General features: G+C 40.2%; 1 protein-coding gene across 1 annotated transcript; it reads left to right on the top strand.

The window, feature by feature from the left end:
* The first annotated feature begins 35,488 nt into the window (after positions 1–35,488).
* Positions 35,489–55,425, top strand: LOC119771491 (NEDD4-like E3 ubiquitin-protein ligase WWP1). Its single transcript, XM_038267516.1, has 17 exons — positions 35,489–35,517; positions 38,557–38,652; positions 40,568–40,742; positions 43,379–43,433; positions 43,687–43,771; positions 48,921–49,049; positions 49,210–49,282; positions 49,365–49,436; positions 49,608–49,696; positions 49,830–49,989; positions 50,096–50,229; positions 51,854–51,994; positions 52,072–52,192; positions 52,289–52,393; positions 53,403–53,499; positions 53,582–53,654; positions 55,311–55,425. Exons 1-17 carry the CDS (start codon positions 35,489–35,491, stop codon positions 55,408–55,410), a joined length of 1,734 nt encoding a protein of 577 aa, XP_038123444.1. The 3' UTR covers positions 55,411–55,425.
* The last annotated feature ends 288 nt before the right edge of the window (positions 55,426–55,713 follow it).

Genomic DNA, 55,713 nt, shown 5'->3' with positions numbered 1-55,713 from the left:
TTTTTTTTGTTTAAGGTCTACCGTGGTAATAAATAGTAGCAGCTTTTCTAAAAATAGGATTAGTTTTTAGCGCTGATTTGCTTTATTACTGAGCTCTGTTGTCTGGATTAGCAGTTTTTGCTTTGGATTTATTCCTTAGGGATGTTCCCTCTGGGGATTTCATGTAGCACTGTTAAAATATGCATGCATTTAAAAACTAGCAAGATATAGCTAAACTTGAAAACAGAACTTTAACCGGCTGACTGCACCTCTGCCTATTGTTCCAAGACAAATTTAGGAATGCAGAATTAATGGGAAAAAGGATTTAAAATTTGTGCCGTTTCCTTTTATGCTTCTTTGCTCTCCTCAAATGTTTTAGACCTTATGGCCGACTTTAGGAAAATACTATAAAAAGCTTTTAACATTGTTCAGATTGGATTTTTAGACTGTTGCTTCCTAAAAAAAAAAAAAAAGAAAAAAGACATCTGTAAACAGACTAATATAAATAACATTATGAATAAATAAACACATTCTTGCTATAAGTAGCTTTAAAGACATCCAGTCTATTGTGGTGCATTTCTACAATTTCCATGGAATAAGTAGTGAAATAAGCTAAATAACCTCCGAGTAGATTAAAAAAGTGATCACCAAATTCAAAAGGCATCCTCGTTTTTTAAATTTAAATTTGTAATAAAAGTTTAAGTACCTACCTGAGCTAAGCAATCCTAATCATAATGTTGTTTTTCCCTTCTTTCATAGATGAAATTGTAAGATTTACATTTTCCACAGCAAGATGCCTAAATATTATCCAATGCTTATAATTATAACTATTATTTTCTTCTACTACTTTCTTGGACTTGAAGGAAAATTTGCACATGGCAAATATTCACAAAACAGCTGATAGTTTATCTCAAAGTTCAGTAATAATTAGGGCTTGGTGATTTGAAGATGAAATCTTATATCTAGTACTGTGATGATAATTAACGGGGATTAAAAAAAAAAACTTTGCATTCTTTCTTAGGTAACTATGGTGGTGACTACAGCCCAACAATCACTGCTCTTGTAACATATTCACGTTTAATAACGGCTTCAACATGACTCCAGTTACATTAAGAGGTGGGATTTATATCACTAAACATCCCACAGTAACCACATTTAATCATGTTCTTTGAATTTTCTTAAAAAAAAAGTGGAAAAAAATTATTTTAAACAATTTTTTTGGGATTTTTAAAATGTGTTATTCAAACAAATTAAAATTTTACTATGACAAGGGCGATGACGGGTGTGCGCCTTTCCTAATCAAGTCCAATCAGTCTAATCAGTTCAATTAAACACACCTGGATTCAAGGAAGATGAGAAGAAATGGACAGCATGTGAGTTAAATAGCAGCAAAGGGTCTGAATATTTATAACGATGTGGATATTTCAGGTTTTTTTTTTTATTAAATTTGCAAAAATCTACATTTTTGTTTTTTGTCTGCCGAGATCGGGTGATGAGTGTATATTAATGAGAAATAAAATTTACTTTATTGGCTGCAATGATACAAAGTGAAAAATCTAAAGGGGTCTGGATATTTCATGTATGCATTTTCTGATTTTTATCTGAAACATTCTTGATAAATTTAATTTCCTCCAAAGTGTCTCTATCAAAAATGATTTCAGGACTCTGGTTGCTCTAAGATACTAAATTGACTTCCAGCCACAAGAAACATCAGTTAGATAATTACTTTAAAGGTCCCATATTAGACAAAATTTACTTTTTAAACACTTTTTAACAGTCATATGTGTCCTGAAGCCTGTGTATGAGATTAACAATATTGCCTTTCTCCACCTCGTACTGTAGCTAATGTGTGCTAAAAACACTGTTTGAAAAGCTCTCCCTTTATGATGTCATAGGGGGAAATAAGCTGTCCAGGGCGGACTATAGCCACCTATCTTATGTCCATGCCTCTAAGCAATCTTTACGAACTCTTGACTGGTTGTCATGGTTGGGGGTTGTAGGGCTGAATTAGGAGACCTTTGGTAAAGGCTGTCTGCCCAATCTGAGAGGGATTTTCCTGCACAAATGGAAAAAAAACATGCTCTTAGGGTCATTGTTTATTTGTTTTCAATTGTAGAATAATATGGGACCTTTAAACCTTAGTATGCTGGAGGTATGGAGAAAGAGGTTTAATTTAGCATCCAGATTATTTGATTAACCATCAATGCCTAAGACCTAATTAGCGTCTAGTTAGCTAGATAATCATTGAGTTAAAATGCTTTCTATCAATAACATGTCTTTAACATATTGAAACAATACAAGTAAAATACCAAGGGTAATCATTTTTGTCTTTAAACATCAAACTGAGGGTAGGTTATTGTTAGAGCAGATTTCTTTAGGACTTTTCAGGAAGCTAATGACATCACGAGACAATGAGCGTATTTAACTTAATCAACTTCCCAACAGAGAAGCCTGGAGCTCTTCTGATCAATACCCTTACACCACTAGACATTGATTTCTATCAGAAATGGAAGCGTTCTCCATGCTTTCCTCTAGATGGCTTTGACTTGTGTTGCTCTTTCTATATTTAGCTTCTATATGACCAGTTGTGGCTGCAGTCCCCTGGCAGCAGATATTTCAATAAGGACACAACAAGGATATGCTGGAAGATTTCATGCTCATTTATGCACCCTCATTCGGTCATGTTACATGGTCCATTTTAAATACACAATTCCAATGTCTACTGGCACAATGATAGGATAGTATATCATCACAGGGGTAACGACATAACAACAGGCCCGTAAGCAACATTATCTGGGTGGGCCCCATATGAAGTACAAATCCCCATCACCTTCACTAGACATGGATATACTTTAGTATATTCTGCTGTAAAAAGAGTCTTACTGGGCTACCTTGAGTTTCACAGCCCCCCTCCTCACCCACGCTCTCTCCATTCATCTCCTAGTCGCAATTGTTACTCACTGAAGCATCAACGTCCTCCATCTTTGGTTCTTTGAAAGAACATGTTTATTTTGGGAAGTTTTTTCCATTCTTCCATCAGCTCTTCTTTCCCTTTTCTGGAATCCGCTTAAGTACCTTTTTGGTATCCATAGTCGCTAACACATTGTACGTATGGTTTTGAGCTACGCTCTGGATTACCCATAATTCCAAGTGGTATTGTAATAAATAAAATACAAAAATTCATCGTTCTTTTAAGATCTTTATTGCGGTTTGAAACATTTTATATGAGTGTATTTTTTACCAACTGTCTAACGAACTATACACAGTTATTGACATAGTAATTAAAAGTAACACTGTCAGCATTGCTATTGGTGTCGTGTTTAAACGGCTCATCATCATGTTGAAATCTGCCATGTGTTCGGGTATAAATAAGGTCCGGTGAGTCAATGAAGTATCAGGTGGCTTTCAGAGGAATTTTTTGCACCATTACATCTGCAAAAAGAAGTCCTAGTGTCCACAATTGCGTAGGGAGCCAACCAGGGGACGGGGCCCCATAGAGGTCTTGGGCCCCTAAACAACTGCAGTCTCTGCTAACCGATAGTCACGCCATTTTTTTTCATAACATTTTAATATGCAGCTACAGATTATTGACTGTTTTACTTTTATTTGAACAAGAATAAACCATTAACTCGACACAGACGGGATGAACTCCACAAGTTTTCATAGCTACTACCCCCCACCCCCACCCCAACCCCCAGCAATCAGTCTGTTTTGCCTGGTTGACAATGGCGCCATTTATCTGAAGGTAAAAGCTCAATAGAACAATTTGAAGTATGCAAAAGCATTCCCACTCTTTGAATAAAGTAATGTCTCAATAATAGCAACACAATCTGCTATTGAGCAACAAAATGGTTAAAATGTGGACAAAACAAGTTATTGTTTTTATGGAGGGAAAGAAAACCTTGTCATTGATGTTTTAGTTCTGTCTTTTGGAAGCTGCATTTGTCATAAATTTTTTTTTGTGGCAGTTTTCTGTGAGAAAGTCAATTCAGATTGAACTAAGCCACATGGCTCCCCATTAGAATATGGCAAAATCTTTCTTGCAATAATGGACAGAGAAATGAATATTGTATGGCAAAACCATTTAAACAATAATAAAGAACTCAGAAATGATCAAAAAACCATAGAATGTTAGCAATACATGAGCCATTTCATCACAGACATTGAACTGATATAACAATGTCTTACAAATATTAAGGATAACATGTAACTGCTGTATTACTGGTGATGCCCTATAAATATCTAAAGAAATGTAAACTTGTTTATAAAGTGGTTATAGTGAAGCAGGTTCCTTCTACAAGAGGGATAAATTGATTTAGACTGCTCACAGAGGCTGATGCCTCCAGTTGAATTTCTTTCAAAGGTCAAGTGTTTTTTTAGGGTTGGGTCTCTTTTTTTTGTCTTTCTGCTGTTCGGTAATTTTCTGCCACACTGGGACTTGGCTTTCCGACAGAAGCAGATTGCGTTGAAGAAGCGGCAGTGGCACGTTTCACAGCGACCGCAGCAGCCCCACAGAGGCACGCAGCTCTGTCCGAGCTGGGAGCACTTGGCAAGGATGGGGTTTGGGACCTCTCTGGGACGAGGAACGACGATTTGAGGTGAAACAATCCTGGGTTTAACCTAGAAGTTTATAAGAATATGTGAATTTTTAAAGAAGTTGCTGAATCAGAGTGTTTTTGAATTATAAAATGCCCAATAGCCACTTTTAAAAAATAAATCTCCAACTTACCAGCACACCAATGCGCTGCTGTCCCCTCCTCGCAAACAATGGAGGCATTCTGCCCTGGCTCTGATACCCTGCTGAAACATGATCATAACATTTTAGTTAAGGCCAAAGTAAACCAACTGACCAATGTAAACATAAGAAAAAGTATTGCTCTCTTTTTTTGTATGGCATGATAGAAAATTGCAAAGCTCTGCTACAATACAGCAAAAAAAAATCTTAATTATTTTGCAAATAAGGGCTGAAATGTATCTATGCTGTTTTCTCTTCCATAGTTTAATCCCCCTTTGACTGGAACAAGAGTTGCAAACCTTTTATTTATTTAAACCAGTTCTGCACACAGAGAGACAAATTTTCAAGATTTCCACTGATTTATGCTCAGATGTGCAACATAATTTTGCCACGACGATGTTTCAAGCTGGGGGGTTGTGTGCTTAGGATGATACCACCTCGGACAACATATTTTAAATTTTAGCCACAAACACATTCTGTTGACATTGGTGAAAAACACCTTTTCCAGAATTTCCCCATTGCGGAACAACAAAGGGATTTTCTATGCTACTCTATTCAAACAAATTAAACTAATTCTCCTTCCTGGCTGTAGAGCTCTGTAGCTTATCTTGGGTTACAGATGTCATGGTTTTGGTTCTGTTTAAGTTTCATCTTGGGTTTTCATTGGTTTTATTTCCATTTTGGGTTAATCTACTTATTTTTGATCGTATTTGAGTTCTTAGGTATTTCTTGTTTGCCCTCCGTTGCCCTCTTGTGTCACTTTCCTTTTCCCTAGCTCCTTTTCCCTAGACTCCTCTGTTCACACCTGCTCCCAATCTGCTGATTAGCCTTGACTTCGTTTTTCTCTCCCACATAAGCACCTCCTGCTTAGTCATTTTGCTGGTTTGTCATAATTTCTTTGCCCACGTTGTTGTGAGTATTCCTGGTTCTCAGTTTTTGAAGATTTTGTGGATTTATGCCTCTGGATTTTTGCTTTTGTTTCCCTTTTTTGTAATTAAATCGGCAAATAACCAGCTTCAGTGTCTGCAATTGGGTCCTGTCAAACCTCCACCCAACTTAACAACAGATTAAATTTTGGCTGCATATGTAGTTCTAACATTTTATCATGTGTTGGTTTATTTGTTGTCATTTTTAAATGTTATATCCAAAATTGCTCTGTGGGATGTCTAATCATATCTTGTTTGTTTTTTGTTTTTTTTGTTTGAGTTTTTTTTTTTTTTTTTTGCTTACTACATTTCTAAAATGATACCCACACCTGTATCCCTTTGTGATAAAATTAAATTGAAAAATACTTAATTAATTCCAAACTGAAATTAAATATTGCAAATCATACATCTTTTTTTAAACTGGTGTTGTAGGTGTTTATAGCTGTGGGCAGGGAGGATCTCCTGTATCCGTCTATCTTGCACCGCATCTCGAGAAGCCTCTGATTGAAGACACTGTTATTTAAAAATCTTCTCAAGTGGATGCTCATTGTAGTCTCTAATATTCTTTACTTTATAAAGGATTCTTCTTTGTTAAATAATCTCCAGACGAGTTCCCAGCACAGAGCTGGTCTTCTTAATCAGCTTGTTTAGCTTTTTTAGGTCATTAGCTCTGATACCGTTACCCCAGTAGATGATGGCAGAAGAGATCAAACTCTCCAGAGCAGACTAATAGAAGACATGTAGCATCTTACTGCAAACGTAAAAAGAGCTAAGCTTCCTTAGGAAACACAATCTGTTCTGTCCCTTCTTGTAGAAGGCTTCACAGTTGTATCTCCAGTCCAGTTTGCTGTTCAGATGAACATCAATGTATTTATCCTCCTCAACCACCTCCACTTTTTCTCCCATGATGTTAACAGGATTAAACTTGTTCCTGTTTATTCTGAAATCTCCAATCATCATCCCTTGTTTTGTTGACATTCAGCACCAGATGATTGTTTCGACACCATGCCACAAAGCGGTTTACCAGCTCTCTGAACTCAAGTTAAAGTAGTAATCCAAGAAATAACTTCAATATTTCTGATTTTCAGAAATTCTGTAATCATACAGACATTTGTTTGCTTTTTTTTGTATTCCAATGTATGAACTAAAATCTTAAGAATAATAATACATAGAATGATGACAAAAAAAAACTAATGAGTGGAAGAAATACTTTTCCAAATGTTTTTTTCAACATAAACTTAGAAAATCAATCTTTACAGTAGGTAATAGCTGCATGCTAGGAAAGGATAAATAACTTTAGAGTCTTGATAATCTCACAATAGTATAACTTATGTCAAAGTAAAAAGTACACTAAAGTGCAATTACTGAAAGTAATTTTTTTCTAAGAGTTACTCAAATCAGTGTGACTTGTTGTTATCCACCTCTGCTGATAGGAAATGGTGCTGGCATCCCTGCAAAGATCAAAACATAGTCTAAAAGTAGTATTAAGTTTAAAAAAGTATCAAAACAAAAAAGCCACCTAGATTTATTTATGTTTTATATAAAGAGCAAACCATTCATAACTGTCTTAATAATCTGCAGAAACATTTTCTATTTGCTTCACGACAATCAAACCTCTATAAAAATGTCTACATGCTTCTTTGGATTTGAACAATTTTCCAGGTCTTTGAGGCTGGAATGCCTCCTTGGCATCACCCTAACCTTTAGCTCCCTCCACTGATTCTCCTTCAGATTCCTAGCAGGACTCCAAAAAAAAATATTACTTCCAGTCAGAGGACAAATTTTGGGTTTAGCAGTGTATGCATTATTGTTGGCTCTGTTAAAAAAAAGACTGTATTTTAAGAGAATTCCCCTGCAGACTAAAATGCAGCTATTTTATATTCTCTGATCAAGATAGTGACCAGGGTCCAATAGTTTTCATTTCGAATAATTACAAATGTATTAAATTACACTTTTTATGTTTCAACTTTAGAAATGTGTAAGACTTTTCATGTAGATCAGTTGCATTAATCTTTATGCATCAGAATTAACTTTTTCCTTTGTTTTGAGAGCAGTTGACATTTTCAAGACCAGATATGGTGATTTTAGATGCAGTTTTATTTTCTTTTTAATACTAACAGCATAAGTTGTATTTCATTACATGCTACATAAACATAAAAAGAAAAAAAAACCTGTCTCCAAGGCTCTTACCATCAGAGTGAGTGGCTTTGCTTCTGCTGGCTGATATGAAGGCGTCCAGTCCAAGACTAAAAAAGGCCAAATGCAAGAAGCACAAACACTTGACTGCCGGATTCATGATGATTATGACAGAGCAGGTCTTCTCTGATGCTCTAAAGGAGCCTGAAGAGGAAAGATCCCGGGTTGAGTTGTGTTTTTCCAGCCCTATTCCCTGTCTCTGCCTCCCAGTGGTCTCAGCTTCTTATTCCAAAGGCAGGCTCAAGCTTGCAGTGCACACCCCTCCCTGTTTGGAAGCCTGTCAGCAGATAAACCCCAGTGACATGTGTGTTTTCAGTTAAATCTCGAAACATAATACGTACCAGCAACATTTTTATACTCCACTTTGACATAATTACAGTATTATGTTTTCAATAAAGAACTCTTTTTATTTTAATTTAGGCAGAGTAACTGTTCTTTTTATAGCTTTTTCACAAGATAGAATTTTATTATCTAGATTATATTAATAAATATAATGGACATAATGTTTATCTATATCATGTTAATATGGATAAGTATGCATATTTGGAGCATTTTTGTAAAAAAAAAAAAAAAAAAAAAAAACAGGAAACAGGAATTTTATTTTAGTTAAGGACTTTATTCTCCTTGTCAGACATATTCTGTCAGGCTCAGCACTGAAGGATCCAGTATTCAAAGGGGACACACAGATTTCTCAGAACATTTTTGACAACAGAATGGGAGTAAGTTGCGTCAGCATTTAAGGCAGGAACCTCTGCTGGTGGAGACAGCAGGTTAGTGATCACGTCTGTCTGGAAGTGAATGATCATGAATGTGCGAGCCACTGACCTGGTCTTACAGTTCAGTCAGAATTTATAGTAAGATGATGGTTCCAGCCAGCTGGCTGCCAACGTGGCGCGGTGGTCGCCACACAAAGAGTCCCAAATGATGATTTATCGGTGGTTGGAGTACAGGCAGGCGATCCGAATCGAGGAATATAAGCAGGATGGTCCAGAGGACGAAGCCAAAGCTGATGTGGGGGATGTGGTCGGTTGTCAGGAGGTCAGTGATCCAGTTAGGGGCTGAAGGAGACTCCAGGATGGAGTCGGGTCCCAGTTCCAGGTACAGTACACAGTGCGGATGACAGGCTGGACAAGGGCAGGCAGACTCACTGGTCAGGAAACAGTTAGGGTCGGTACACAAGCAGGCAAAGGACAGGTCAGGCAAACAGATCAGATGGGAACAGGGAGGCTCAGATGTCAAGAGGCAGAAAAGGTCAGGAACAGGTAGAACACAAGAATGCTAGAATAAGTCTCACCAAAGGCTCGAAATAACCAGTGATGGGAGTAACGGCGTTGACAGTAAGGGCGTTACTAGCGCCATTACCTTTTTTAGTAACGAGGTAATCTAAGTAATTACTTTGACTGTAACTATAACGCAGTTACCATTGCCGACACCTCGTTACTAGGGATGGGGATCGAAACCCGGTTCCATCAAGGACCCGGTTCCACTTTTTTCAAAACCCGAAAATCAATAACGTTTGGGCTTATCGATACCACTATCGAGTCTGGTCGTTTTTTTTTTTTCTCCCGGAGGTCCTGTAACATAATTGTGTGTCCCTCGAGTCGCGTCACAGCATTTAAATCTAATCAATCCAATCACTGCAGCATGTCCACCAATGTTTTGGAATGAAATTGTAAGCAAACAGATATTAAAAGTAAAACAAGTGAAGTCTGGCACTTAACTTTGCTCGCGACTCGAGAATGGCTGAACGGAAAAGACTCCTCCTCCTCCTCCTCCTGCTGCTGCCGCCGCACCACAGTCTGTCCGTCTTCATCATCCACTCAGAGTACCACTGCTAAGCGCGCACACAGACTTTGTAGCTTGTCCGGTCAGTTAAAAAATAGTAATTGTGAAATCCGTGTTGTAATCGGAAGCATACAAGCTAGTTAGCTTGAAAAGTAAATAAAGTTTCAGACGTGCTGCGTGATGATGTGTTCAGATTGGCTCAGTAAAACGACAATTAGGTTATCATGATGCGTTCAAGTGTAACGTAAAGAAAACGGGAAATTTTGTTTTTGGCGAGAAACATGAGTAATACAGTTGTATATTGCTCTATATATAATTAAACTACTGATGCCAACATTTATTAAAAATTACATTTAATTTAAAATACAATTATTTATTTGTTAAATATTTTCCTAATCACTAAAAACATGATGAAAAGTGACAGTAGACAATACATTAACCAACAATTGTGAAAATATATTCTAGTTAGTTTTATGTCATTTCGAAGTGGCCTATTACATTAGCCATGTTTATTGAAGGCTAGAAAAGTTTTTGTTATGCTCACTTGTTAAGCAATAAAGCAATACCAGTTCTGTTAAAAAAATTTTGTTGCATCGTCTTTCCACCAAATAACAGAAACGTATCGATAAAGACTCGGATCGATAAGGAGTATCGATAAAGGTATCGATATCAATAAATATTAACGATCCCCATCCCTACTCGTTACTGCATGTTACTCAAGTCCCACAATGAACCTTTTTTTCATGATAGGACTCGTGCGCGCCTTGTCATGAGAGAGGGGAGGATGAGATTGGCTGATGTATAGTGAGATTACGTCTGTCAGTTGGGTAGGTGGGTGTTTCCGCTGGCGAGTGTTAACCTACAGCACACACACAAAGATGGAGAGGGAGGAGGACTCCAGCAGCAAGACAGCATTTTCCTGATAGAAATACCGGTGTTACGTAGAGCTGCGTTTCCCCATTAGATACTGTTTTCCCTGCATCTCCGCACAGCGCAGGCGGCACGATTCACCACGCAAGCTAAGCGACAGGAAACGCACATACTCGCTAAAGGCGCGTAACAGCCGCCCTGTGCTCGCGCCACAGGGGAACTACGGAGAGCGTGAACGATCAAATGTTGGATGGATGGATGGATGTTGCAGTATCTACAACAACCCAAACACACAGGATTTCAGAATTAGACATCCCCAGTTATTAATTTCATACACTCACCAGATCTGAACGCCATGTTAAAAAGCTTCACACCCATGAGTAGAGGTAATGCAGCCTGATGATGTTTACACCGCATCAGCTACCGTTCCCTTCATGTTAAGCAGGGGGAACGGGCCTATAAACCCCATCAGATAGCGTTCCCCCCTGATGTCATTTACGTTGAGTTGCAATAAATGCAAAACTCTCTGCAGGTTCTTGTCCTTGTCGTCCACTCTATTATGCTGGCTTTTGACACACAAGGCGAGAAGGTGGTTCCAGTTACTTTTATTATGGAGTAAGTCAGTTAGGAGCTCAGTTACTTTTTGGGAGAAGTAACTAGTAACAATAACTAATTACTTTATCAAAGTAACGTGCCCAACACATCTGAAACGCACTAACATATGGCCTGTGCAATAAATAAATAAATTCCTCCAAGCTAAAAACACAAACATCATCACTGCAATTCTGCTTATCCAAAGACAGCACCAGCTACCTGTGTCCTCGCAGGACTACATAGTGGAGGATACACTTGGTTAGGAAGAAGGGATATCCAACAGGATGGCAGGAGGGTGCGTTTCGGGATTATTGACTGCATTTGTGGAGAGATGGCCATGCATATCATTGAACAGAACCACAAGTATGTGAAAGCTTGCTAGCACTGGACCCTGGCAGTGGAAATTTCTTAAACCCTGAAAAAGTGAAGCCATTATTGAACCTAACGCAGACTGAAATTAATGAGGTCCAGTTCATTGTTGAGCTTCATTTTTTCTTTTTTTGGCAGTCGGTGTGCTATCCAGGGTGCTGAAACAAACATTGTCAGGCAACTTCTTTCAACACATTCCACCATTTTGGAAACAATGTCATGTTCTTGGTTCTGTTATGCTTTACTTTACTCCATGTTTTCTAGTTTTATAGGTTTAATTCCTATTTTGTCGTATTTTCTGGATATATTTCAGTTCTCAGGTTTTTCTTTGTTGTCCTCTGTTGCCCTCTTGTGTGTGTTCCTTTCCCCTTGGCTTCCTCGTTGTTTCTACTCACATCAGCTCTTTATCAGCTCGTTAGCCCTGCCTTTGTCTCAGTCAGCTATATATACTCTCCCTCTGCTGTCACTCGTTGTTGGTTCCTTGTCGTTGCTGGTTTCTCTATGCTGTTTTCTTCCTACCTCGTCTCTCCCTGGCTCCTGGTGTTCGGTTTCCCCTGATGTCTCCATGGTTCTGGTTTGCTTTACAATTTAAGTTGGTGTTTTGGATTCCTGCCGTTGTTTACTGTTTTTATCAATTAAACTGCAAGAAATCTTCTCAGCCTCTTTGCCTCTGCATTTGGGTCCTCAAACCACAGCCAAACCCTGACAAACAATGTCTCTGGTTAATTCTGCATTAAAACACACCAAGATTTTTGGGGCCTCCACAGCAAAAACTCTTTTTCCACACTGCGAAACATTTATTCCGAACAAAGATACACCTCGCTCCACAGGCAATAAGCAAACCTGATAAGACTGGCTTTTGAGAAGGACTTGAGACGAAAGTTTACAGTGTAATGGAAGGATCTTCTTCGGAGATTTAAGTCATCAGCCACAAGAAGACTGCAACTTTACTGAGCAACTGCTAGATGGAATTAACAAAGAGGTAAAAAAGAAAAATGTTACGAATTAAACATTTATTCAGGACTATTCATGTTTTATTGTTCCTGACCTGTTTTCTTTGTAAGTGATCCTAACTGAGATGTCAAAGTTAAGGGTTATCAAAGTTATCAAACTGAAGAGAGTTACCAACCTGAAGTCATTTGGTGGTTATTGTAAACATATGCATGAATGTTTATGTGCATCATATAAACACAAGCTCAGAATGAGGTGCTATAGTGTGTTGTCTTTTACAGTTTATATTGTTTTTGGAAAGTGAAATCTAACTGATATGCAACATATTATTTTGTCTTTTCATTTATTTTGTTTCATTATTTTTTTTTTAGAAACTTTTGTTGCCTCCTCATTGTGTATGACACACCCACTATTTGTTCCCCGGACGCCAGGCCTGGTGCTAATGCTTTACACTGAAAAGCGGCTTCATAGAGGATTACAATTATTATCTGATTTCTCTTAAACTTTAGAAAGTTGCACAATACAAAGACCAACATAAAAATACTGTTCAATATAGACCTACTATCTCATACAGAAAATTATGCTTAGGCTGGCATATACACAATGTATTAGTCTGGTAGAGCTCGGTTTCAAAGGCGGGACTAACAGGGTCAGCCTCATCAGGTTAAAAACAATCAGATAGCTCTGGATGTTTTGTGCAAATTTTATATATTTACTGTCCACCTCACTTGGGGAGGTAAATACATTGTTTAATCAGATTTCCACTATATATATTGTTTGTAAATACACGCTCTACTGCCAGTGTGTTAGAACAAAAAACAGTGTGAATGAATCTCAAATCATGGTTAAACAGATAAATCTGCACATGTATGGAATAAATTCAAATGACCAGGAAACTGTTATGTAGTTGTCATTTTCTTAAAGATGTTAATATTAAAGGTCAACTAAACAAGGACTAAAAGGCACCCATATATTATGAATTGATGACGAGATGCTGCTTAAAGTTATTACTGAAGTCACAATTTTCATGTCTAGTTGTATATAAACATGCCAGTAGTTGGCAGGCAGCAAGCAGAAGGAACTTTGAACCCCAGAAGGCAAGCGTGGCAAAATAAATTCTGCAGGTGATCTGAAACCAAGCTGAAGTCTCTGCCTCACTTCTATATACAGGTGGGTTATTATTCTTCAAAACTGCCCATATGTACCACAGTGTGAGAAAAAAAGAGTGTTGTAAATTATCTGTAATGACATGTTTTGTGAAGAATTGAGAATTTTGGCCATAGTGTTTGCTGATAGAGATGTTAACATATTAACTGCCATCCTAGGCTAACACACCTGTTGTTAATAAGTAACCACAAAATCAGAAAGACTAATGGTTTCGGTTTGACTTGTTGACTAATCTAAAGATATATCTAGTGTTAATGTGAAATACATTATGTCAAACAGTGTGCCTGTAACTGTGAGCATATAGGTTACTTTAAAAGTGATGGAATTAAAATTGAGAAAAAAAAAATCAAAAGAAAAAAACTCAACTTAAGCAAAAATCCAGACTTAACACAACTGCACACTAAACGTGTTAACAAATAAACTGACCTAACAAATAATGATCAACAATCTGAACCATAAACTGTAAAAATGACAGTTTCCATTCTGGCTGATTGTTTCCTGGTCTGATGCATCTTTGATGCATCTTTGATCAAATATGATTTTTTTTTTTTTTATAGTGTCATGAACCGAGGACAGATGGACCCAGTATTCAGGGAGAGACAGTCAGTAGGAAAGTTCAAACGTTTATTAAATAAAACAAAACAAAAGCGGAGCTGTGGCTCGCGGACACTGCAGGCGGAGGGGGGGGACACTCTAGGGGACACTCTAGGGGAGAAACACAGGTAAGTGACCACGATCAACTGATAGAAGATTATCTGTGATGGTCACTTACCTGGTTTAACAGTCCAGACCACGAATGTCCCCAGTGCTGCAGTCCAGAGGACATGCTGGAAGCTGATCCTGGTGAGGGATCCAGATCAGGCAGGATCCAGACTTCCAGGCATCCACCGGCTTCCAGGAGGGTTCAGAGTCTGACTAGGACCAGAAGCATGACCAGGTGGTCACGCACAGGAGCAGACAGGATCAGGTGCAGATGAGCAGGCTCAGTGGAAGAGGGTAGCCGAGACAGGACGTGGAACCAGAACTTGATGCAGGACTTTAAACTGGTCTCCTCCCTAGAGCCAGGCTTACTGGATAAAAACTGAACCTCCCCACATATAGAGCCAAAAACCCAGAGGACTCCGCGGGGGAGGAACAGTGGACGATCAGGAGACGAGACAAACACTAAAACCTTCTTTCCACTGGCAGCTAGGATCCAGGACATGAACCAAGGAAATAAAACTAACAGACAGGCTGACAAAAAGACAAGTAATGATCTGGCACTGAATGCTCAGGCTGAACTGAATATAAACCAGAGGAAACAGGTGAGAGGAATAAATTATAATTGAGGCAGGGAGGGAAAACGACAGGTGAAAGGAATTAATAATTAAGGGAGAGCAAACAGGCCAGATCATGACATATAGTGCAGCCATGAGACACAGAGTGGGCTGTACGAGGAGGGCCTAGCTAAACCCATCTGTCATATTAGTGATAACACAATCAATTAATTACGCTGATCTCACATTTAGTCTTAAAACACGATTGTATCGCAACCATTTACTGTAATAACATAATAAGCTTGCTTATTATGTTCGTAACACTTTGGAGATTAAAAGTCAACTATAAAAGACCTCTGATTATTAGTAGCTATTGCACCCTGCGCAGCTCGCCTGTGTAATGTTTGATGTTGCCTGTTGTTTTTATACAAGTGTTCCCACTGTATGTCATGGCCACGGACTCATCCAGTGCAGAGACAAGCCATAACCACAGACACACATCCCAGCTCCATGCCATTGGTGAGTCAAAGCACATCAAAAATATATTCCTGGTTATAAAACATGTTTTATTTTTGGCTGCTTTTTTATGTCCTCCTCTCTAGTTTCATGTGCCAAACTCAAGAGAAAGAATAGCGTTTTCAGGGCTGCCATTTATGTGGAGGTGACAGCAGAGGGAGAGACCCGGCGCACGACCAAATCTCAAAGCTCCTCCAACCCAAAATGGGACGAGAGGCTCATTCTGTAAGAGGCTTCTGTTTTCCCTCTGCTGTCCTGCTCACTGTGTTTGTATATTTGCCCAAATGTGATCCCTATGAATCCTGATGTGCCAAGAAATATTTCACAGGATTCCTGCTCATTTAAAGATGGTTGCAGAGGTAGTATAAGCAACTGATATTTTTGTTGTCTCTACTGTGGCTTTCTTTAAGCTCACATACAGGACTAAATTATATTGCACATTATTTGCAATCTTGTTTTGTTGTCCAAAACACCTCTTTGGTACCCTCCTTATATTTAAACGGGGTTATTGCATCAGCTTTTTGGTATTGTTTCACTTCATATTATGACATAACCAATTAAATATTATGGGGGGTTTTTGTATTATGGAAAGCGGAAATAAAACATGATTTTAATAAGGTTAATAGAGTATAGCAAAATGCAGTAAAATTGGATAAAAAGAAGTCTATATTATAGACTACTTTGACAATGGTTTTGTGTCAACAGGTCAAGAGACAAGAAAAATGAGCTGCTGAATCTGTAGACCGCAGGTATCCAGTATCCAACCTAAAACTAAATCTAATGTGGTTCGGAAATCTCTATGGAAATGTCATGAGAGCTGCATACACATTTTGTATATATTGTGTATACAAAAAGTAAAGTCAAGAGCTGCAACATGTATCACTTTGGGCTGCTGGTCTCCTCGACAGAACCTTCCTCTTTTTGGAAGTTTGAGAGTAATCCTCCACCTCCCAGAACTATTATCACTGTGAATACTCTGCTCGCTATGTTTATGTAACTGTAAGTGCCAGTATCTATGCCACTGTCAATAACAGCCAAGACCATGTTCAGCCCTCACTTAGAACTAGGGTTTAAAGTGCTCTTTTTTCATTGGCTTAGCCGCATGTAGTCCCTGACTGGTTAACCCTTTTACTAACTGGTCAACATCTAGCCTGCATTCTTCTTAGCCATGAAGTTAAAGGGTTAAGATTTCTTTTACCTGCAAAATTTTGTGAACACCCTTTTCCATTCATCCACTGTGTCTACTAACAGTGCTGCTTAGCTCTACAAGCCAGTCCACCATGTTTTTTTAAGGGGGTTTTCCAGCTTTTATTGTCATTACACTGTCACAAGTACAGATCAACGAAATGTACTCTCTGCATTTAACCCATCCCCTTGGGGAGCAGTGGGCTGCCATTTGCGGTGCCCGGGGAGCAGTGTGGAGTTAAGGGTCTTGCTCAGAGACCCAGAGTAGCAGTCTGTCAGAGTGGGGCTCGAACTTAAAACCTCAGGATTCCAAGCTCTACGCCCTAACCCAGGGGTCTTCAACGTTTTCCAGGCTAAGGACCCCCAAACTGATGGTGAGATGGAGCGGAGATCCTCTAATTATATATATTGTATGAAATTGTGTTCCATCAAACTGGTCCTATAGTCATTCTATTACAGATGGTAAATGGTAAATGGTAAATGGCCTGTACTTATATAGCGCTTTTTTTCAAGTCAGGAGACTTGACCAAAGCACTTTACACTACATTCATTCACCCATTCACGCACACACTCACACACTGATGGTGGCAAACTACATTGTAGCCACAGCTGCCCTGGGGCTCACTGACAGAAGCGGGGCTGCCGTACTCTGGCGCCACCGGGCCCTCTGACCACCATCTGTAGACAATGCAGGTGAAGTGTCTTGCCCAAGGACACAACGACACTGAAAGTCGGCTTGAACCGTCAATCCTTCGATTTCAGGGCAAACTCCGCCACAGTCGCCCCATTACCCAGATGGAGTAATGTAAAAAAAGTTATTTCACCCTGGAATTATTAAAGCATTTCTGATTCCTGGTTGATGGGACAGGTGTTGTGAATGAAATGGTGCCCAGCTTGAAAGAGCTCTTGTGTGTCGCTGAATGTGTGCATTGATGACTGAAAGACATCTTCTGCCTCCATTTATCTGTTTACTACAGTGTGTTGAATTCATGTTAATGTGGATTTAAAGACATTTCCATTGGTGGAAAAATTGCAGGAATGAATATAAAAAAAGTCTAATCAATGAAGCATCTTAAAGATAAAACCCCCAGACCGAATATGAGCGGAGTGGTATATACTGTTCAGTGCAGCGAGGAATGCTCTGATCTTTATATTGGCGAAACAAAACAACCTCTCCACAGACGCATGGCCCAACACAGAAGAGCGGCCGCCTCTGGACAAGACTCCGCAGTACACCTACACCTTGTGGACAAAGGACATTCTTTTGAGGACCAGAATGTCCATATTCTGGATAAAGAAAATAGGTGGTTTGAGAGGGGCGTGAAGGAAGCCATCTATGTTAAGAGAGAAAAACCAACTTTAAACAGAGGTGGTGGACTCAGATTCCAGCTTCCAAAAACATACAATTCAATCATAGACATGATCCCTTCCAGATATCACCAAACCCCCCACCCCATCACAGAGGAACAAGGGGCCTACCCGCCCCAGCCGGTGAACAATACCTCCTTAACGACCAACCCTTAACAATCGTAGACAGGTTTCAGGTATTACAGGAGACAATCCCCCCCCCTTAATGGCAATCCCCCCTTTAACGACCGACCCCTAGAATCATAGACAGTTTCAGATATTACAGGCTAACAATGGAACTAACGACCAATTCATCGGTTACCATTGCTTGTTTCCAAGCGATACAAGGCGTTGTCTATATAAGACTCAAACTCACTGCGGATCCAGACATTTGAATTGAGAAAGCTTCCTGGAGAGGTTGCGAAACGTCTTCAAATCTTGAAAACCAAGTCCAGTGGATACTTTTTGAATTTTTACGGAATAATCAATGAAGACAATCACAACCCCCATGCAGTAGCTCCATGGACCCCCTAGGGGTCAGGGACCCCTTATTGAAGACCTCTGCCCTAACCACTAGTCCGCCACTCCCCAACATCATGCCTATCCTCATGCCACCTTCCTCTGATTTGTCCAGTTTGCCCTATTCAGATTACTTGAAATCTCTCCTTCATATTGGCCTTCATTAAGTCGCTACTGAATTAAATCCTGAAGTAAATGTCTGAAATCAAGTGTTTGTGTGCTCTTGATGTGTTTTCAGGACTGTAACACCCCACACACAGGTGGAATTAAAGTCTGGAGTCACCACACACTGAAAGAAGATGCTGTACTGGGCAAAGCAACTCTGGATCTTGCTCGGGCACTGAAACAGCATGACAGAAAATGTAAGATTTTAAGATGTGTCAGACAACATAAACAGAAATGTCACACTGTGATAGTGTAGTTTACTGCGCATAACTACGAATAATCACTTAGTATTACGTTTTATTTTAATAACAAAACATGTTTTTGAATTGCAACGCTCAAGCTTAGTCTGAGTCTTTTTTTTAAACCTTTGCTATTGGAAGCTGTGCAGCTAAAAGTTTGCAAATATTTTTTCATATTTTGAAATTTGTTAGGAACCTTAAATAGTGCATGCTGGTATCGTATATATATGATGCACTTTGCAGCAGCTGGGTTCCAGGGGAGCTCAGAATGTTATGTAAAAACATAGCACTTCTTAGCTTTACTGTATGGCCCTTTTTCTTAGTGCGTAATTAAAAAAAACAATCCGATTTTGAGAGGACTTGCCAATAAGCGGACCTCCGAGAGCCAGGGCTAGTAGTAGTCAGTCTGCATTAGCCCTCTCGCAGCCTAGTTGTGTGTAAAGTACAACTGGCTCTGAAGGTGCTTTTTTTTTTCTTTTTATTTACAGTTCATATAAATTATTTTTATCTCATTAACTGTTGTTTTATTTACTAAAGACTGCTGGAACAGCTGTTACATTTCTGTATTGTTTACAGCCTATACAGTTTGTTATAATAAGATTTCATTTCAGTCATTATTGCCCTGTTATATAAAAAAACAAGCAATAATTTCTTATCTAGAGATTCTTAATAAGAAGCGGGGGCATGCCTGTCGTCATGTCATGAGTAGGCAAGTTCACTTCTATTGTAACTCAAAAAGATTTGTTCTGCAGGAAAAAATTAAGATAGATAGATAGATAGATAGATAGATAGATAGATAGATAGATAGATAGATAGATAGATAGATAGATAGATAGATAGATAGATAGATAGATAGATATCTCATTAATATCTTACTATGAATTAATAAATTAATTAATAAGCTTTGTTGTTTTCATAGTTGTTTTCTGATTTTTATTATTTTTATCCACCCCTCAACTCTGCACCTTTGTTTGTTCTTTATAGTGGAAAATGTGAAAGAGGTGCTGAAGCTGAATGTGGAGCAGAAGGGGGTTCTGATGCCTGTTGGCCAGCTGACTGTGTACCTTGATGGCCTGACTGTCTCTGATCAGGAGGAACTGTCACCGCTGACCAATGGCAGCACAGCAAACGGCACCAGTGAGCTCCCTGGTTATGTTAGGGGTGTGATATGTTACATTAAATATCCATCCTGCACCAAGAACTGCAATTCTACAGAAAAAGTTACATGATTTTTAATTTTGCTCTTGTCAATTATTATGACAGCAGTTTTGAGTAGTTAGTTATATTTATCTGCTAATTGGACTGTAGAACATAGCATCCCCTATAGATGTATTTGTCTGTTTTCTAGCAGTCCAACAAAAGGGTGATGTCATCATTCATGAAAACAGGGATTCCTCCTCTTCTTCAAGCGATCTGAACAGGTAATCGCTATACACCCAGTTCTACTAAAACATGTAATGGCTCTCTTGTTGTCTTGAAACAAAGGTACAATCTTGTCCTTATCATGTATATGTTAAAAAATAATTATATATATATATATATATATATATATATATATATACATATATATATATATATATATATATATATATATATATGTATATATATATATATATGTATATATATATATATATATGTATATATATATATATACATATATATATATATATATACATATATATATATATATATACATATATATACATATATACATATATATATATATATATATATATGCAATTCATCAGTACCAAATATTCCCCTCTTGAAGCAGCCTCCAGTGGTGCAGATGGTCAGGTGCCTTCCAGTTCCTGCAGCCCTCCTCTCCATCATGTCCCCAGCCTGACTAATGGAGATGCAACAGCCAACTCCAACCCAGTACACCAATCTGCAGACGGAGACCCAGACGCCAGAATGGGTGAGCTTGCTTCCCTTCCCTAAAGGGAACTTTTAATCAGTGAATGATTTTTCGTTTTATCTACTTGATTTTTTTACAGAACCTCTCATCAGGAATCTAATTAAACATGTATATATGTTTTATCTGTTAGTTATCCCATAGGAAAGGGTGTGACAGAATAAAAACTTAGATAACACCATCACAATCAGTTGGTAAAAGGAAAATGTCATACCTAAACAATCTTAAATAACTCTTCTTGATGTGGAGGAAAAGCAGCTCTACTCGGAGCCTCTCCTGAATCACCTAGTGCCCAGCCACCCTGATGAGAAAGCTAATTTCAGCTCTTTTTTTCCAGCTCTCTTTCAGCTTTTATTCCAGGTTTAAATAAAGACCAGAAAATCTGATCTGAAAGAAGACCAACTTTTTAAGAAAGTCAATTCAATTCAGTTTATTTATATACTGTAGTGCCAATTCACATTAACAGCATGCTTGTAGCGACAGTGGAGAGGAAAAACTCCCTTTTAACAGGAAGAAACCTCCAGCAGAACCAGGCTCAGTGTGAGCGGCCATCTGCTGAGGCCGACTGGGGTTCAAGGAGACTGAAGCAGAGACACAAAAGGTAGCTGTAAAAGGCGGCCCAGTCCAGGAAACACACAGCCAGGCAGACGTGCTCTGAGCCAACTCTCATGTCAGAGGATGAAGAGAGCACATCCAGCCAGTCACAGTCAGAGAAACAGGACTACACTGGAAAACAGGCTGATCTCCAACATCTATAAACAAGGGAGTTGATGGCAGCAGCACAGCTGATATTTCTCTCCAGGATAGCGTCACATCCAAACAGGAACAGATGAGGCTAAGTCACAGTCCGCTTCCAAAGAGATATGAATACAAACATCCTCAGTTCAACCCAAATGAAGAGAGGATACATATTTAGGCTTAGCAAGCTGCCATAGTCATAAATGTAACAATAAAATTATACCCCATTCATTATTTGTTGCTAAGCAACACTGCTACCAGCAAGTGTTGGCTCTTCCTCAGCTTAAATTACGCATTTTGTAACATTGTCACTAAATTAAAAGTATTAGTAGTCTTTCCTCTAGATTCAGAAAAAAAAATCAAAGGTCTTAGTTGAATTTCTTAGTTTTCAGTATAGACAAATTTTTATTATAGCTTATAAAAAACAGTATTTTGCAGCAGCATGACACAAATAGCTTTGTTAATTTTATTCTAATGAGCCATTAGTTGATAATCAAGCATAAATTAATTTGTTCCCATCCCTACTTTTAAGCTCCTCTCTTGTGTTCATCTGAGACTATGCACAGCTCTCTTTCTTTCTTGACTTCTTTTTGCAAAATATCTGTTTCTGCAACAAGCCGGATTTTCAGGAACACCATTGTTTCTTTTTTATACTGGAACTGGTTGTCTTTATTAGTTCTAGCTTTGCATTTATTGCTGCAACAACCTCATGCTCTCTTTTCACTGCTGTTGTAGGAACATCTACTACATGGCATTGCTGAAAATATTGAGATAATGGTTCAATATATGTTATCATGCATAATGGCTCTGTGATGCTAGAATTTACTGTACCTTCTTTTCGCTCTGTTGTTTTTGTTGCTTTTTGCTGCAAGTTGTTGGTTGTTGAGGTGCAAAGTAAAAACACACCTGTCAATTTTTCTGATCCATCTGCAGTGAATGGAAACCCCTCTGAGACTGTTCCTAGGCAATCTTCAGCATCTAGAAGGGAAGCACAGCCACCTGCGGGTGTAAATGAGGAGAGCGCTCTAGATGCTTCCCTGCCAAATCCTGAAACCTCCCCAGCAGGCTCCTCCCGGCCTCCTCCAGCTTCCACACCTTCTCCAGCATCGTCTGTCGCTGCTAAACCTGACGATGGCACCGCTGCTGCTTCAACCACCTCAGCCTCTTCAACCCACGGGGCTACCACCCTCACCGCATCTTCATCATCGTCCTCTTCCTGCCCTGAGTCAGGAGAAGCCAGTGCCTCAGGAGCTGGAGGCAGTAGCAGCTCAACAACAACTGATGGGGTGAAGGCCAGGCAACAGGACCCTAATGCTCCAGCATCAAATCCTCTTCCACCAGGGTAAAAATCCCATCTGGATGCTAAGATCGTATTCAGATCAGTGTGACATCACTGCTGCCAAGCTTTCAATAACTAGATATAGTGAACTTTTTTTGTATATACAAGATGATAAATATGATAAAATATTCATTTGGTTCTGGTACTCTGTGACAATATCAGAAACTCTGATCTGCATTTTGTATCTGTCACTTCGTTGCATGCGTGGAAAGCCCTTCAAACACCTAATTTTTAAGACATTCTTTATTTTAGTATCAGCCATCATTTATAGATTCAGCTGCTCTGTGAAGAAAGTCTGAGATTTAGAAGAGTAATAAGTGAGCAATTGTGAGTTTTTGCCCTAATTGATCCGGTAGATTTGTAAAGTACGACCTCTCTACACATCTTTGAACGCATTCTACGTTAAACTTGTTCATGCATGTCCCTCTAGAACAGGAGGATGTTGTCCTTTGGCTTAAGAAATTGTTGAAAATATCAGTTCCTTTGCAAGTATACTAAAAGTGCACTAATTTCACACTTAAAATCAGGCAGTGCACTTAGAGTTTTCTTACTCTAAACTATATTTCATTTACTTAACAATAGTATAGTCAAGTGTAGTTGACTATACTATTGTTGTACTTTATTGTTTACTAAAGCATACTTTAAGTAAACTTTAGCAAACTTACAAATGTCCCAATTCAGTTCGAAGAGGTATTACTTTAGTAATACTTCAAGTACACTAAAAGTACATTGTTCAGTATACTTTCTAAACTTATACTTATACTTAAGTATTCTTAATAGAATTTACGTCAAGTATACTACTTTTTGCTAAGGGTGGAAGTAGCTGCTCAGCCACTGAAGCTCTCCATGCCCAGTTTCTGAGATAATTCTCTAATAGTTTAGACATCATATTAGCCGAGCAAAAACAGGTCAAAGTTGCCTAAACAAGGTTTTCTAGCTACTTGTGAGAAAACACACACACGTATGTATATATATATATATATATATATATATATATATATATATATATATATATATATATATATATATATATATATATATATATATATATATATATATATATATGCACATACTGTAGTGTCGTCCTATAATTCTCTTCTTGACGACTTAAAATTGAAGCTAAGTTTTATAAAAATTCAAAGTTCTTAAAAAGCAGAAAAAGTCTCAAACAAAGATCAAAAAATTCAGACAGAGGGCAGCTGAGTCCGGGTCCAGTGTTTATTGCTAAACACTACACATTTACACAGAGCCGGTGAGCCGAAGCTGACAAATGGTGAAACCAGCTCCCTTTTATACATTTATCGGTGGAAAAACCCCCTTCAGAACATTTTTCAGTCATTGGTAAAGGTCACATTGATATTTATCTGCAAAACACGGTGACATTCATAGACACATCTCATTCTTGTGAGAGCACTCTCTCAGGCCATGAAAACATCTGGTGCATTCAAATCAGAAACTTATGACGGTTAAGTCAAAAACATGTCAGCCCTTGCTTCAAACCATGTCAATCTACCATACTGCTCCCCCTTCGTCTTATCACCCTTTATGGGACCATTACTGCTTCGTGTGCTTTGAAAATAACAACTCCTTTGTATGGCCAGATTTTTGCTGAGCTGGACTACCTTGAGATGTCAAATATTTCATTTTTATTGCGGGTGCTTTCTTATCACTAAGGGGCCTTAACCCTGCGTTGTCCTGTAGATCTCACTCCCAGCTGCAGCTGATACACACACTCACTCTGCTTCTCTCCTCTCTGGCCTCGAATGGCTCTTATAACAGTATTTTGTGAAAACAACTTTAAACTTATAAAACATTAACTTTATTTTATCTTATGATTAGTGCAGATTAATACACAACATTCCCCCCTTTGATCCTAAAATGATCAATTCACGTGATTATGCAGGTGATAACTAATCTAAAACACTTTAAATGTGAACTCACCCAAGTGACAAAGGTTTATATATATATTGTGCACACTAAACTAAACGTGAGATTAAATACACACCATATAGTAGAAGTGAGTAATATAAGATGTGGTGGTGTCTGAGTAAATATTAAACTAATAAAATGCAGAAAACAGAATATATAAAAACAAAGAGGGATCCCCCTCTTGGCTCCCTTAAGAGGACCCGTCCTCGTTGCTTACTTTTTTTTTTGTAGCAAGATTTTCTAATTCTGTTTTCTCAGCAGAGGCAAATACCAATGCCCAAGCAGCATCTTGTGTTACGAGGTCACTGCATTTATTCCCTACAGTGGTGGTATTTCACACCTATACATACATAAACACAAACAAAAAGCTTCATCAGGCCCGGACTATGCCAGGCAAACACATCTTCTAGTGGTCAAAGGACCGTCATTACAACCAACATAGGAGTAACCATGTGGCACTCTCCTGCACAGTAATTGTACTGTCACATAAAGTATACAATATGTTTAACAAAGGTATGCATAATCATCAATAATCACCATTTTCCTTATATCCAGTTATGGCGTTGAAGTTGATATATTAATAATAATAATAGCCTCCATAATTCTGTCCATAATTCTGCCCTCCGTTCGGGCCCCCCTGGGTATAGGGAGCCATATGCTGCAGATCAGCGGTCAGCTGCATCACTTGCTCTTGTAGGTCGATAATGGTCTGCTGTGCATCTCGAAGTTGCACCACCTGCTCTTGTAAGTTGATAATGGTCTGCTGTGCATCCCGAAGTTGCTGCCTCAGTTCCAAATTGTCTCGGGTCAGCTGCCGATTCCCAGCCTTTACTTTGCGTTTGTACATGGTGCGGCGCATTCGTTCAAAGGACCGACGTGGCTCGGGGTGCGCCAGACCCTTCATGAATTGGGCATAAACTGATGTGGTCATAGAGGTGATTTCAGGCTTAAGGTCAGCGTTGGTATCATAGGACTCCAGCGGATGAGCCAAGAACTTTGCAACATGATGAGCTCCTGCAAGATCAAGCTTTATGTCATCTGCTATGACCACGAACATAGCCAGTACGCCTGGAATGGGTGGTGGCGGATAATTATATTGGTGGGGTGACGGTGGTCGTCGATCCTCGGGATTCTCAGGACTGGCAGGGGTGCTGGTTGGGCCAAAATCGATACTGAGGTTCCCCGGTGACGACGAGATGGACAGCGGCCTCCCAGCAGGTAATGGTGGTTGATCCTCAGGCTGCCCGCTGGGTATCATCATCGGTTGATCCTCAGGCTGCCTGCTGGGTGCCATCATAGGTTTGCTCCAACCCGAAGGTGCACTGCTTGGCCCCTCTGCAGGATCTAGTAGGTGCCTGGGAGGAAGATATGGGCATCCTACCCCTAGTGATGGACCTAACGACGCCAGTGCAGCTCGTAAATTCATTTGGTTTTCTTCATATTCATCATAACTAGCCTCTGCCATGTTCAATAATCTACCTGTGGGGACATAGTATGGCAAATTTAGGCATCATCTGAAGGCATATTATCTCTTATATCTATGGATTATTCAGCATGCAAGTTGCTATATCTACGTGAGTAAGTATATAAGTCATTGTTATGCAAAATATTTATATATATACACTGTTATTATTAAAGAAATGCACGTACCTGGTGAGGGTGGAAGGTGATCATGGTTATGTTTTATATCTCTTGGTCCAATTGTATCTCTACAACTGGGAACTGACCAGTTACACTCACAACAAGTCTTGAGACCAGTCCCCGAACAAGGGGTATGATGCAACACACAACTATCAATATAATCAGTATTACTGCCCCCAGAATCATTCCTGCTGCCTCAAGATATTTTCCCCTTCCAAGCTTGTGAAACCAATCCCAGAATCCCTTCAGCTGAGTGTTCCAATTAGACTGCAGCACATGTTCATCCCTCATTCGTTTCATTTCCTGTAGGACTCCTGTGAGGCTACCATTTACATCTGTGTGCATGGGGATTAAAGTACAACAATCTTCCCCTATATAATCACATATTCCTTGGTCTCCAGCCATGCGGGATTCTAGCACGAACCTATGTTGTAGAACAATTAGTGAAGTTGCATGCAATTGTTCCTTCACCAAATCCAGGCCGTTTATTGTAAAGTTTATAAATCTTTGTTGATTATACCATAGGAGATTCACCCATCTACTATTTCGAGCTATGTACTGCGCATTGGCAATAGTTCCCCAAAGTGGCACTGCACCAGCCACTCTTCCGCTTTCTATCCAATCACTCCCTATGGCAACCTGGTCTTTAGGTACTCCATATGGGATCTGATCCCAAGAAATATATACCTCATCTGATTTCTTCCACTCATGTTTAGGGGGAGTACTTCTTTTAGCGCGGTTGGGTATCTCATTAGATGTTAAAATTTGGGTACTTTTTGGGGTTTTTTACTATTAATTTTGATTTTGTCCGGTCAGCTTTACTGGTGCACAGATCCTTCCCACTGAGTGGGAAATTTGGGGCCAACTTTTTGTGCCCTCTTTAAATGGCACATGAAAAAAAATGTCACCAAAGGGGGAATAATCCCCTCGCCAGGCTCAGTATTTGATACTGAGATACACTTAAGGTTGGAACTCATAAAATGCATGTCCCCCATCGGTATAAAACTTTTTTTCCCCAAGCGTAATTGGGTTGATTGGGACTCTTTGACAAAACTTAATTTTGGTGGGTTTGGGGTTACCTTCGGGCGTTGGGGGGTCCCAAAGCCCTATTCCCTACAGTAACCAGTCTACCGTTGTCCACATCGTCTAGAGGATCTATTAGCACTGTTTCCAGTTTTTTTCCCTCGGGCTATACAAAAGGGAAAAAAATCAGTTCAGCCTTTTTTTTGACTACGGGTGGAAGAGAGAAAGTCTCATTACTTTCATTTATTGAGAAGTTCAGCGCTCTGGGGCATATTGGGCCCTTTTGAAATGAAAAGAAAGGGACCTCCGGCCATCTGCATGGCACAGGGGGCAAAGCACCCCGGGTTACATCTGGGCATCCCCCCCCTTTTTTATTTCCCGGGGAATAACTGAAGGGCTGGTAATTTTTTAGCATTATAGCAGGCTATACAATCATTTTTAAAGGGCGTTTTTTGGGCTTTGAACATTGCCTGGACAGAGTTTTTGGGAATCCATTTTTTGGAACATTTTGGGTTTCCCCCAGTTTTCCGTCTTTTAATTTGTCTAGATCTCTTTTTCTGCCTTTTTTTTTTTTTTTTCCCAAATTTTTTACCTTTCTATGGGGTTTTCCCTTTACCGTCATTCCCTTTGCTCTTTTAAATGTGTTTTGGCATATGTTCATTTGCATTTTAAAAACCTAAATTTATCACCACCCCCACCCCCCCCCCCCCCCCCCTTTCCCCCCGGCAGTCCTTTCCTTGTGGAACTCCAACCCAATTTTTTCCCCATTGATTTTTACCTAAAATTTCTTCAGACTTTTCATAATCATATCCTTTGACTTGCACATGCATTAGTGATAAATTTTCTCCATCATTATTATTGTTTAAAACCCTTTGGGTTAGTATTTAGTGTTCCCTTTGCAAAGTGAAACATTTTTGTGTGTGACGAAATTAAAATTTTGGTGGTGCACTGTTATTTTAAATTTTTTCATAAAATCCCCCCTTTTTTAAACCCCAAAAAGGGGTTTAACACAACAAAAAAAGTTAATAAAAGCCCCGGAAAAAAAGGCGCATAGGGGAGACGCCCAGACGGCGAGGGGTGGGCGGGACCGAGTGGATCGGGGGGCCCAAATTTGGGTTTTCGGGGAGGAAAGGGGAAAAGGGGAGGGGATGGAGGGAAAGGTCGGGTGAGGGATTTTTTAAGGGGACGGGAAAACCCACCACACTGATGGGCCAGAAGAAAAAGTTCGTCCAGTGCCTGAACAAACCGGATGGATCGGGTGAGACCCAGAAAAAGGGCCAGTGGCAGAAGGATCATCATTTTTGCCACAGAATCAGAAGGGGGGAAGGGAAACATAAAATGAAAACTTCCCCCCCCCCTCAAAAGCCCCCTGCCCCCGGCGATTGGCGAGCTGCCAAGGGGGCCGAACGTTTTTTGGACGCCTGACTTTTGAGGGAGGGGGATGCATCATTGCCCTACCCCGGGTTCAACATCTAAAGTTTGTGAGCTAGTAGAGGGGTGCGCGGAGGGAGACTTGTCGCTGCCCTGCAGCATGCGCAGAGCCCGCCCGGCCCCTGGTCGGCCCCAGGTGGGTCTGGGGGCCGATGCCGGGTGCAGTGGTTTTTATGAAACCAGAAGGGTTTTACCTTCGATTTCCCAGGGCATGGGAGGGGGAAAAGCACAACTTTAAAGGGGCCTTCCCTAAAGAGGCTCGCCACTGACGTCTAAAGACCTATGAACACACTGTCACCCACTTAACGTCCCTGACGTCCACTGGAATGTGTGTCTCGTCTCGGCTGTGAGCTGCTTTCACCTGTTGAAATATAAGCCTGTGAATGCGGGTTAAGGACCTGAGGTAGTCCCCCATTTCACGCTCAAGCTGTGCTAGGGAAATCTCTGCCAGCTGGGGTCCTCGAACCTGTGGGAGAGGCATTGGTCGACCTGTAAGCATTTTATGAGGAGTAAGATGGGTTATGCGGTTAGTTTGAGAACGCATTGCCATTAATGCAACAGGCAAGGCGTCCACCCAAGTCAAACGGTTGTTGCTGTCAGCTATTATCTTAGCAATCTTCGATTTCAGGATCCCGTTAGCTCGTTCCACGGATCCCTGTGACTGGGGATGATACACACAACCAAACTTTTGTTTTATGCACAACAGTTTAAACATTTGCTGGATCACCTGTGAAACAAAATGTGGTCCGTTATCAGATGATATTGTGTCAGGCATGCCAAATCTGGGAAAAACTTCTTTACACAAAAACCGTGCTGCTGCTTTGTGCTCATTATGAGCGGTGGGACATGCTTCTACCCATCTGCTAAACCTACAAACAACCACCAACATGTACCTCTTTCCTTGAACCCGAGTTATCATGTCAACGTAATCCATCATCAGATGGCGAAACGGACCGTCTGGCATAGGGATATGTGCTAAGGGTTGAGTAAACATTTTACGCACATTGTACTTAGGGCAATGTGGACATAAAGCCAATTATCTGTCTACCATAGGTGTCATATAAGGTGACCACCAAACTGCCTGTAACTTTTGAACAACTTGGGCTCGTGAACAATGATCAGGTCCATGCATTATTTTAATGGATGTCGGTAATAAGGACAAAGGTAGTACAAAATGTCCTCGAGAACTACGCCACAATCCATCGTGGGGGTGTGTTAACCGAGCCGCCCCCCTTTGTACCCATAGGCGTTTCTCTGCATCAGGTACGTTATTTTGGGCTTCTATTAATAAGGCCAAATTAGTAATGGGTTCACACTCAGCTACATGAACCATTGGTCCCTGCACTGCTGAACCTGTGGCTTCTTTAGCTGCCTCATCTGCTAAGTTATTTCCAATGGCAATAGGTGTTTTTGCTGTTTGATGAGCAGCACATTTTACAATAGCTAACGCAGATGGAAGTTGCATAGCTTTTATTAACTCTACTACTGCTTGCCCATGTGTCACTGGGGTGCCATCTGTTCTAACAAACCCTCGTTGTTTCCAGATGCTAGCGTTTATATGGCATACCCCGTACCCATATGCACTGTCAGTATAGATTGTCACTCTTTTACCAGTAGCCAATTTACATGCAGCTGTTAATGCTTTTATCTCTGCCAATTGGGCAGAGCAAGGTTGATCTAGACTCATTGATTGTACCTTGGTAAAGGTCCCATCGTGGTTAAGTTGGACTATTCCATATCCAGCTCTATTCCCTGTGTCACCTCTGACGCATGATCCGTCTACGAACAGCGTCAGATCAGATGGGATTGGATGATTGTATAAGTCCTCCCTTACCTTCATGAAGGTGTCCGTCTCCTGGAGACAATCATGGGGCTCACCTTCTATGGGCAATACCATTCTTGTGGCTGGGTTAATGGTGGTACAACGTTGTATTGTTAAATCAGGTCCTGAAAGCAGAACTTCATAACCTGTTCGACGAGCTTGGGTTATCACAAAGCGTGGGCTGGTGAGCAGTGCATGTAATGGATGTGATGTGTACAGAATAACAGGGTGGCCCATAGTAATAACTGAGGCCTTTTTGTAGGCGAAGGCTGCTGCTGCCAAACCCTGGTAGCAGGGAGGCAGACCTTCTTCGACACCATCTAATTTTGTGCTGTAATAAGAAATTGGCTGTTTACCTGTTGGGGTGTCTTGCATCAATACTGCACATGCATACCCTTGTCGCTCAGCCACATAGAGATGGAATGGTTTGCCATAATCTGGATTGGCCAGAGCAGGAGCAGTTTGGAGATCTTGTTTCAGCAGCTGGAACGCACCCTCTGCCTCATCTGTCCATTGTAATTGAGCCGACTGGTGTCCTTGACCTGCGGCTTTAATCATTGCTCTCAGTGGAGCCGTTTTGATGGCATAATCACACACCCACAGTCTGCTGTAACCTGCCATGCCAAGGAAAGAACATGTGACCAACAGTCTGAGGTTTGGGCATTTGGGTTATGGCTTCCAGTTGGGACGGTGCAATACACCTCTTGTCCCCACTAAGTTGCCTGCCGAGATACTCCACTGTTTGCTGGCAGAATTGCAATTTTTGTTTACTTACTTTGTGTCCTCCTTCTGCCAAAGCAGTCAACACTGTAATGGAGTCTCTCTCACACTGCTCTTTAGAAACAGAACAAATCAGAATATCATCAACATACATCAACATTGTAGATGGTATGTCAAGGTGATTTAAGTCATTTGCCTGTACACGATTGAAAATTGATGGTGAGTGTACGAAACCTTGTGGTAATCGCGAATATGTATATTGTTGGCCTTTGTACGTAAATGCAAATAAATACTGGGAATCTGGATGGACCGGTACACTGAAGAATGCTGAACACAGATCAATCACAGTAAACCATTTGGTACCTGGAGGTATATTACTCAGTAGTGTGTGTGGGTCGGGTACTACTGGTATTTCTTCTGCTACAATAGCATTAATCAATCTTAGATCATGGACTAATCTATAGTCATTACTGTTGGGCTTTCTGATGGGAAAAATTGGGGGTGTTACAGGGGCTTACTGTTGGTTTAAGAACTCCTGCTGTTTCTAATCCTGTAATGATAGGCTGTATTCCTTCTACTGCCTCTCGTTTAATTGGGTACTGTCTTTGGAAGGGCAATTTAGCATTTGGTTTAATGGTGAATTTGATGGGGTCTGCTGATTTTACTAATCCTACATCTGTCTTACTTTTAGACCATACCTGCTCTGGGACTTGTTCTAATAGGGATTCATGTTCTGCCGCCACTGCCATTTGTCTTTTCCCAGGAACTTCAATGTGTTCTGCAATTACTTCATCAGCTTGTGAATACGAGATCTTAAAAAAACAGTCCATCTTTTGACATGCTAATGCAGTCCCATGCTGTAGCAATCCATTCGGTGACTTGCTTGGCTTCTTGAACCATGGGTCCTAGATCATGTGACTCATACTCGTCTGCAATCAGTAATGTGACATGTGGTGCTGAGTTGGTAACCTGGAACCATTCTGCTACATCTTTATCAGGAAATGTGAAAACAGCTGCCGCTCCTTGTCGTCCAACCACTATGTCAGCATACTGGATGACAGTTGTTTTGTTATTTATGTCTTCATCCCAGCTTTTCTCGTAGTCTTCATGTGTTTTGCCTTTGTCATAAAACATGGTACAATGGAGAGGAAGAAAAGGTTCTTTAGATTTCTCATAGTGATTCATTATCAGGGGTCTCCATGTTTCCCACTCTAGTTGGAGGAAGGAGGTTGGTGATGTGAGTTTCAGCCAAAATACTTGGTCTTCTGGCTCATGGCTTGTTATCTGGGGGGTCATTTGCAGGCCCATTGGCATCATGTAGGCTTCATTCTTGTCTGTTGCTTCAAAATAAATTCCATTAGGGGTACATTTAATTTTTGCATTGAGCTGGCACAGCACATCTCTACCCAGCAGATTTATGGGCGTATCTTCTGAGTAAAGTAGTGGTGCATACACAGTCTTTTCACCTATGATCATGGGAACTGGCTTAGTCATGGGTATTATTTGGGTCTTCCCAGAGAAACCTACTGTTCGAATCTTTGATGCTGAGAGAGGCAGGCCAATTCCACTTTTTCCTATACAGGAGTAGGCCGCTCCTGTATCAATCATAAAGCGATGATGGCTGTCATATATTATGACATCAATGGTGGGTTCTGTTTGTGGACGTTGGGTTAATACAGGTAGAATGGCCTCTCCATCAGGTTTCTCTGGGCACCCCTATAGCCAGTACGTGTCTTGTCCCGTTCCATAGGTGGCTGGTCCAGCAGTAGGGGGCTGGGGTCCCATCCATGGGTTAGTGGGGCAGTCTCTTTGCATGTGTCCAACTTGTCCACATCCCCAGCATTGCATTCTCACTCGCTGTTGTCCCATGTCTGGACCGGCCTGTGGCATCTGCTGGTATTGGCCTTGAGGGGGCCTTCTTGGGCTCCTTGTGGGCCCCTCCATCTTCCCCGCATGGGTGGCCCCCCTCGTCCCCTTCCGAACGTTGCTTGTTGGGGACCTCCTCCTTGGTTTAGATGCACATGAATAGGAGGGACTGGTTGAGGTTGGGTCTGCTGTGGCAGGGCACCTCCCACAGGTGGCGCTGCTGGATACTGCATCTGCTGTGTGGGTGGAGGAATAACAGGAGACACTACTGGTGCTCGTACCACTGCCTCCCCTGTTGGTGCTCCCTCGGTTGGGGGTGTGGCCACCACAGTCAGTGCAGCTTGATGCTTGGGCTTCTCTTTCTCTTTCTTTGCTTTGGACAATTCCCCAATCTGCAGCTGGGTTAGCTTGGTGGCCAGCATCTTGCTTTGGTCCTCAAAGGCCCGTTTCTCGGCCCGATGCATGTTTACATAGTGAATAACATGCTCAGAGAACAGAGGCCAGTCCATCTTCATGAGCCCCACAACTCCGTCCAGTTTGGCTTGTACTTCTTTGGGCATGGCCTCTCTGATGTAGGTTCTGAATAGAGGGCCAGATGTTTTCAGTTCATTCCCATCACTTCCAGTCTCTGTTTTCCATTTCTGTTGGAACCTGTGCAGAAACTGGGCGGGGCTTTCATCATCCTTTAGGCATTCTTGTCTCAGCTTAGTTGGATCACTGCAGGTGGGGTATTTGTTCCTTAAAGCTGCCCACACCTTGGGTCTTATTTGGTTGAATGGTATCTTGTCATACTGGTGTGAGGTCATGACCCTTGGAAGCTGGGCTTCGTCAAACACCTCTCTGGCTGCTGAGTGTCCTGCTGTTTTAATTAGCAGCGCCTTGATGTCTCCAGCTGCCAGATTGATGCCTCCAGTGATTTCTTCCAGCTTTTCTATCCATCTGTCAGCACCATCTGCCAATGGGGTCAGCCTTCCAGCCAGGTTTATCATGTCCATAAATGACCATGGCACGTATGTGTCATCATGAGGTCCTTTAGACAGCAAGGGAGCCATATAGGTCCCTCCTTGATCTTGTTCCATCTTCTGCTGTCGCATTTTGGACCTGGTCAGCATTTGGCTAGGGCCGCTTTTTAATATCTGTAGCCCCACGTCACACTCAGCTGTGAGTGGCTTCCTTTCTTTTGCTGCTAGCCTGCTTTCCTCCTTGAACCCCTCATGGAATGGGTTTGTAGTTGGCAGTATGTCTGAGCCTTCACTGTCCCCCCATTCGGACACATCACCTCCCTCTTCCTCATATTCCATGTCTTTTCCCCCTCTCCTTCCTGCCTTTTCGATCAGAGACAAAGTCCGAGGACTTGGCAGGTCTGGGTAATCAGTTTTGGCCTCTATTATAAGCTGCTCTGCTTCCATTCACTTCAATTTTTCCAATTCTTCATCTCGTCTTTTCTTCTCTTTTTGTTTTTCAATTGTCTCTTTAAAATTTTTTTATCGTCTATTTTGTGCTTTCTCTTCCAACTCTTGCTCCTTGAGTCGTACAAATGTTTCCGTTAGTTGCACCAAGTCCTGGTTTATCTCTTTTGCCAGTGATTCAGTTTCTTCCAAAAATAACTCTATCTTGGGATCTGTGTGGCCTTTGTATGTTGACTTGGTCCTGGGCTCTGAGCAGCATGTGGGGCCTCTTGGGTATGGTAAATGTCTGTGACGTACTGGGGGTAGGGAACGGCTAAGGGTGGATTTTCTCCTTACTTCTGGGGTTTTATCCCATCCGTCATAGTCACCGCTGTAATCATACTCTCCCTGCTGTGTGCTACTCATTTCTTTTTCTGTTTCTTCCTCTTCTTCTAAAACTAATTTAAGTTGCCCTGTAATCTTTCCCTTTCTGCCTGACTCTATCACAACTGGGTACTGACCTGCTGCGCTAGGGTGATAAGGTGGTGGCTTATGATCAATGTAATCAGGGGCTGTTGGGCTCTTTTGGTGTTCTACTTTGAAATATTGCAGGATGTCTCTCTGTTCAGCATGCCTCTGTTTTTTATGCAAAAGCATCCGGTCCCGTTTTTTATCTTTATTTCTCAATCTTTCTTCAACTTCATCACAGCATGAAGGATCAAAGCTGCCTTCTTTAGGCCAACGATTTTTCCCAGATGTCATCTTATGCCATTTGGTCATGCATTTTTGAATTTTGCGTTTATTGGATGGGTGTGTCAATATTACCAATTCGGCTGGCGTCAGCCCGTCAGACTGTTGTTTGCTCATATTGATTCCCATGGCTACTAGAAGTCACTCAACCGTCAGGTCCGTGCTTATTCACCAGTCTTTGTAATCCTCAGTTAATTTTTATCTTAACTGGTTCTGCTCTCTTCAATACAGATCGTGTTTATTTTCTTTTAGTTTCTTTATAGTTAATTTACTTCCTAAATTTAGATCTTTTCAATTTTGAGATAAAATCTTTAATAAAACAAATTTGTAATGCTATTTTGCACTTTCACTAATTCTATACTTTATATATTTTACTTTATGTAGACTATAGTTTGTAATAATATATACTTATAATATCTTTATCTTATAAGGCTTACAATTTCTTCCAATCGTATTTAGGAATTTTGTTAATTTATTTCATTCTCATAACTCTTGTGTTTCTTTCAGTTATCAATTTTGTTTTCCAATCCTTATTAATTTTCAGGTTATTCCTTTTAACTATATTCTGTACTAATTACTTCTATTAATTTATTATTATATCTTTAAGCTTTATCTATATTATAATCTTTATTTATTAATATCACCCACCCCTTACTTCCCCTCAGTTACTCAGCTCTTTCACTCTACACACTAACACAGACACACAAGACAAATGATTATATATACATATTTACAGTTACTCAGCTCTTTCACTCTACACACTAACACAGACACACAAGACAAATGATTATATATACATATTTACAGTGCACTTCTTCTTTCTACGTTTTTCCCTGCTGCCCCGGCTGCACCCAGATAACTGGAAATGCATAGACGTCCTCCGGATGGTCAGCGGTACTATTCTGGCTATCCCTTAGCCTGGCTATCGCTTAGCCTCTCAATACCTTTTCCTCACTGTTTCCCTACAGTGGCACAATACCTTTTCCTCACTGTTTCCCTACAGTGGCACAATACCTTTTCCTCACTGTTCCCTACAGTGGCACATATTCTTTTCCTCACTGTTCCCTACAGTGGCACATATTCCAATACCTTAAGACTACTTAAGCCTTCTCGTGGAGCACCCTGACTACCTTAGTCACTGATACCCTCACGTAACACGCGTACACTATTGGTTCCGGATTTATGGCTTCCACAGACTATATATCAATCTGTCCCTTTACCAATCATCCGCTCAGAACAACCCGTGTTAAGCTTAACTTATTTACAAAATAATTCAAACACAGAACAGTTTAACACAAACATTAATAACACTTAAAACATACATTCATATATACATATATACATACCTGGACCCTTCCTCAGCTTAATCTGCCTTTATATAGTCTTATATAAATTGTTATCAAATTTGGAAATTACTTTATTAAATTTGGAAAACTAAGTTCTTTTAGGAGAGCTTTGTGACGTCTGACCCCCACAAGCAGCAGTCGGAGGCTGGTTCCCCACTAATTTAGAAGATTATAACGAATTGACTCACCTTCAAATGGTGAATTATGGGCCCTTGGGGTTTCACGCTCTCCAGCTGGTGCCTGCAGATCGTCCGACGTCCCCTTTTTGCTTTCCTCCTGGCTGGCTCCGCCAATTATGTCGTCCTATAATTCTCTTCTTGACGACTTAAAATTGAAACTAAGTTTTATAAAAATTCAAAGTTCTTAAAAAGCAGAAAAAGTCTCAAACAAAGATCAAAAAATTCAGACAGAGGGCAGCTGAGTCCGGGTCCAGTGTTTATTGCTAAACACTACGCATTTACACAGAGCTGGTGAGCCGAAGCTGACAAATGGTGAAACCAGCTCCCTTTTATACATTTCTTATCGGTGGAAAAACCCCCTTCAGAACATATTTCAGTCATTGGTAAAGGTCACATTGATATTTATCTGCAAAACACGGTGACATTCATAGACACATCTCATTCTTGTGAGAGCACTCTCTCAGGCCATGAAAACATCTGGTGCATTCAAATCAGAAACTTATGACGGTTTAGTCAAAAACATGTCAGCCCTTGCTTCAAACCATGTCAATCTACCATACTGCTCCCCCTTCGTCTCATCACCCTTTATGGGACCATTACTGCTCCGTGTGCTTTGAAAATAACAACTCCTTTGTATGGCCAGATTTTTGCTGAGCTGGACTACCTTGAGATGTCAAATATTTCATTTTTATTGCGGGTGCTTTCTTATCACTAAGGGGCCTTAACCCTGCGTTGTCCTGTAGATCTCACTCCCAGCTGCAGCTGATACACACCCCCTCTGCTTCTCTCCTCTCTGGCCTCGAATGGCTCTTATAACAGTATTTTGTGAAAACAACTTTAAACTTATAAAACATTAACTTTATTTTATCTTATGATTAGTGCAGATTAATACACAACAGTAGCACATATTTATCTGTATGGGTAGGGTTGCATGAGTTTCTCACAGTACATTTACTTAGAGTTCAAATATGATGGTAAAACATGAAGGTTTTATGCTATTCAAAAGAGTATTTAAAAGAAACACCTGGAAACACCTGAAAGAAATGTGCTCTGGCTGCTGAAGAACGCTGCTGCTCTTCTCTGCAGGATCACCAGTGCTTAGTAAAAAGTAACGTTAAAAAAAGTAAAGTTGCTTTTTACTGAGAAACACTCACAATGGATAACACTCCTTCTTCTGGACTTTGGTGGCTTTCATGCTCATTATTATCCATCACTTGAGTTTTGAAGTCACTGACCTGAGCCTCGATTCCTGCAGAGTTTCCAGTGGCTCCGCCGCAGCAAACGAGAAGCCGCACACCAATTCAATAAATGCTCTTTTGAATATATCACGGTCTGTCTCACCTGAATTCTGGGTCCTAAGTTCTTAGCGCTCTGACAAGTAATTTATGTCAAGAAAACCTGTTTAGGTTAGGGGTGAGGAAAGGATAATGCCAAGTTACTCTTTAATTCAAAAAGCTAGAGGAAACTAGCACCATCTTAGCATCTCTTTAAACCAATAAAAAAACACGATTCTTTTATGGTTTCAATAAGAAGCAGCCCATTCCCCAATTCCAATTTCTGCTGGGCTCATAAAATAAGTTAAACTTTCCCTTTATTTTCCCTTTTTTTGAGTTATTGGGAAACCTAAAAAGCTTTTTGCTTTAATGTTCATGATAATCCCTGTGTTTCAGGTGGGAGCAGAGAAAAGATCCTCATGGGAGAACCTACTATGTAGACCACAACACCAGAGCTACTACCTGGGAGAGGCCACAGCCATTACCTACAGGGTGAGCATCTTTAAAGGCTGGGTTCATCCGACTCTGCAAGATCTCATGCGATTGTCGGGTTTATAAAATGTAGGTTTTTGCAAAAGAAGAACTGAAATACACAGTGATGGATACAATTTCTGCAGAAAGGAGAGACAGTTGAACCCCAGACTCAAACATACTGTCTCCCACTGGACCTCCTCCGCAGAGCATTTTATTAACAGAACATAACACATGGTTACAAACAGAGTATTGTTCTGACAGAACAATTGATCAGTTCATAAAGACAGAATGCTCCATCAGAATGACAAGGCAGGATGGTCTCCTGACTGGATCATGAGACAGGAGTGGAGCATCCCCTCGCACAAATGTTTTATAAGCACACATTCATTTTATAATCATCATTGAATAAACCTAACAGCGATTTAACTCTTTTTCCTGTCATTCTGGTGCAATGTGACTAGAGTGGCTAAGGATAGGGTGGGCAGATCCCCATCTGTGCAGGACTGCTGCATTTTACACTTAAACATTTCAAAATTAATATGTTCTTTAAATTGCAATTAAGTATTTTTTTTTTATTAATTACACTTTTTTCAGTACTTTGTTGAATTACTAGTGATAGTTTATTTTTTTCTTTAATCGAAGGAGTATATCCAATTTCTAGCACAACTGTATGCACAATATACAGTGTTACCAAAGTAGTTTAATGGGGCTGGTTTAACTTGCAGATTGTGCAAATTAGAGTTTTTACTTTCTATTTTCCTGAAATCTGCTGATTTTTAATTGGTCACAGTGTACTGAATGATGACACTGCAGCTAAATTGCTCTGTAGGACCGACCAAAATCAAACAAAGGAGTTAACTTCATTTATGCAGTAAAGCATCGGTTCCAAAACTTAATCTGAATTTACCTAAGCTTTAAAGGAAAAAAAGAAGTACATCAAATTTATTCTGATATATTTTTAGATCCAGTAAAGAGAAAGTTGATGAATTTGAACTTGAAAGAATATGGATGAGTAGCTGGTGCATCATTACTTTCTGCTGTTTCTTTAAATCTTTGATATCTTCCAGTCAGGTTTCCGGGCCAACCACAGTACAGAAACTGCTTTTATTCAAGGATTTCAATGACATCCCTATAAATTCAGACTGTGGAAGAACTACACTGCTAGTATTATTGGACCTTAGTGCAGTGGTTGATACTGTTGATCAAGCGACTTTATTAGAGTGCCTGGAAAGCGGTGAGGAGGTGGGGGCGAGTTTGTTCGACAACGGAGGGACTTGATGGCGAAAAAGAGTGGGGATGCAGGTGGAAAAGGGGTCAAAGCGTTCTCCCATCACCTCGCTCTTCTAGCTGGTCCAACTTCACGAGTTGTTTTCCGCAATTTTGGTCATAAAAACAAAACAAGCCGGCCTCCTGTCTGTGGCACAGTCTGCGGTCACCTACAATTTGAGAGAGGTGCAGCGGAGTGTCTGCGGAGGGGGCGGGGACGTCTTTTTGTTCACTGTGACACCTACGCAGATGTCCTAGTTTTGAAGTATAAATCAGCCTTAAGTCTGAAAGGTCTTTCGTTAAAGGGGATTGTTGGACTGGCTGAATAGACGAGGTCCTCCACTCTCCTGTACAGGGGGTGGGGCTGCGATGATAACGGGAAGGATTAACTCAATAGCTGCATTGTAAGTTTTTAAAAGATGGAACCTAAGTCCACCCCCTCTGTTCAAGGTTGGTTTTTCTTTCTTAACATACATGGCTTCCTTCACATTCCTCTCAAATCACCTATTTTCTTTATCCAAAATGTGAACATTCTGGTCCTGAAAAGAATGTCCTTTTTCCATAAGGTGGACAAGACTTTAGATCTAACTAAATCTTTCATATTATTTATATTCTCTGTTTTACAGTCGATGACCAATTGTTGTTTCCCATTTCTTGACATTTCCAGATGGGAAGGTCAAGTAGACGATCGCAGTCGGATCTATTATGTTGACCACAACACCCGCACCACCACGTGGCAGCGCCCCACGATGGAATCTGTGCAAAACTTTGAGCAGTGGCAGAGCCAGCGCAGCCAGCTGCAGGGAGCTATGCATCAGTTCAACCAGAGATACCTCTACTCTGTAAGCAGCTTCACTCTGCTCCTGCTTATTTAGTCTCCTCACTGGTATGAGGGTTAGGTCCTGAAGCTCAAAAAAACAGCATTATGAATTTTGATTTCAAATTTCTCATTTGAGTATTTTACTATCTGAAGAATAAAATATTCAAAATCTGTTTATATTTGGGAAAAAAAGCATTTTATTTGAAGATTTCAAGATTGTTTAAGGGAAGCTGTTTTCTCACAACTCTTCTGGTGCCTCATGTACAAGTTGTGAACATGCACAACAAACTTAATTAGCAATATTTTAAGCACAACTCTGCATGTAGAAAATGTTATGTGTTTCCAAAGTTTGTGGGTATTCATGTAAACTTTTGACCTTCTTCTAAAATATGCACCAACGTGCAAACTTTTTAAATAAAGAAATAACTGAACTGATCAAAATATTAATAATAACTAACTTAAAAATTCTAAAACTCAGCTAATTACACTTAAAGATTACTTTTTCTAGCAGGAGTAGTGACTTTGATGTCTTTCACGAGTTCTGGCTTTTATAAGTTTAATCTTAATGGATAAACTGACAAGTTTAGCTTCAAGTAATAATCAAGCACCTTAAAAAAATAACTATTGCAACCGTATGTAATCTGTACATATTCCTTTGTTTTGGTAATATAAATGCAACTTCTTCTGTGGAGCAAAGAGCATAAATGTGTTTTTGTAGGAGCACTTTAATTCCAACTAAAAAACAAAATCAAAACAGCACATATTCTTCAAACAAGTCAGGTGTAATGATTTATAGGGTGGACAAGCTGTGAACAATAAAAATAAATGGCAGAGTGTAGGGATGCATAACTGTAGGATGGTAGCTTTGGCAATGCTGGAGGACATCGCCAATGGAAGAATGGAGGGATTGTGTTGTCAATAACTGTTATTTTCAATGCCCAGCCAGTTGGGACACCATATTATCTTCTGATACTTTAAAGGAATAGTACACCCAAAACATGATTAGCCTTCATTTTCTACTCACCCCCATGCTGAACAACACTCTGGAGTACTTTTTTGATATCTCAAATGCATCTGGAGATCTGGGAGGCTTCTTGCTGTCTGCTGACATTCAAATAATGGAGGTCTATTGTGCCCGAGACAGAAAGGTCCATAAAAGTCCACAAAAAACGTGTCAATATTCCTCCATACTGCTCGTCCAATGTATTCCAAGTGTCCTGAGTGGGTAGCATCCAGAATTTACTCGAAACGAAGTCATTTAGAATGTTTTTAGAGCATAAACAGTAGTGTATAGGATTTCCTGAAAGCGCGCACATGCGCGTTCATGACGCTACGGAAGCCGGCTTCCGTACTATTCCTTTAAGATGTTTATTGCCCTCCCTGGTAGGGGTAGGGGTGGCAAATATCTTTTTTCATCAGATACTATTTGGACTCAAATATTGTTTATGAACACACGCCCTACTAGCTGTGTGTTAGAACAACAAATGAAAGAGTGATTCCAGCTCAAATCATGGTCAAACAGATCGTTCTGCACATACATGGAATAAATTCACCACAACTTCCGTTCAAAATATAAGAATTTATTAACAAGAACCATTCAGCTCCAAGTCACACATATGTCAGTTAAAAACTCTTAACTAAAACTAGCGAAACTCAACTAAACCAAAGAGGAAGGGGAAACATGGTTGAAAACCATGTTATAGTTTAAGATTGATCTTGTGTTTAAAAACCGTTTATTTGGAAGATCATTTTGCTAATTGATTAATTTTTCGTTTCTTTTTTCGATTAATATTTGGATAGAAAAAGGTGCAAGAATTTAAATCAATTAAGATTAAGATCATACCAGTTCGAGGAGATCAGAATAGAGCATATTTACTGACAAGTAAGGCACCTTCACTTTCATTGCAAATTATTTTCTTGATTTTCTTTTTCTTTTTTTTTTGGGACAATTTTAGTAATATTTACTGCCCTGAGTGAGTTGTTCTTTTAGTTAATTGCATGATTTAGATTCCATATTCTCCAGATAACTATATTTTTCTTTCAATAATTAATTAATCACAATTAGTCCATAATTTTTTTAACCCTACTTCTTGGTATTTGTAATGATTTAAGTATTATGCGCTGAATGAGGCAGGTGAAAATACACGTGGAGCTGCTGGCAGTTTCATTTCAAACTGGGATATAATTAGGTAAAGTGTGGAATGACAAGTGTATGAACAGTTTTATACATCTGCATTTATTCAGACCAGTATATTGAATTTCTCCCCAAGCTAATTTTCTGTATGAAACCTATTCACAGAAGCCCCTGATATCTATTTTCATACTACAGAGCATGTCCAGAGGGGTCATAGTGCTTGAAGTCTTTTTGGTGTATTGATATTGATTTGTTTCAGCCTGAATTAAAACCCCAGATTAAAACTCTGTCAACTCCCTGTGAATATGGGATTACTGCAGTTTTAAAACATTGTGGTAAGATGAAAATGTATAGGTCAAATCAACTTATTCTTTTTTCTTTTGTCTTCTCATAAGAGGTGAAATTACCAAGTTAAACCACCTAGTAGACACAGATTCTCTATTTCTAAACACCTCTAGTTTTTTTTTTTTTTTTATCTTTTTTTTTTTTTTTTTAAGATTTTGATGCAAACTGTTAATTTTTAGGCATCTATTATGTCTGCTGAGAACGATCCTCTTGGCCCTCTACCTCCTGCCTGGGGTAAGTTCATCATCTCTCTGCATTATGTTCTAGTGATGAAAGAATACCAATGAAATAAACACAAATAACTGAACCACTGTTAGCAACTGAAATAGCTGTTTTTCAATTTGTCAAATAAGACTGTAACACTTTAGCTTCCTTTTAAAGGGTGTGTAATTTATAATGCGCTTCTTATACTGTATTATTCTGCATCAAACCGCCTGCTGTGGATCTGTCTAACCTTCATGTCTTTGCGTTTGATAAATACCTGTAGAGAGGCGTGTGAACTCTAATGACAGAGTTTACTTTGTGAACCACAACACCAAGACAACACAGTGGGAAGACCCAAGAACCCAAGGGTGAGTACTCTACATTTATTGGTATGAGGAAGCAAATGGGATGCAGTCTTCTTTCTATAGCACCAAAAAGGAGGACATTGTGCGGCATATCAATAAATTACTAAGGTGTACATAAGAATAGGGTAAAGTCACATTTATAGTACAATTCTTACTTGTTTAAAGAGGATGCTTGTGTAGCTGAATAGAACAAAATATTAAAGAAAAGTAAAAAAGAATTGGTTCCCAGCATTTGTATTTATTTGATACATTGCGGTGTTTAAAAAGTGACCACCGAGATGAATCTTTAAAGTGCAGAATACCACAAAGCATAAGATGTGTGGACTTAAACGTTAAAAAAACTTTTTAACAAGAAACATTCATATTAAAATAGCCTAAAATATTTTTTAAACGACAAAAGAGATTTTAGAAAACACATTCAACTTCTCTAAAAGTATAGCTTTATTTTTAAGAGCCTCAGTCTTTTGAGAACTTATCTTAAGTATCTGTGTGTGCAGCAAACCTGTCTTTATGGTCATCCCTTTAGCTATGGGCGAATCACTGAAATCCACTTTCACGTCACAGTCTACGCTTCCGTAGGACTAGTGATGTTTTATAGTAAAGTCCACCTTACAGTGCTGCAGAAGTTATTTTAGCATCCAGGGGCGACAAAACTTAATGTAAAAGCCAACATTGAAGAGTTCGCTGCTGCACGTTTATTACTTTTATGTTAATCCGTACTCGCACGCCGTTCAATTGCAGCTTTTCCTCGACTGCTTACACCCACATCGCATCGACAAAGTGGCAGAAACCATGGAGTGAATCTCCACTACCTTTGGTCATAAATTCACGCTCTTTTGTCCATTCTGGGTTAAACGACGTCCTGGTTTTGACATGACGCTAACTTTAATACTTAGCATCAGTAATTCTGATCCTTGTTTACTTTTGTAACCAATAACAAGCAGATCTTTATCTGACACGCCGCCACTCTTAGCCAATCATCTGTTAGATCAGATAGTGATGCATTTTTGATGATTGGATATTGTGCTGCAGCCCAGCAAAAAATAAATAAATAAAAATCTGCTCTACAAGCCTAGTGCCTCATAAAGGACGACAAATACACGTCCGGCTGGATACGGCACCAGACGCTGGACAGTGCAATGAAATTCCAGACTGTCCGCCTTAAAGCCGGACATATGGCCACCCTAGTCATGGAGTAAAAACAGAAAATGGAACGGCTTGCCTTGTGCAACTTGATCTATGTATTTACTTTCTTGTATCTGTATGTAGATTGCATTTTTCTCTATGAGTAAAATTAATGTTTGGTTTTACTACTTTGCTTTATTTGGTATCTTTGTGGTTTTACTCTTAGTTTTGTCAAAGGCTTGCCCTGCAGCACTTAAACTATTGAAAGAAATCTGTTCAAATGTTATTGCACTCAGAATAAACAGAACATTGAGAAACTTTTGAGAGTAGTTTAAAATGTGTATGCAAAAACCTGAGCAAGGACTGTTGACTAGCAGCATGAAGTCAAATGTATTTTTGGTGCAACAGTCTTGATAGACTTATGTTGCTACAATCTTGGCATGGGGGTTAATTTCTGAAGCTTGACCAGCAATGTACCCCATGTTACCTATATGTGAGGGGAAGTAGCTGGTATCCCAACTAACTTAGTTGCCATAAAGCAGCCTGACGGGCTTGTGAACTGCTCACCTCAATCTTTATATACATTCAGGGCCTTCTCTGTTTGACAGTCTAATGCTGCGTTCACACCGGGGGCAGCTGGCGCGACAGAAGCAGCGAGTTTACATGCAAAGTCAATGGTTGACGCGCGTCAAGGCGCAGCAAAAGGTCCCGCGGCGCGTTTCGAGCAGCAAGCGCAGCGCGTCTGAGCAGCTGAAGCAGCGCGTCAGGCGCGTTTTGGCATCTGACGCGCGTGACGCGCCGCAAACGTGTTGCTGCTCGAGATGGAAAAATTGAATTTTTGCTGCTCGATGCGCCGCGTCAACCAATCAGAGAAGCTGATCTGGGAGCTGGCTGGGAGAGAGACACAGCGCTGATGACACAGACCGCTCTGATTACTCCTCTTAAACAGTTCAATAAGGCATAATTAACTTAAAATATATACATCTGCCGGCAGAATATGTTCGCTTTTATTATTCTGGTGCCTGCAGATCGGATTATTTAGATGAAAAACACCTACCAGCCGCCGCGGTAAACCGCGAGGAGGCGACCCGTCCAGAGGCTACTGTTGAAGGGATTCTTTCTGTCGGCGCACCGTCGGTATGTGGGGGTCTGAGCGGCTCCGACAGAAATAACATTGGAAGGCAGGATGGTAATCTGGATGAACTGACTGCACTGATTAAGTTTTCAGGTGTATTTTCTCACTTAAAAACATATCAAAACTACTTTATTCCCACTGATCACAGCAAATATAGCTGCAAGGCAGAGAAAGGATAGTGAAGCTCCGCCCAACGCGCGTCAGAGCCACCTTTGCACCGTGCAGCCAGAGCAGCAAAGCTGCTTCAGCCGCGCGTCAGAACTCACTGGTACAAGCAGCAAAAATGAAGCAGCAGACACGATTTTGCTGCTTTTGCGGCGTCCGGTCTGAACGTAGCATAAAACGAAAATTGGTAACTGGTGCTTAGATTTTCAGGATTTTTTACTCTAATCAGTAGCATGACCTAGTAGATGTCTCTGTATTCTCTTCACACTGACAGAACATTGAGTGTTTTGTCTCTTTTATTGTAAATCAAAATGACAAGGAAAGGGAAACATTAGATCTCACATTGCATATGACAATAAAAAACACATTAATTATTAATTAAATAAAGAGAGTAGTACAATATTTTACAAGTGACATGATGTGTATTCATTCTGAGTTTCATAGGAATAAGTCACTGTACAGGTATTATTAATATTATTATCAAATAGTTTAACCAAATTACCTTGTATCATGTTATTGAGCTTGATCAAAATGCAACGCTGGAGGTCTAAACAGAACCAATCAACCGAATGCATTCTTCAATAGTTTCAGGATCATGTTCTTTGATTTCTGCAGTTAATTTAATATAATTCAGCCTGACTTAACTCCAGAAGACTCAGGTGGATGCATCGCTTGGATCAAAGATAACCTGACAAACAGACAACAGTTTCTTAGACTGAAAGGTCATCTGTCTAACTATTCAGCAGCACAGGAGCACCACAGTGGTTGGTACTCTCACCATTCCATTTTACTGTGTTCACCAGACAGAGTCCTGTCATCTGCAGAAATACTCAAATGACTCTGCAGTCATTGGGTTCATCAAAGATGGACAAGAAGCTGAGTACAGAAAGCTGGTGAACCGCTTTGTTTCATGGTGTGGAAACAAAAATCTGATCCTGAATGTCAACAAAACAAGGGAGATGATTGGAGATTTCAGAAGAAACAGGAACAAGATGAATCCTGCTAATCTCATGGGCCAAACCTGGAGGTGGTGGAGGAGTATAAATACCTTGGTGTTCACCTGGACAACAAACTCGACTGGAGACGCAACTGGGAAACAGTCTACAAGAAGTGACAGAGCTGACTGTACTTACTTTCTGAGCAAGCTTAGGTCTTTAAGTCACCAACCACTTTATATGTAACATTTCAATGTTTCTTCAGGTTGTCTTTGCCCGATATTCGGGTTCCCCTGAGGACTACCAAGCTAGGAACAATCCACAGCAACACCCTAGAATTTTTACTCTTCATTCCTGCTCTATCTGAACCAGAGTCCTTCATAGGTCTGATTTTTCGAACCAGTATCCACCTGCACCCTTGTGGCTCAAAGCCGAGAACCCGAGACCTGTTTTACTGTCAGCCATCCCCCCTTTAGCACAACCCAACCCATGATCACAGCGATATATGCAGCCACTCATTTTCATTAAGTGCTTTAAGTCACAAACCGCTTCATCTTTTTCAGTTGCTCATAAAACTGTCTGAACAACAGAGGTGTTAGGTTTATTCCTTATTAATGATGTGTATTAGTAATCTGCAGAACAGATTAGAGTTAGAGTTACTAACCCTTGTGTTTACAGAGGCCATCTAATGAGGACAGGCTTTTTGTCTGTAGAACAAACACAGGATAAGGATACATCCTGGAGCCAGACTGATAAAGGAGAGCTATCTGTAATCCTGAGGCATAGAGGCAAGAGGCACGAAGGTCAGGGCATAGATGGTGTGTCAGTTTCTGACACAGACAGTTAAGCATCCACCTGATGCAACACATAGACTCATGAGGTATAAGACTTACAGCCTCCTCCTATAAGCGTGTTGCCGGATGCCAACGCTTGCTGACGTTTTTAGCCCACAGTTGTGCCGACTCCAAGCTATTTCTCTGTCCTGCAACGATCTGAACAGAAATAAACTCTGTTAATTTTTACTCCTGTTTTTATAGTCATTTTTATATAGTTTTATACAGTTTTGAGTTAAGAATAATTATACAAAGCAGCTTGCTCCAAGGAAAAGAACCAGAAGTTCCGAGGTGTTATCGCCTTCAGGGGTACATAACTTCCTATTTTAACAGAGATAAAGGCATCTTGCCCAATTCTTCCATGCCACTGCGTTCACAGATGCCTGCTGGTAAATTAGCCGGATGCAAAAGGGCCTTTTCTACTCACCCTCAAATGTCAGTGTTTCTTTTAGTAGCTATGGTGTTTACACTGCAAAAACCATCCAAAAATGAGAAAAAATGTCTTAAATTAAGTGTACTTACCATTAATTTGAGTAGGTAAATAAGACAATTTGCCAGTGGAATGAGTATTTTTGGTCTTAAAATAAGATAATTAGATCATTTTCACTTGCATTTGTGTTTTCTTATTTTTAATGTAAATTGTCTTGTTCCACTGGCAAAGTGTCTCAATTACCTCCTCAATTCAAGAAAGAATGCACTTAATGCAAGAAGATTTAAATTTTTTGCAGTGTACTCACTGATGTTTGGGCCTAGCTCTTAGGTTATTGTGCAGAAAAAGAATATCCTCCACAGTAATCCTGCTTGAGTGTCTAAATCGGTGTTGGGTGCCTCGTTGCATACTTAAAAATAGCATTTAGGCTAACAGAAAGGGTTAAAAATTTGTTGAAATTAATAGAAGTCAAGGAAAAGTCCCAAAAACATGCAGTAAAATAAGAATGTATGTATATGTGTTTGTTTAGGCTACAGAATGAGGATCCTCTGCCTGAAGGTTGGGAAATCCGGTACACAAGAGAAGGAGTTCGCTACTTTGTGGATCATAACACCCGGACCACCACTTTAAGTGACCCACGTACCGGGAAGTCTTCTGTGTAAGAGACGCTTGTTCTGCTCTGCTGACCTATTGTGTGTCACCTGGCCTGAACTGGACCAGTGTGTTTTTCAAAGAAAAATTAAAGTTAAATTTCAACATGTCTTTTCTTACTGAAGTGAATTAAACATTCACCTTTTGAAATGTGTTTTTCTGGTCAGCACCAAAGGTCCACAGATTGCATATGAACGCAGCTTTAGGTGGAAGCTCGCTCACTTCCGCTACCTTTGCCAGGTTAGTGCTTTCTTTGTTTGATCTCCCTTTCAGAGCTGCTTTCCCTCTGCTTCTCCCTTGATGCTCATTTCTTGTCTTTCAGTCTAATGCCCTCCCGAGTCACGTAAAGATCAATGTCTCCAGACAGGCGCTGTTTGAGGACTCTTTCCAGCAGGTAGAAGCTTTAATCTGTTGCTGCCCTGCTGTTCAAACCTCAGTTGATCTACATTGATTACTCCATCATTTGTAGCATGTTTATTTTTCCTCACCTTTCTCTTTATATTTGTGTCTAAACTTAGAGAAAGTAATTTATTCAATCTTGTGTGTCTGTATCGCACCTTGTCAGATTATGAAGCTGAAACCGTACGACTTGAGGAGGAGGCTGTATGTGATTTTCGGAGGCGAGGAGGGTCTGGACTATGGTGGCTTAGCCCGGTAATAAAAACTAGATCCTTGATGGACTTAAAAATGGTTCCAAAAATTAACTGTTTTTGTTTGTATTTTTGCCAAAACACCAACATTGTTTTCTCTCCTCCTGTGTTTTCTCCTCTGTTTTCGCACTCAACAGGGAGTGGTTTTTTCTCTTGTCCCATGAAGTGCTGAACCCCATGTACTGTCTGTTTGAGTACGTTGGCAAGAGCAACTACTGTCTGCAGATCAACCCGGCATCGACCATCAACCCAGATCACCTCTCCTACTTCTGCTTCATAGGCCGCTTCATTGCAATGGTACATCCAGAAGTTGATTCCGGAACTGCTCAGGCTCGTTATTATTTGTTTGTTCTGCTCAGCTCAGAAAAACTGGTGATGTTAATCTTTTTTGTTATTTCGGCAGGCCCTTTTCCATGGGAAGTTCATTGACACTGGCTTCTCTTTGCCTTTCTACAAACGAATGTTGAACAAGAAGCTCATCCTTAAAGACCTGGAGTCTATTGACCCTGAGTTTTACAACTCACTCATATGGATTAGGTAAGCTTAGTGTGTCCTCTAGCTTTGGTCAGTGTCAGCAGGACTAATGTTGTCAGGGTCAAAAGTAAAGATGAAACCTGTTTTTCCATTTAGTTTTTTTTTTTATTCATAAAGGTTTGATTAAACAATGCAATAATGATATGTAAAAAGATAATGGAGCAGAGTTCAAAGGTCTGTGATGACTGGGATTGAGCATGATTGCTGGTTGCATTTGCTAACAAGCAAAGCAAAATGGCACTTTACACCTGCATTTAGCTGCGACCTGAATTGGTTTTAATCCCTTTCATTTAAGTACAGAGAGCGCCCCAACTTTAGAAGAAATTTAAAATTTGAAGTTAAACTTTTCCTTGACAGTGTCGTTTCTAAGTCACCAATTTAGTGCTACTTGGTCCCAATGTCATTTCCCATTGGGAACCTACTAGCACTAAGTTGCTAACTGGTTTGCAAGATGTTCCGAGACACCGGCCACAACCAAACACATTCACATTCACTTTATTCACTCGTGTAAAATCGTGCACCATTCGGCAGAATTCAGAAATGCAACAGTTGGAACAGCCGCTTCCCTACAACTTTAAATCCTCAGCACCATTTACTGCAACTCAGTTCCACTTAACTTTACATGGAAGTAGTGATGTTTTGCTTTTGTGGACAGAAGAACAAACAGATTTACATTATTGTTCCATTGTATATTATTATGTTAGTGGGGTCTTTTTTTTTATGAAACAGATCCTGAATTAACTAAAATAAAATAAAAAATAATGAAGTATAAAAATGGCTCTGGTCTCCCTCCAGAAGGGGAGCCATGGATTAAGACGAAGAAAAAATTCCCTTAGGAAACAGAACTTACTGGTCGAAGATGAGTTAGGTGGGGTTTAATCATGTTGGCCATACCTTGACCTTTGCATAATATAATCATCAGTGGCGCTTTAAGAAACACATTCAAATCCCGCACCACAAACAGATGGTTGCGCACACTCTTCTGTGGATTCTTCTTCGCTAATATTAGGAACCTATTCTATATCTATTTCTTGTCTTCGGACTTGACATTAAAACTAGGATTGAAAAGTAACAAATGTTAAAGAATGCAGGAGAACTGAAAGATTAGAACCAGTTCTGGTCAATAATGGATTCACGGTAGCAGCCAGTACAACTTTCCAGATTGCAGAAATACATTAAAACCTCGCTCTGTTACTGATCTGGTAACTGACCTTTAAAGTCCTTAAAGGGTCCTTGAATTGGTGTTTCTACCCTGTGTAATTTTATTTTTTCTTTCATAGAGCAAAACTGAGTAGAAAAGAATAGAAATCGGAAGCAAGTATTGAATAATTTTGCGCATAAGCGTGATTACATCCTAATTTTATGCAGCACCACTTAATGAAGCTTATAGAGGGGATTCCCAGCACTAAGACTGATCAGAGCTTCTATCCTACAACATTTAGATGCGTCTGCAGAGCTGAATGAAAGAATGAATGTTGATGCTCAGGGTGTCATGGATCAGGAATGTTTTTAAACATTGCAGGATAGTAGCTCTCAAGGTTATATTGCACCGAAAAGGGAGGCAGAGAATAACTTGTGTTTCTACTCTGTTAACCTGCAGCAGCAACTCTGCCTCTTCTCTCCTCAGGGACAACAACATACAGGAATGTGGGCTGGAGATGTACTTCTCTGTGGACATGGAGATCTTGGGGAAGATCTCTTCACACGACCTGAAACCTGACGGCTCTGAAGATCTGGTCACTGAAGAAAACAAGGAGGAGTACATCAGGTGATCTTCTGATACCAGCAGAACTGTTGAAGCTGTTAGTGCTGTGAGGAGCCTAACATGTTCTGGGTGGTTTGCAGTCTGATGGCAGAGTGGAGGTTTTCCCGTGGGGTCGAAGGTCAAACCAAAGCTTTCCTGGACGGCTTCAATGAGGTGGTTCCACTTCAGTGGTTGCAGTACTTTGATGAAAAGGAGCTGGAGGTGAGCAGAACCACCTCGTTCAGAACCAGCTTAGACTTTAGTGCATCTTTACTGGATTAGTTTTCTGAGGCTGTTTGTTTTGTATGTGTGATGCAGGTGATGCTGTGCGGCATGCAGGAGGTTGACCTTCAGGACTGGCAGAGGAACACGGTTTATCGTCACTACACCAGGAACAGCAAACAGATCATGTGGTTCTGGCAGGTACTGTTGCTTTGGGTCAGATTCCGCCGCAGCATCGTCCACTAGCGTCAGTCACTGATGGTCGTTTGCTGCCACTTTGCCATTCTTGCCAACACTCCTGATTTATATGGAAGACTTATGATTTTTTTATGTTATCTCCCGCTGAGCTATCAGTCTCCTGCTAAGCTCCCAATTTTCGGTGAGGCAAAAAAGTAAGCTTGTAGTGGATATATATGTCACAATATCTGACAACCCTTTACAGCCTGCCGAAACAGAAGGTGTTTTTTTTATATAGTTTTTACAGCATTAGTTGTCTTTTTTTCGACAGTACACTCACAGAAAAGGGGGTATGAGAGAGAGGAAGACACATGCGGCAAAGGACCACAGGTCGGATTCGTACCCGGATCAGTCGCATCAAGGATTAAGGCCTCCGTACATAGGTCGTATACACTAAACACTGCGCCACCGAAGCACGCCCAAGTTGTTGATGTTTTTTGGGGGTTTTTTTCCGGTACATGGCAAGAACCAAGTAATCCTTCAGGTCACAGGTGTCAAACTGGTTCCAAAAAGGGCCGTGTGGCTGCAGGTTTTCTTTCCAACCGAGCAATAGCACACCAGACTCCAGTCATCTCATCAAGTCATCATGTTCAGATTGGAGTCACTCAATGAGATGACTGGAGTCTAGTGAGCTATTGCTTGGTTGGAAAGAAAACCTGCAGCCACACGGCCCTTTCTGGAACCAGTTTGAGACGCCTGCTTTAGGTGCTTACAAAATGTGTTAGAGTGCATCTGCCTTATCATTTAGCCTTCTGGTATTCATTTTAACAATTAAAACTGCTTTTCTTTTCATTGTCCTTAAAAATTATTAATGGAATGTCAAAGAAACAAAATCTTCAGAATAACGTTCTTTCATCGGGTTTAAAATACAAGGCAAGAAATGACAAATATTTACCATTTGGGCCAAAACACATCTGTAAAAATCTGATTTTTCACAATCCAATTTTAGAAAATGTATTTTGTTCCCTGACAGCTGGTGAAGGAAGTGGACAATGAGGTGCGGCTGCGGCTCATGCAGTTTGTGATGGGGACCTGTCGGCTCCCTTTGGGCGGCTTTGCTGAACTTATGGGTCAGTGACAGAATCAGATCCACTAGGAGGAGCTGGCTAACACCTGAAAGCTTACAGTTAATGATTTCTTCTTGCATTGCAGGAAGTAACGGACCTCAGAAGTTCTGCATTGCGAAAGTGGGGAAGGAGACATGGCTTCCCCGTAGCCACACATGGTCAGAACCAATCAGATTCCTGCTGATGATTTATAGTGAAAAGCCTTTAAACTGTGGTTTTCTGTCAGTTTTATTGAACACTTAGAATTATCAGTTTTTTTTGGTCCTTTTGCGGTTTTAATTTTGATAATACTACACCCTTATTACTACCAGTGTTGCCCCTTGCTCACACTGGCTCCGGTGCGGTTACCGAGCCGACGGAGACCGCAACTCCCGCACACCCCCTCTCACACCGCCCTTTTGACTACGGTGCGGTGCGGCTCTGCGGCAACAGGTCCGGAGATATAACTCGCGAGAACAGAAGTTCACTTAAGTTCACGTAACTTCACGCGATAACACGGCCCAAATAAGGATATTTGCGAGAGCTTGTTGCGGAGGGCTCCGGCACGCCGCAAGGATAGCTTTCTTGCTGAATTTTCTGCAGCGCCGGTGTGTCTCAGTAACCGCAGCCGGACAGCTCAGCAGCCGGTGAGAGAGGTTTACGTCTTTTTAATGACTTGGAATCACTGCGGCGCCGCACCCACCGCACCGGTAAGACCGGAGTCGGTGTAACCCCAGGCTCACACCGACTATATATATATATATATATATATATATATATATATATATATATATATATATATATATATATATATATATATATATATATATATATATATATATATAGGGACAGTGCATTTTAACGAACGTCTACAACGTACATACAGTATGCCCGATTGTAGCACTAGTGCTAATTTACATTTGCAGTCCCTGGGGAAGCAAACAAAAAACACAGAAAAACCAAGCATAATACATGTGTATAAATTTGCTTGCTTGCACGTACAGACACCCATGCACACAAAGTATTTAGAACCACTGACTGCAAATGTTATTTGTCCAAAAGCTTTGTACCTGCTTTTCTAAATGTGCATTCAGTTGCTTTACCACCCATTTTTCAGCAATCATAGAAATTGTTTGGAGGATACTAATGGGTCGATATTTGGCCTTATCAGTGTTATTGCCAGACTTCCATGCTGATGGCGTTGAGACCATACACAGCTTTTACCTTTGTGAGTTTGTGAGCGTTAAATCATCGAAGACACTTATCCCTCTATTATAACCTTGATCCTAAAGATAGAAGAAGCATCATAAAATACTGTCAGTTTGAATAAATTGTTGATTTATCTCAACAAAAGAGTCAACAAAATATTCATTTTTTTCGCAGCTATGATGAGAGAACAATGGTCTCATTTATTTAGATATCAATTTTATTAGTAAGGTCTTTTTAATTAAGTTCAGTTTATCCATATAGCGCCAATTCCCGACACAGGCATCTCAAGGCACTTTACAGAGACAATTCAACCTTTGCACGACACTTTTTCAACACTTTTTTCCTCCAAATCTGAAAAGCTGGTTAAATTTGATTCCACAAAGAATTTACTTCAGAGCTGTAAACAAGATTTTTTTGTTGATAAAACTCAAATGCAAATAACCCTTTCCTTCCATAAAGCAATTGTCACTATGTTGTTTCGCAGGGTAAAATATAATTAAAATAAAATTAATTTTACCTTTTAATGCAAGGGTAATTATAGCTACTAAAGCTGCTTTGCTGACATTTATGGCTGCTGTAGAAAAAAAAAAAGCTCACTCACATCCTCTTTCTAATCTCTCTTTCAGTTTCAACCGTCTGGACTTGCCTCCCTATAAAAGCTATGAGCAGCTGAAGGAGAAGCTCATCTACGCCATCGAGGAAACTGATGGATTTGGCCAAGAATAGAGAGTTAAAGCGCCTATGTGGCTCCCCGTCTGCTGAAAAAATATAATCAGTTTTTCCATTATTTTCAAGCTTGTTGAAATGTTTGTTATTCAAAAGAAATATAGTATAGTATAGTATAGTATAGTATAGTATAGTATAGTATAGTATAGTATAGTATAGTATAGTATAGTATAGTATAGTATAGTATAGTATAGTATAGTATAGTATAGTATAGTATAGTATAGTATAGTATAGTATAGTATAGTATAGCAGGGGTTGACGTTAAGGATTTTTACCACTTGCCCAACTTTCACATTTAATTTG

Source organism: Cyprinodon tularosa, unplaced genomic scaffold (genome assembly GCF_016077235.1).
Source record: "Cyprinodon tularosa strain WSP-4 unplaced genomic scaffold, ASM1607723v1 ctg675, whole genome shotgun sequence".
NCBI lineage: Eukaryota > Metazoa > Chordata > Actinopteri > Cyprinodontiformes > Cyprinodontidae > Cyprinodon > Cyprinodon tularosa.
The sequence above is the reverse complement of the archived record's forward strand: the minus strand, read 5'-3'. Positions and strand labels throughout refer to the sequence as shown.

Bases quoted from the DNA above. Each gene is read 5' to 3' on its own strand.
- LOC119771491 (XM_038267516.1), top strand. From the start codon at position 35,489: ATGGCTACTAGAAGTCACTCAACCGTCAG. The intron at 35,518-38,556 runs GTCCGTGCTTAT...CCTGTGTTTCAG, and splicing joins AGAAGTCACTCAACCGTCAG to GTGGGAGCAGAGAAAAGATC. The intron at 49,437-49,607 runs GTAGAAGCTTTA...GCACCTTGTCAG, and splicing joins TTGAGGACTCTTTCCAGCAG to ATTATGAAGCTGAAACCGTA.